Source organism: Solanum dulcamara, chromosome 5, assembly GCF_947179165.1.
Source record: "Solanum dulcamara chromosome 5, daSolDulc1.2, whole genome shotgun sequence".
Lineage (NCBI taxonomy): Eukaryota > Viridiplantae > Streptophyta > Magnoliopsida > Solanales > Solanaceae > Solanum > Solanum dulcamara.
This window is the reverse complement of record NC_077241.1, coordinates 65,145,803-65,217,891: the sequence shown is the minus strand read 5'-3', so window position 1 is coordinate 65,217,891 and position 72,089 is coordinate 65,145,803. Positions and strand designations below refer to the sequence as shown.

General features: G+C 35.0%; 3 protein-coding genes across 8 annotated transcripts; 2 read left to right on the top strand and 1 right to left on the bottom strand.

The window, feature by feature from the left end:
- Positions 1-18,840: 18,840 nt before the first annotated feature.
- On the top strand, positions 18,841-22,317 carry LOC129889369 (uncharacterized). 3 transcript variants are annotated; one of them, XM_055964640.1, is made up of 3 exons: positions 18,968-20,224; positions 21,543-21,665; positions 21,992-22,317. In XM_055964640.1, the coding sequence occupies exons 1-3, from the start codon at positions 20,185-20,187 to the stop codon at positions 22,201-22,203; spliced, it is 375 nt and encodes a 124-aa protein (XP_055820615.1). In that variant the 5' UTR covers positions 18,968-20,184; the 3' UTR covers positions 22,204-22,317. The 3 variants fall into 3 exon arrangements, 2 of the variants coding, with proteins under 2 accessions (XP_055820615.1, XP_055820616.1); XM_055964641.1 differs by having other exon boundaries at positions 18,969-20,243; XR_008766891.1 differs by lacking the exon at positions 21,992-22,317 and having other exon boundaries at positions 18,841-20,541; positions 21,543-21,929.
- Positions 22,318-23,529: 1,212 nt separating this feature from the next.
- LOC129889367 (uncharacterized) lies at positions 23,530-31,731 on the bottom strand. 2 transcript variants are annotated; one of them, XM_055964638.1, is made up of 7 exons: positions 31,553-31,731; positions 30,477-30,519; positions 30,301-30,393; positions 30,150-30,212; positions 25,462-25,557; positions 25,297-25,374; positions 23,530-23,927 (listed from the first exon to the last, which is right to left on the bottom strand). In XM_055964638.1, exons 1-7 carry the CDS (start codon positions 31,681-31,683, stop codon positions 23,841-23,843), a joined length of 591 nt encoding a protein of 196 aa, XP_055820613.1. In that variant the 5' UTR covers positions 31,684-31,731; the 3' UTR covers positions 23,530-23,840. The 2 variants fall into 2 exon arrangements, with proteins under 2 accessions (XP_055820613.1, XP_055820614.1); XM_055964639.1 differs by having other exon boundaries at positions 30,301-30,388.
- Positions 31,720-70,664, top strand: LOC129889365 (carbon catabolite repressor protein 4 homolog 6). Of its 3 annotated transcripts, none has more exons than XM_055964635.1 (17): positions 31,720-32,014; positions 32,098-32,578; positions 37,364-37,530; positions 38,686-38,751; positions 49,348-49,400; positions 51,254-51,335; positions 51,435-51,478; positions 55,253-55,334; positions 58,124-58,216; positions 58,391-58,423; positions 58,545-58,636; positions 60,204-60,442; positions 60,539-61,314; positions 61,454-61,539; positions 61,820-61,904; positions 69,893-70,019; positions 70,219-70,664. In XM_055964635.1, the coding sequence occupies exons 1-16, from the start codon at positions 31,934-31,936 to the stop codon at positions 69,980-69,982; spliced, it is 2,550 nt and encodes an 849-aa protein (XP_055820610.1). In that variant the 5' UTR covers positions 31,720-31,933; the 3' UTR covers positions 69,983-70,019; positions 70,219-70,664. The 3 variants fall into 3 exon arrangements, with proteins under 3 accessions (XP_055820610.1, XP_055820609.1, XP_055820611.1); XM_055964634.1 differs by having other exon boundaries at positions 61,448-61,539; XM_055964636.1 differs by lacking the exon at positions 58,391-58,423 and having other exon boundaries at positions 61,448-61,539.
- The last annotated feature ends 1,425 nt before the right edge of the window (positions 70,665-72,089 follow it).

Genomic DNA, 72,089 nt, shown 5'->3' with positions numbered 1-72,089 from the left:
GTGAGGGGATCTTCTTGATGACGTATTTCATTTCCTGCATTGACATGGAAACTGATTTAATACAACTTAATCTTGATACATAAATAGGAAGTATCAGAAGCATTATAGCTTGATACATGAGAATCTGATACATAAACAAGATGTATCAGGAGCATTAAAGTTTGATACATGGGAATCCGATACAAAAACACGATGTATCAAAAATATTAAAGCTTGATACATAAGAATCTGATACATAAACTAGATGTATCAGGAATTAGTAAATCTTCAGAAAAATGACATTTTAAAAAAAATAATATAAACAGGATGTATCAGATTCTCATGTAAGTTTGATACATGAGAATTTGATACATAAATAAGATGTATCAGAAGCAGTAAATCCTGATACATGAGCATTTGATACAAAAACACGATGTATCAGAAGCATTAAAGGTTGATACATACGAATCTGATACATAAAATTATATGTATCAGAAGTAGCAAATCTTTATAAAAAACAACATTAAAAAACATCTTATATGAACTCATACCTTTGGTAGATTAGGGCGTGTTGAAACCCCTTCAATTGTTTTGTCCGCTTCTTTGGGTAAATGTTGAACTTTAGATTTCGACTTCAATTTCTCGCGTAGCTTATCCATCACTGATGGATCGTTACGATGTTTGGATCTAACCTCGTCTGGTAAAATAAAAATTTCTTGATTTTTATTCAACTGAGTGAGACCAACCTAAAAGATGGAGCGGATTCCATGTGTATCAGTGAACAATATGAGTAAAAACCAATTACAGAAGAAAACAGAGGAAATCGAATGAGCTGAGAATGAAGTGAGATACTAGTAAAGGAAAAACTTGAATATACTTTACTTAGAAGCTTGAAATTGAGTAATAGATGGACTGAAATTGAAAAAAAGAAACTGTTGACGATGAGGCTGAAGAATAGGCGTGCATTTAGGATAACTGATATAAGATAAAAGTGATGTATCAGAGAAAAAGTGAGAGAGTTAAAAAAAGAGGGATTTTTGATATTTTTTCCACTAGTAGAGAGTATTAATAAATATGGTAATATAACATGTGTAAATGGGTAATTTTCCATTATTTTTTTTTGTTCTAGACAATTGTATGGAGTCCATTTCAAATTTGTATTCTTAGAGGCTTTTTTTTACTTGTTGGGGTCCATCCCATGCCATAAATTTCTTTTCTTTGTTGTAAGGTTGTTCCTGCAAGGTTTTCCATTAGAGAATTAAAAAAATATGGATTTAGTAGTTAAATCTCACTATTTTTTCAAAAAACAGACCTACCAAGTTTGAAATATTGTTTTTCATTGATGTCACTATGACATCAACATGAACAATTTTTTTCTATAAATAGAGCATTCCTGCTCATTTGTAAACACATCAAAATAGAGAGAAAAATATTAGAGAGCAAAGTGAGATATATCATAGACTATACAAGAAAATAGTTTGTGAAGAAAAAATAGAGTGTGAACAATATTTTAGTAAGGTGAAAAATTAAAAGAATAATATTTCTTTTGAGTGTATAGTAGTCACTTTGAGTATTGTACTTGTGACAACACAATATAAAAATTCTTGTTATAATGATATCAGTTGCACCTCTTGGCCCGTGGTTTTTCCCTTAGTTAAAAATATTTCCACATAAAATTCTTGATATCATTAATTTTTTATTTTATTTCCATTATTTTGACCATATATATTTTTATGTTAGTCTGTATTTTTTCCAACACTTGCGACCCCAAGTTTGGGGATGTATTTCCCTTATTTCCGCGCTCTTATGATTATCAAACTTCATTTATGATTTTCATGTCTTTTACACTTTCACTTTCCACTTATCAGTTAATAATGGATTAAGATAGAAATAGGTTCCCCTACTAGTTTAGGTATAAGTGTCTCTACGACTTGTAGATTCTGGATCGTGACATGGTATAATAATTTGATATGACATATTTAAACTACATTTCTAATAGAAAACTCATCTCTATGTATATATTACAATAAATCTAGTTTTTACTGCCAAATAAACGTATAGTAAGAGAGTTAATATTCGTTGTCAATAAGAAGAATATTCTGGTAATTTTCATTTAAAAAAGTAGCATATGTTACGTTCAAATAATTCTTCAATAATAATAAACAAATGCCTAAAAAGGATATTAAATTATACATTTAAAGCATACATCACATGTCATTTAGCATACCCTTTATCACCTTCTAATGGAAAGAAGTAATCTTTTTTTAAAAAAAATAAATAATTAAGCCATCACCTTTAGATTGTGAGCCTAAGGTGTATGGGGTTTGGCTTGATCCCTGCCATGTTAATTTATAAAGCGGAAAAAAAACTTATAATGACTAGAGGGGGACATGGGGGCCTTACCTCTAATCTATGAAAAAGATTGACAAATCAATCTAGGAAAGGAAGAAGCTAGTATATATCGTTTCCAAATTACAGGGAATATAAACTAACAAAAAATTACTCTTTTCATATCTTCTTCTCATAGTTGGCATTTGTCATTTGTCAAGTTGAAGCAACCCTTTTGTCTCTCTTGGGAGATCATTTTGAGAGTGATATAAGGCCCTGTTTCTACTTTTTGAAGCAAGTTTTGTCAGAAAATCAGCCAAAAGATTTTCCTCCGTGAAACAATGTGAGAGACAATATGTCGTGTTACTCAGGATCCTGGTAATGTTATTCACGGTGTGCTTCAGCTTCAGGTTGCTAGTGCCTTTGTTGTCCAATATTTCTTTTATAATATGAAGGTTGTCGATACCATTATGAATACACCAATAGATCCCTAATTTAATAGCAAGAGCCTCAACTTGGTTGTTATTACAACTTATAGGAATCGAGTAAGCCATAATGAGATCTCCTTGAACATCTCTCACCACTCCACCAATACATGCCCTTCCAGTTTTCTTGTAGAAGCTGCCATCAATATTGAGTTTAATCATACCATTACTTGATTTTGTCCAGTTCACAATTGTGCACTTCCTGACGGGTCTAAGTTTGTTACAAATATTAACCCAACTTTCAGCTATGTCTACATTAGGATAATCATCATATAAAACAACTTTGATATTCCAAATGCAATCAGAGATGTTTTTGTATAAGTAGAAAGCATTGTTCTCTCCATATTTGCAGCAACCCATGCTTTCTAGATTTCCCAACATATAATTATAGAAGTGGCTTGCAAAATAAAGGAGTGTACTTTATTGTTGGTTTTCCTACTCCACTAGTCATCAAAGATGCCCCTTAATTACTGGGATATGTTGGTGTCTTATATCGAGAAGGGCATCCATAGCTTTCCAAATATAATCAACAACCGTTCCTTCCACAAAAACATGTTGAATAGTCTCTTTTTGTGGCATAACACAACACATACAATCGACATCTTCATTGTTGCCAAATCTTTCCCTAGCTTCATTAAAAGGAAGCTTTCCATAGAAGAGCCTCCAACCCAGGAAATAATGTTTGAAAGGTATTGACTTATGCCACATGTTTTTTATAATATTGTCAACCTGTCTGTTATTTCTGATAAGCTACCAAGCAGAAATATTTGAGTACTTGCCATCTTCACTATCACATAATCCCTTTTATTCTAATTGCCAACTTCAATGGAGCTAATGTAAAGAACCGCCTGACTAGGAAGAGTGTTGTACAACTTTTGCATGTTTCACCTGTTATCAATCATGGAGTCCTTAACCTTGGCTTTGGCATTGTTTCTGGTAGTATAATTTGGACAAATTTGGACTAATGGTCCTTTTTCTGTCGAGTTATCCCACCAGAAACTACATTCCCCAGAGTTTAGCTTCCACATAATATGTTTTTTGCAAGTATCTCTAGCCAGCAATAATTGTTTCCAGGCCTAAGAATTATCCGCAACCCAATTTTTGCCTACTACATTCATTCTAGGACAATACTTAGCCTTGAGAAAATCAACCCATAAAGATTTGTTAGCTCTAAATTGCCACCATCTGTTTACAGAGAGAGTGTTGGTGATATCATGCATAATTCTAGTCCCAATCCCAGCTTCATTTTTAGGATAGCACAACTTCTCCCACTTGGTCCAATGATACTTGTTTTTGCCATTGATATCCCCCCCCCCCCCTCCCGCAAAAAAAAAAATAATATTAGCAATATACTTTTCAATAAGTTCCAAGGTGCCTTTTCGAGGATTGATAGCAGAAAGTATGTAAATGGGGAAGGACAGTATGACACTCTTGATTAGCACCTATCTACCACCATACGAAAGGAGATTGCCTTGACAAGCATTTAATCTTTTAATAACTTTAGCAGTCATACCATCAAAATAATAAAGTTTTTTCTTATCAGTGTAGATTGGATAGCCAAGATAAGTAAAAGAAAAGCTTTTATCCATAAAATCAATACAAACTCTCAGCCTGTTAATTCTATAAGCACAAGTTTTTGGACCAATTAAAAAAAATCTTTTCCTTATTGATCTTTTGTCTAGACATACCTGCATATTTTCTAATCAAATTCATGATAAGTTTGATGAAATTAGAATTGTCACTACTGAAAGTCACAATATCATCCGCATAAGCAAGGTGATTAATTGAGGACCATTTTTATGCATACAGAAAGGACTGAACTGGGATTGTTAAGCAAGTTATTAAGGGATCTAGAGAAAACTTCAGCAGCAATGATAAAAAGGGAAGGGGAAATAGGATCTCCTCATTTAAGACCATGGGAGTAGGTGAAAAAACCATATCTAGTACCATTTATAATGACACAATACCACACATTAGAGATACTTCTCCAAATGAGATTTATCCATTTATCATTGAAATCAAATTTAACAAACACGTTTAAAAAGGACCATGAAAGCCTATCATAAGCTTTAGCCATATCCAGTTTAATGACTACATTACCACCATTATTTTTTTTAGAAATACCATGAATGATCTCCTGAGTTAGCATAACATTATCAGTAATAAGCCGATCAAAAACAAATCAACTTTGATTTTAAGAAATAAGAGTAGGTAACATAGACTTTAGCCTATTAGCTAGAATTTTAGAAATGATTTTGTTAGAAAAATTACTTAAGCTAATAGGTCTAAGGTCGGTAAAAGTAATAGGAGAAGCAACTTTGGGGATTAATGTAAGACAAGTATAAGAGTAAAATTTAGTGAGGTTTTTCCCTACAAAGAAATCACGAACAAAGGCATATACATCAGTTTTAATAATATTCTAGCAAGATTGAAAAAACATATCATTGTATCCATCTGAACCTGCAAAACTATCAGTGCTCATGAAAAAAAATGTCTGTTTGATTCCCTCTTCCTCTGTAGATATGGTCAGCATCTGATTGTCATCATCTGTGATTAGTTGAGGGATGCAATCTATTAGACTGTTGTGCTCCTCATTGTAATTCATTTTAAACTGATCTTTGTAGTATTTGACTGCTGCTTTGGAAATACTCTTTTCTCCTTGTACCCATCTACCCGTCATATTTTTTATCCTTTGAATCTGTGGCCTTCTCCTATTATTTCTTAGCACATTATGAAAATACTTGATATTTTTATAACCCTATCTGAATCATTATAGCTTGGTCTTCTGTCTTTGCATAGAATCTTGTAGTTTCAACCATGTAATGTACTCAGCATAATCTTTGTTAAGATCAACCCTTCCTTATTCATTGTTGTTCATAATGTCTATATCTTTCAGGAGCTCGATTTTAGCTTCTCAATCCTGCAATTGAATCTGAATATCCCCAATATTCTGTCTAGGCCATTGGCTAAGAACTTTGCTGAGTCCTTTTAGTTTAGTCTGCAATATCCACATAGAATTTTCCCTGACACTTTCATTCCAGGAGTTTTGAGCAGTGTCCATAAAGTCGGGTTGCCCTACCCAAAGATTTAAAAACTTGAAGTACTTAACATGATTGTCCTGAGTATTATAGCATTTCAGAAGCAAAAGTTTATGATTAGAACCAGATCTGGACAGATGTCTTACATTATTTTTCTGAAATTTTTGAGCCCACTCATCATTGATCAGAATTCTATCCAAGATGTGAATTTTTTCAATGACAATATAAAGAGGTTGAAATTCCATTTTTCACTAAGAGTACAAGTAGATATTGTTAGGTCTAAGTGAAGTGTGAATGAAAAATAAGAATTGAAAAATGTTGGGAATCAAGTGAAGGCAAAATGAAAAGTCATTTCTCCCTCATTGGTAGAAGAAAGGAAAAGTCTTGTCCTTATATTAGGAAAAACTTTCTTTAACTTATAAAGGGTTAAGTAGAGGGTGCCCCCTCGCATCATAGTCGTCGTCGCTTGCTCGGCATGGCTTCGGCTTCGAAAATTAATTTGATTGATAATTGTTTAGATAAAATTTATTTATTAATCTCATTAATTAATTTTCTTTTTTCTGAGTATTAATTCAGAATTATTGATTATTAATTAATTAATTCGCAGATTAATTTAAATTAATTAAATTTGTGGAATTAACTAAATAACCGAATTAATTAAATTTATTTAAATTTCACGGAAATATTTTGAAAAGGACCTGTTTCTTCTGAAAAGACATTTCTTTCCCAAAGACACTATGACATTTCTGAACAGATGAGATTTTGTGTCTTTGTGTGAATACTTTGCTGTTTTCTGAGTTCGCTGGAATTATCGAGTTTGAGGTACCCCTACTTCCTTAATGTTCTATTCATTTTATCTTAGAAGTAAATAATTCATAACCTTGGGGAAAGTGAGGGGATTAAATTACTTAAGGACACACAATGAATTCTTTGGACTCGAATATTGTTTTACTTTTTATTTTTACTGTTTCTGGTTTACTAACTTTAATATAAGAGATAACAAGCTTAAGGAATTTAAATTAATTTTCCTGTATCTGACAGTTCTGGAGATTAATTTTTTTTTAAAATTTTCTACTCTGTTTGAATCTAGTACTGATTTGAAAAATATAAAAACTTTATTACTATTCAAGATTCATTCGGTTAACGATTGGAAAAATATAAAAAATTTATCGTTAAAGTAGAAACAAGTTGTATATTTTTGCTTCATCTTATATTCTGTTTGAGGGTTGTATACTACAATCGAAAGACTTTCTACTCCAATGATTAACTTGGTTCAAAGAAATAAAATCTTCATCAAGATAATCAAGTTTTTGTTTTTCTCGATTCGAAGAATATAAAAACTTCACCGAGTTGAACAAAAAATTCTATTTGGTTATTCTGTTGTTTAACACTACTTTTGTTTTGTCAAATAGAATGAGAGATATAAATGTATCAAGTTTTGAAGCAAACACAATACCATCAACCAGTAGAACACCAGTTCCCACAGCAATGGCTACTGCAGAAATACCTGGAAAGTTCACTGGTATTGACTTCAAATGGTGGCAGCAGAAGATGTTCTTCTATTTGAATATACTCAGTCTACAATGGTTTATCAATGAAGATGTTCCTGTGGTAGAGGAAGGAACTCCTGAAAATGAAAAGTATATTTTGACTGAGGCATGAAAATATTCTGATTTTCTTTGCAAGAACTACATACTCAATGGATTTGAAGATGACTTGTATAACATCTTCAGTGTTTATAAAACCTCTAAAGAACTCTAGTATGCTCTTAATAAGAAATACAAAACTGAAACAATAGCAACAATTTATCTCTCTAGGAATGTGAAGAATATTTGAAACGACTTTCGATGCAGGCTTTAAGAAATTTATGGCTGCAAAATTTTTGGACTATAAGATGGTGATAGCAAGACTGTCATGTCTCAAGTCTAGGAACTACAAGTCATTATTCATGATCTCTTGGTAGAAGGTATGATCAAATTCAATAGTTTTATTATTAAAATTATTGAATGTGTTATTGATTTAAATTATCCATTGTAGGTATGATCATAAAGGAACATTTCAAGTAGCGACATTAATCGAGAAACTGCCTCCTTCATGGAAAGACTTCAAAAATCATTTGAAGCACAAGCGAAAGGAAATGACTCTTGAAGACTTGATTGTTCATCTCAAGATTGAGGAAGACAACAAGACTGCCGAGAAGAAGGCTAGAGGAAATTCAATAATTATGGGATAAAATATTATTGAGGATGGTCCAAATAAATCAAAAAAAGAGGAAGAAACCTTCTGGACCAAAGAACTATCCTAGTAAAGAGAAGTTCAAAGGAGACTACCACAACTGTGAAAAAACTGAACATAAGACTGGAGAATGTCATACTCCCAAGAAGGAAAAGAAGAAAGGTCAAGCCAACATGGTTGATACAAATGGGATGTTGAAAACTTGTGTGCAATGCTGACCGAATGCAATCTAGTAGGAAATCCCAAAGAATAGTGGCTTGATTTAGGAGCCACATCACATGTTTATGTGGTTCGAGAAGCCGTCGCTACTTATTCCCTTACTGCACCTGATGAGATTATCTATATGGAAAATTCTGCAATGACTAAGGTTGAATGATATGGTCGAGTATTCTTGAAAATGACATCCGGCAAAGTGGTGACTTTGAACAAAGCTTTTAATGTTCTAGAAATGAGAAAGAACTTGAGATCTGTCGGTCTTCTAATCAAAAATAAATTCAAGTGTGTTCTGGTTTCAGACAAAGTAATAGTTAGTAAGAATGAAACGTATTTAGGAAAATGTTATCTCATTGAGGGCCTTTTCAAACTGAATGTAATGGTTGTGGATAATAATAAAGTTCAAGCTTCTTCTTACTTACTTGAGTCAAATAATTTATGACATTCACGCTTAGGACATGTCAATTATAAAACCTTACGAAAACTGATCAACTTAAATGTATTTTCTAACTTTTAGTGCAATAAATCAAAATGTCAAGTATGTGTTTAATCTAAGTATGCTTAGCATACTTATAAATCTGTTGAAAGGAATTCCAGTCCCTTACAATTGATTCACACAGACATTAGTGATATGAAATCAACACTAACTCATGGTGGAAAAAGTATTTTATAATTTTTATTGACGATTGCACTAGCTATTGTTATGTCTATTTGTTGAGTAGTAAGAATGAAGCAATAGAAGTATTTACACAATACAAAACGGAACTTGGAAATCAGTTGTATAAAAAGATAAAAATGAAGAAGTGATATGTAGGTGGAGAGTATGAATTTCCTTTTGCAGAAATATCTTTGGAAAATGGAATCATTCATCAAACTAATGCCCCATAATCACCCCAATCTAACGAAATTGCAGAAAGAAAAAACCGAACTTTGAAGAAAATGATGAATGCCTTACTTATAAATTCAGGTTTACCACAGAAATTATGGGGGAGTCCATTCTTATAGCAAATCGAATACTCAATAGAGTTCACCACAGCAAAACACAACCTATTCCACATGAGAAATGGAAAGGAAGAAAATCAAACTTGAAATATTTCAAAGTGTGGGGTGTTTAGCCAAAGTCCAAGTTCCTAAACCTAAGAAGGTCACAATAGGACATAAGAATGTGGACTGTATTTTAATTGGATATGCTACAAACAGTAAAGCATGCCGATATTTGGTTCACAAGTTCGAACATCTGAATATTCATAACAATACGGTAATTAAATCAGATAATGTTGAGTTCTTTGAACATATCTATATGTATAAAACTAAACATAAATTGTCTAGTGTTGGGTCTAAACGACCTCGAGAAGAACCAATGGAGAATTTACCTAATAAAGAAAATCCAAGGTGTAGTAAACATCAAATGACATCTATTTTCTTTGGATTTGATTTTATAACATTTCTTCTTGAACATGAGCCTCAAATATTCAAAGAAGCTATGTCTGTTGCGGATTTATCCTTTTGAAAAGAGGTTGTCAATAGTGAGATTGATTCAATCGTGAGCAACCATACTTGAGAATTGATTGATCTTCCTCCAGGAAATAAACCTTTGGGTTCAAAATGGATCTTCAAAAGAAAAATGAATGCTGAGGGAAATATTGACAAATACAAGACAAGACTTGTTGTCAAAGAATTTAGAAAAAAAAAAGGCCTTGATTATTTTGATATATGCTCACCTGTAACTAGGATTACATCCATTCGAATATTAATTGCATTAGCTGCAGTATATGGCCATGAAATCCATCAAATGAATGTAAAAACAGATTTCTTAAATGGAGAATTAGAGGGAAAATTTTACATAAAACAATCCGAGAGTTTTGTGGTTTCTGGTAAATGAAAGAAAATGTGCAAACTTATTAAGTCACTTTATGGACTAAAACAAGCACCCAAACAATGGCATGCGAAGTTTGACCAAACCATGTTGACAAATAGATTTAAGATTAATGAGTGTGATAAATGTGTTTACATTAAAGATACTACAAATAAAATTTTCATTGTTTGTTTATATGTGGATGATATGTTGATAATGAGTAACGACATTGCACACATAAATGCTACTAAACGTATGCTTTCCAGTAAGTTCGATATGAAAGATCTAGGAGTTGTCAATTTGATATTGGGAATTAAGATTCACAAAACTCCTCAAGGTCTAGAATTGTCTCAAACTCTTATATCCAAAAGGTACTTGAAAAATACAAGTACTTAAACTTCAAAAGTGCAAAAACACTAATTAATGTGAACCTTGATCTTGCTAAGAATAAAAATGAAAGTCAGGCTCAATTGGATTATGCAAGAGTGTTGAGAAGTTTGATATACATCATGAATTGTACATGATCAGACATAGCTTGTGCTATAAGTAAATTAAGTCGATACACAAGTAATCCTAACCAAAAATATTGAATGGCAATGAAACGAGTTTTGGGGTATTTAGAACATACTCAAAACTTTGTTTTGCATTATAATAAGTATCCAACAGTTGATAAAGGATGCAAATTGGATTACTGGGTCAACTGAAACTAAGTCCACAAGTGGATACGTTTTCACTATTGGTAGAGAAGTGATATCTTGGAAATCATCCAAACAAACATGTATAACTCGCTCTACAATGGAGTCTGAGTTCATAACCTTAGACAAGGCTGGTGAAGAAGCAGAATGGCTCCGGAATTTCTTAGAAGATATTCCATTTTGGCCCAAACCAATGGCTCCTATATGCATACATTGTGATAGTCAAGTTGCAATAGAAAGAGTTGGGAACGTTATGTATAATGGTAAGTCTCGTCACATATAACGAAGACATAATACCATTAGGCAACTACTTTCTAGTGGAATTATCATAATTGATTATGTAAAGTCAAAGGATAATGTGTCGGATCCACTTACAAAAGGCCTAACTAGAGAGGGAGTTGAGAGATCATCAAAGGGAATGGGACTATGGCCAAGAACAAATCATCGTGGCGGTAGCTCTACCTAGAAGACTAAAAATTCTAAGATCTAGGTTCAAGAAGATCAAACAAAGTCACTGATTACGGTTTAACATTGTCAAAATAATTTTTATGATCCATTCTCATGATGCGACAATGTTCAGTAACAATGATAAGGCATTAGGACCTTTTAATGATATCTAAGTTTGATACAGGGCATATCAAATGGTGTTTTATGGGATAACACATTTAGATATCACCTATGTAAGTTTGAAGTGTAAGCCGCTTTAAGGAGAATCCGGTAAGGCCAGTTCTCTACGCACTTATGGACCAAGAAGTGTTAATGAGAACCAGAAATAGTTAAAGGGTTAATTGTATGACTTATGTTGTCTAGGTATACAGCAAAGCTCGATGGTTCAAAGATATCAAATCTACCAATTGACTGAGTATATCCGATAAAGCTCGATGGTTCAAAGATATCAAATCTACCAATTGACCGAGTATATCCGATATATGTTTACTATGGAAAGTTCAAAGGGAAACCTACTTATCCATATGTAATTAATCCTTACTTACGAATCACACAGTTTTTCATGCATATCTTGTGATCAATTGTTATTGAGCTTCCATTGACACCTCCTCCTTGTGCTCTGCCACCCGATCCTTTTGTGAATCCTTCTTCGATCGCCAAAGCTGAACTCAAGCTGAATCTCTCAATTTATCCCAGATTATTGTGATGTACTCCTAGATCCACCTTCCAAGCTCTGATACCATGTTAATTTCAAGGTTTGAGATGAGAGAACAACATGAACATCAAGCAATTAGTGAAGAGAACCTTTCATTTCTCAGATTGTAACTTTTCAATACAAGCAGAAGAAAAAATTAGACTGATACAACTATCTACTGATATCACTAATGATATACATTTATAGGAGAATTAGCAAACTAACTTTCTAACAAACTCTTAACCGACTTGAGCTGTTAACTTAACTAACTAACTAGTGTTAGATGACAGCTGTTATGCGGTTAAGTAACAGCTATACATTTAACCAACTGCTCAACAAATCATTCATTGAAGCTTTTGCATACCTAAAATTTTCTATTCAATATAAATCATCATACATCATTTTTTGAAATTTCATCTAAAGAATATCACATGTTGTCAAAGTTAATTCTTCACTTCGCAATATATAAATACCTAAAGTGGATATATCTCATTTCATGTAAAGTCAATTTATAAGTTCTAATCATCTATTAATGGAAGGGTCATCAGTTATTACTCAAGAAATAAAATCTTGAACGATGATACGAAGTGTTGTTAGTCTTCCATTGTCATGTCTTCCGAACACCCCAATCCGTTGGAGTACATATGCATACTGATAGACGATAGCAGACTGGGCTGGACCTAGAGGTAATCGAGGGGTTCACCCCAGCCCTTCGGTTTAAAAAATTGCATTGTATATAAGGTATTTTCAAGAATTTGTATGTCTATATATTAATTTTGAACCTCTTGAATATAAGATTAGAAGTTGACTTAGTGGTTGAGGGGTTTAAAACTAACCTTGAGGTCGCAAGTGCAAATCTTAAACACTACATTTGTTTTCCGAACCCCGTTAATTAAAATCGTGGATCCGTCAATTATACTACATTGCATTCATTCTCATTTGACTTAATAGCTTGCATTGCCCATCTTTATCTTTGTAATTTTTGTTGACCTTATTTGTTGATACATGATCAATTTCGCCTTTATTTATGCTAATTGATTATTGTAAATGTTATACCTATTTAATATTAGCGCAAGTATTTTCAGCGACAAATCTCTTCACTACTTTGACGATGTTATAATTACTCCCTCCGTCCCATATTAGATGGACATCTTATTAAAAATCTTTGTCTCATATTACTTGATCACTTATTAAATCAAGATAAAATTAATTAAATTTTTCATATTTTATCCTTACAATTAATATGGCCTTTTGAATGTAAACAATTTTCAATACTAGCTAGCTATTTCTATACTCTATGTATATTGCATTGATATAAACAAAAGACAAAATGGTAAAGTATTTTAATGTATTAATAATTTCTTAATCACATTTTAAAGTTAAAAATGTCATCTAATACGGGACGGAGGAAGTACTAGGACACGTTATTTTTGTACACATATACACTTGTTGCACTCACTTTTGTTGCAGGTTTTGATCTGGAGGATTTGAGGTGAGTTGTTTGATTGATCAGCAAAACCAGACTTTCTCTTTATCATTTTTTCTGTCTTAATATTGTTCTAAACAGTTGTATGGAGTCTACTCCGAATTTGTATTCTCTTAGGGTCGTTTGGTAGGGTGTATAAGAACAACGTTAAATAAAGTGTATTAGTAATGCTTGTATTAGTAATATTTGTATTAAATATGCTTGCATTAATTATGAAGAAATATTTATTATGCATTGTTTGGTTTGGTTTATTAATAATAGCATGCATGCATTACATAATTTTTTTTAAAAAATATTAATTTACAAGATACCCTCCACAAATATGGTGAAAAAGATGTAAAAAAAAGGATAATAGTTCGAAAAATATTTGAACTTTGACGAAATTTGTTGTTACGATACCAAACTTTGGATAAGTCCTATTACCCCTCTGAATGATTTAATAGTGCATTTTAAAAGTATATTCGTGGTTGATTTAATCCAAATTTTTGTGGGTTTGATAACTATTGGCATTATTGTTGATTTTGAAGTTGAAATTTTAGATTTTTCATTGGTTTCAAGGATATTACATTCAACACAAAATCAAGTTCATTGATTTCAACCATACAAACTAGCAAACATAAACACTTTTAAACTTACATCAACACAAGAAAATGCTTCAACTAGCTATTTTGATCGAAACAACAACACTTTCGAACTTAACTCAACCATGAATATACTTTTAAAATGCACTATTAATTAATTCAGGGGGGTAATCGGGCCCGTCCAAAGTTTGGTATCGTAACAGTAAATTTCGTCAAAGTTCGGATATTTTTCTGACTATTATCCCTAAAAAAAGGTTTTGAGGGGCGCAATTCAATTTTTAACCACGCTAATGTATGGATTAAATCCCATTGCATTACTAAAATCTAGAAATCCACATTATTAGTAATACACACCTTAATATACAATGTAGTGTATAACTAATTACATAACATAAAAAAAATGTATCAAACAAGGTATAATTGCTAATACATAAAAGTAATGCATGCAGTATTTTTCAGGTGTTTCTGCAATAATGGTGAATTACGACATTGCAAATGTGGAGTATGGTGAAGTGATCAATGAGGCTTGAATCAGAAGAAATTGATTGTTGTTGTTGCATTTCTTGAACTCTCATTTCATTTTACGGTTTCAATGAAAAATTGTATTAACCCAATTCTAAAATCATTTGAGTGTTAGAATATTAAGGTGCATCTGGATATTTATAGATGACTTCTCTTTCTTTTTTCTTGTTTTACTCTTTTTTGAATTTTATGTATTCAGTGTGTTTTCTTTCCTTTATGTCTGTTTAGGTAGAGTTCTATTAATTTTCATTGCTTTTAATTATTACAAATATTGATTATACTTTCATTAACAATTTAATAATGAATATTTGTCAAAATCATCCCTTTTAAGTGATCACTATTGTGTTTTCAAGAGTTCTCACTCTTGTTTAGGTTAGTCTTGCGTTTTTGTGGTTATTAATAAAGACTTCAGCCAAACACAAGAATTTTTCAAGGTAAAAACAACAACAAAGATAGCATGACAAATATTATAACAAAATATTACTGGACTCTAATTTTTCATGATTTTCACGCACTTTATTAACTATTAGATTACAACATTTTGGGCCATCATTATCAAGAGTCCACAACAAGAAATAAACAAACTCTCATAAGGTGATTCAAACACTTTTCGATCGTGATGGGGTGTATCAAGGTTCAATCCTTAGCCCATTTTTCGATACGAGGTGTTATGGTGTATATTATTTGTAAATAATATAGTGTTGATAGACGAGACATGAGGTGGTGTTAATGATAGGATGAAAGTTTGAAAATTGACCCTAAAGTCTAAAGATTTCAGGTTAAGAAAGATTATAATACAGTACCCAGAGTGCAAGTTCAGTGACCCAAGCATGAGGCGGAGGAATTAAGTGAAGATTGATGCACAAGTCATGCAGAATAGGAAGTTTCAAGTACCTTAGGTCCATAATTCAAGGAGACATGAAGATTGATAATGATGCCGCCCATCATATTGAAGTGGGATGGGCAAAATGGAGGCTCACGTCCAGGGTATTGTGTGATAAAAATGTGTCACCAAGGCTTAAGAGTAAGCTCTACAAGGTGATAGTTAGACTAACATTGTCATATGAGCCAGGCAATAAAGCCCATATTCAGAAGATGAATAAAGCGAAGATGAGAATGTTCAGGTACATGTGCGAATATATTAGAAGAGACATGGTTAGAAACGAAGTTATACGGGAAAAAAGTGGGAGTTAACTCTGTGACGAACAAGATGAGAAAAATAAAATTGAGATAGTTGAAGAATGTGAAGAGAAGCTACATAGATGCGCCAATTAAGAGGTGTGAAAGGTTGGTTGTAGGAGTTGGAGAGGTAGAGGAAGGCCAAAAAGAACTGGAGAGGTATATTAGACAAAACATGATACAACTTCAGCTTAATGAGGACATGATCCTAGATATGAAGGTATGAAGGTCGAGATTTAGGGTAGAAGGTTAGTCGGTAGCTATTGTCGCTCGTTAGGTGGGTGAGACAAGTGGCTAGCCCCATATCCTCTTTTCCTTAATAATAATAGTATTCAGTAGGGAAACTTACATAGATATACTATATTAAGAAAATGTTTACCATTTATAGCAATAACACTTTTATTTTCGCTGAACACTTATAATACAGTTTTAATACATATTACAAAAAACAATTTATAAAACACCTATAATACAATTTTATTGATAGGTAATATATTTATCACACACTTTAATACAGTTATAATACTTTGTGTCGATTTCATACTAAGCAAGCATAATATATTTTTAAAACAATTATAATACATTTATATTACATGCATAATTCACTTTTAATACATAGTGTAGATTTATTATAGTATTGTTATGTATTGCTAAAAATAGTAATAAATAAAAAATATCGTCAAAATCAGTAATTATTTATTAAAAAGTATTCTTTTAAGCAATTTTTAGAATTCGGTAATCGAATAATTTCTTGTTGTTTTAATGTGTTTTTATCTATCTGTTACTTCATTTTGCTTTATATTTTGGCTACTATTTGTCGCTCCGGCTACCTTTTCAGCCTTTTTTGGGAAGCTTTCTAAGAACAAGAAGCAGCCATTGCCAACAAAATTTATTCTCAAAATCAAGAACCCCAAAAGAATAAGTCAACGAAAATAATGTAGCAAATTTGTGGAAACAACTGTTTCATTAAAGGTAACAGAGCTAAAAGGCTAATTAGGATAACACTGGATAATTGAGATATTTTAGATTAGAATTATAATGATCACTTTGCCTAAGTTTGTAAATAACCTATTCTGTATTTTTTTTAAAGGGCTACTTACCTATATATATCGTCGGCCAATTTTTTTTCCAGCTAAATATCTGCATGTATATGTACTATATATATATATATATATATATATATATATAAATATTGTATCGTGTGTGTATATATATATAATTTTGTATGAAAGATGTATACACATTCATACACCGATATACGCTGTTATATAATATTTATATAACAATTCATCTTTTTTAGCAAGCTAAATTTTTTTTAATCTCGATCAATTCAAATCTCTTCTAAACAATCTCAAATTTTAATTATGAGCTCTTTTCAAAGTTTCGAGTCTTTTGATATATTATTCACTCTTCACGTTTGCAGCAGGTCGAATTTTAAAACTTGAGCTTAAAAGCTCCTCTTGACGAATTTCAATGGACATCACGCTCAAATCTTCCATTAAACAAATTACAATTTAGATATGACTTGCTCTCGATATTTTGATACTTTTGATATAATATTCACTCGAATTCATTCATGTTTGCATATGGTCGAATTTTAGGACTTGAGCTTGGAATCTTTTCAATTCTCTCTTTCCTAAACTAGTTTAGGTCCAACCTAGAAGGATATATTGTACAATGTTCTTCAATCATTGTACCTCAGGCTGAATGGAAAATGGTCTATAGTAGAGTTTTTGGCTAAAAACATTCCTTAACTTTGGGACAAACTTAAAATACATCCTTGTGTTATAAAAGTGAACAAAAAACATCCCTTATCTATGTCAAAAATTGCAATATTCATCTTTCCGTTAGTTTCTTGGCAAAAACTAATGACTATGGTCTAAAAATCAGCAATTTAGCCTGAGAACTTGGATTCAAGAAAAGACAAAATTCAAAATTGAATAAACAACATAAAATACTACATACAACTTGCTTAGTTTTGTCATCTACCAATCAATTGATTCAAATCCAATTTGCCAAATGCACACTTAAGCCAAAAGAGAAAAAAATATATCAAGGAATAAGTCTTAATAAATATGAACAAAACAATCAAAGCTACAATTAAAGCTTTGAAATAAAAGAACTGACAGTAATAAATACAATGAAAAATTTATTTTTAAAAAAAACTGTATATTGACCAAGTAAATCACCTCTTTTATGCAATTGTTGAAGCATTCATATAGGTTGAAAGATTATAAAGAAATGAAGTTTCTTGTACTAAGAATTTCCATTGAAGCCTTTACTTCCGCTAAATCCTCTGCTATCTTTCTTCATCCGATCTGTTTCCATTTCAGTTGTCTGTTGGCTTTCGCTACTTAATCCAGATGGGTTTAGCCCATATTTATTAATCGAATTACTGTACTGATCACTGCTTCAAAAAAATCGTCACGCGCCGATTACAAGATTGAACTTTTATTTTAGTAACTTAAGCCCAAATCAAAGAAGCAACAATAGGTGTCCCTGTAAAAGACGGTCGGTTAAAAGTAATATGTTTGTTTTGGCCGATGAAGACTTGTAGGCCATTGTAAATAGATGCAATACCGTTTATAGAAGATAAACCTATTTGACTCCACTGTTTCACAAGCATGTTGAAGGTCAGAAGTTCGGGGAGACCAAGGGATAGCAAATGAAGAGTGTATACAGCACTACAACTGAAAACTAGTTCCATGAAAAGAATGAAACTGCGGCTTGTAGTAAGGAGTTGCATAAGTATAGGTTTAAGTGGTTAGAGGACTCTCAGAGGGACAAAGGAGGTAATCAGAATTGGAATCTTAGCTGCATTACATGATTTAACCCTCTTGCATATTTGAATGAAGTTAAATCTCCAGAAGATTAAGAAAAAAGGGAACCATTCATGATGTCACATCCTTTGGGGAACCTGAATGTGCTTGGTTTTGCATAACTGGCACTCTTGTCTTCTCTTATTCTTTGCTGTCTTGATTCTTGGGTTGAGATCTGACATAGGTCTGCACCATCAAATTGTTGCAATCTCATAAATTTAGACTTATCTGATTTAGTATATAGCTACTACACTGCAGTGGTGGACCCAGCATGTGTCCCTTCGGCGAAAAATTATACTATTTATACATGGTTAAAATATTTTTTTATGTATAAATAGTAAATGTCGAACCCCCTTCGACTAGTTCGTGTGTCTACTTTTTCAGATTTTGAACCCCTTTATTAAAAATCCTGGTTCCGCCACTGCTACACTGGATTAATATTCTCCAAACATCTGTATTCCTCTCTAGTGCAGTGCAGGAGCACTATGGAACCAATATTGCCCATCATGTTTCTCTTTCAAGTAATGAAGAATAACAAGATCCTTCTATTTCAATAACCAGCCCCTGTTGCTTTCCCAAAGAAGTTGCTATAAACGTTGATTTGAGAATATATAGGCTTAACACTCAAATGGACACTTGTACTTGCATAAATATCTGTCCCGTGCCCCGCAACTCCACATGTTCTCAATTCTCATCCAGACATGCAAACTTGATCAAAACGCATGCTCTCAGTGCCTCTAACCTCGCGTGTTATTCAATTGCACTAGCATCAGCATCCACGCCAGAGTTATAATGACACAACATCATTTATCTTTCTGCATTATTAAAAAAAATCCAAATCTCTTTCTCTGCCATCACCATCACACACCACCACCATCATACACCACCACCTGTTTTTCTCTTATGTAAATTTCAGTAAAAGATCAACTTTTGTTAAAGAAACCCAACAAACTCTCACCCCCTTCACTTGCTTACACATATGCAACAAATAACTCAAGTCTCCCTTCCCGTTCATCTCATTCACACCATAAATTACCATCAAAGACCCGTTATTCTTTTCCATCTTCCTCAAAACCCACCTAGAAAAGAACATGGGAAGTACTCCCTCCATGCCCACTTAGGTGTTCCCTATATATTTTTTGAATACAATAAGAGTTCAATTTTTTAGAGGCACAATTTTATCACAGCATGAATGCTCATATTCTAAAAGGTTCTTAACAGAAATCATAGTGGATCTCTACAGCATCCAAAAGTCCATTGAAACTCAACCTCGAATTATCTGATTAGTTGCTTAAAATTTACTGATCACCTAAGAATTTGAATTAGAACCTCTTTCCCGAACAGAAAAGTATTGCCCCAGCCCCAGAATTATGGCCGACGGCATATTCTTCCTGTACTAAGCCTAGCTTCACACCAACACGATATGAGGAGCCATGACTTTCATATGACTGAGCAATTTGAGTTTTGAGTATCCTTGCTTATTTGCTCTTTTCTTGTATATGTCTATGCTAGTTATTGTTTGAGTTCTTTATTTGTTGCAGTGAGAGACATGAGTTCTTAAGGAAGAAAAATTCCAGGGAGTGTTTGGTGTGAGAGAGCAGGTAAGAGAGAGCATTGACATTGTGAAGATGGCGAGAAGGCAGTCTGAACAAGGAGTTGACCTGAATGGTGAAGCTCTTTTTCAATGGTATTATTGGAAGAAGGGAAAGAAAAAGTGAAAATAAAAGCATAAAAGATGTCTTTTTCTTAAACTGTTTATTGTTTAATTTTTAGATTCCACGCTCCTGAAAGTCATGTATATCACTCGCTTTGTCCAACTCAATTATATAATTGCCACATAAGCTCAGTCGATGGTCAGAGGCATTTTAAACAATAGATTCATACATGTCTAGGTGTTTGGGTGAGAATTCGTAGAGTTGGACAGCCAGTAACAGAGCTCTGTGCAAGTATGGATGTCTAATTGGATGTTAGTCCAATAATATAAGGTGGATAACTGCTCATGGAGAGTATACATTCTTTTTTCCTTTAAGTTTCAATGGGAATTGGGAGGAATCATTTTCAGTGGACCTTTTAATTTGCTTAAACAGTTACATAAAACTTGTGAGAACTTTTGTCTTTACAGCAAGAAATGATGCTCTTGAGTTGAGCTCGCTCTGGAAAAGTTTCCTTTTAACTAGGTGTTCTACAAGCTTTGGTACTTAAGTTCACAGAACACGTTCTTAAATGGAAAATAGGATTGGCAATTGCCACTGAGCACATTTATTAACATAAATAAGTAATTATTGTTGCTTGAAGCTATCTGCTGTTCATTTGAAACAATAGCAAGTTAAAGATATTTTCTTCTCCACGTTATGGTTTTTATAGCATGCAATTAATGACGTCTGGCCATGACTATTCCAACATTCATTTCAATTTTCTTTTTGTTTTAAGCCTATTGACCAACATTGGCATTAAGACAATCAATTTATTCACATATGCCTACTTCTTTATTCATACCTGAAAATTCTTGAAGAACATTTTTTTCTCAAACAAAAGAATTAAAAGAAGCACAAGTTATTGGGTTGTACATTCTTCCTTAAAGATCCATAGAGAAGGTATTATGGATATTTAGTGAAAATACTATATCTTTTGGAAAAGTTCAACTTGATAATATTTGCTGCAAGTAGGTATTGATTGTCAATTGTTTATAAAAGTGTGTGTGTGAGAGAGAGAGATTGGGTGGGGGTTTCCCTATAGCATTCAGGAAGGTAAGAATGATGACGGAAGTATGACAGATTTCATAGAAGCTCCACAGGAATAGGTCAGGGACACACAGGGGGAGTTCATTTGCTTTCTGGGCACTGATGTAAAATCTTTTGCAGCACTTAGTGCTCTTTATCTTCCTTGATATTATTTAACAAATGCATCTCTAGCTGGTATCATCTCTTCAATGTTGAATGCTGGAATTTTCAAATGTCTGATCTGGTTTAGTTCTTTTTGCCTGCAGCATATTATAGTGACATTTGTGTAGGTTCAATAGCATGTCGACTTGAGAAGAAGGAAGGTGGAGCTGTTTGTGTTTATATAATGACTTTGGGTGTTTTAGCTCCATATCGTGGTCTGGGTATTGGTAAGTGATCAACTTATCTTCAGAGTGAATATTAACATTAAACTTTACTTACTTTGTTGCATGTTTACATCAAAACATTTGTGTATTGATGGAACCCCCAACTCTCACTACATCTTTTCTGTTTATCCATTTTTTTAATCAGTATCTTTTCTTGTAATCTTTGATATCTGTTTAAATGCATATTTTGGCTCCAAAGTCCAAACTCTGAGATCTGTGAAAAAATATCGAACTTTTCTTTTGAAGATGAGTAGCTGCAGGGAATCCAATTGACGTTCACTTTCTCCTAATAACTCAGTGTATTCATCATGTTTCTTTTTACTGTGCAGGTACAAAGCTGTTAAATCATGTTCTTGATCTTTGTACAAAGCAGAATATCAGAGAGATTTACTTGCATGTGCAGACAAGTAATGAAGATGCCATCAACTTCTATAAGAAGCTCGGCTTTGAGGTCACTGATACCATCAAAAACTATTACACAAACATTACCCCACCAGACTGTTATGTCCTAACCAAGTTTATCTCTCAAACAAAGAAATGATACGTGTGAGCTGACTTGGTTGAGTTTTTCATCTAGCCTTGACATAGTTTTGAGGTTCTGAACCTTGTGATTCTAGTTTTTGTTATTTATGGGGTAATATTCCACAATTCTTGAGCTGCCTCTCTTATTTTTTATTTGCATGTTCAGCAAGTGGTTTTAACTGTTAAAGATGTAGGAGAGTTCATGGTAGACGGAGTCGTTTGGTGTGAAGGATAACACCAAATAATCCCAAGATTAAATTATGGTGGCACTTAAGTTGGTGTTTGGTTGGCAAGTCCGGGATAACTTATTCCGGGATTAATAAATAGTACTGGGATAAGTTATCCCTCCTCTTGGGTGGTATACTAATATCGGGATAACTTATCCCGGGATAAAATAGGTAAATGACAAATATATCTCTTTAAATATTTTTTATACCTCACTTTTCACATTCATATATATTTACATTATTTTTAATACCATATATATCAACATTCACTCTTTATTTTTATGATGATTCTTCATATTTTTTTATTAAAAAATTACACTATATATTATAATTTTTATTTATAAAATTTATTTGACTAATTCTTATGTTTATTTGTATTTTGATTTCTCATAAATTCTTTTTTACTTTAACAAACTAAAAATGAAAATTCTATTTTAAAATTAAATAAGAAGAAAGTTTTATTTTTAAATACATACAGACATGATGGAATAAAAAATATTTAAGGTAAAGAAGATAAAAGTTTTATTTTAAGAATGAATATTGACTAACTAAAGCTTGCATAGAAAATATAAAAAAACTAAATAAAGTGAAGGATATTTTTATAAACAAATAATATGTTCTTATAATTTGTGCCATGCATATTATTTTGAATACAACAAACCAAACACTCAATAAGAAATAATCTCACCATAATTTATTCCATCATAACTAATCCAACATAACTTATCCCAACATAACTTGTATTCAAACCAAACGACCCCCTTGATATGTGTATCTCCTAACAAAGCTTCATAGATATATCAATCATGCAAACTGAACAGTTGGTTTTTACTTTATAGTTGTAACTAAAATCATGTTTGATGCGTGAGCCAGACAATATTCAGCTGAGAGGAAAGCAGATGGATAACAGGAGACATTGTTTTTTAATGACACTTTTGCCGATTATGCTATAATTATATATCTCTGAGTCACAGCATCAATTCCCTTCTGCATGAAAGCTCCTTGTGTAATAGATACACAATTTTGAGAATGTCTAATTTGGCCAAGGGTACTATAGTGAATATTGGCTGACTGTTGTAAACAGCTGCATAATTGGGCTACTTAATTGGCTTAAGAGATATCCTTCAGCTGGCATCAAGTGTTAGATTAGTCATACTGAAAGCTGATATGTGACATGACTATTCCTGTTGTCAATGACTAATAAAGCACCACAAGTGGTGAAATACTGATGTTTGATGCATCACCAGAAGCAATATCTGTTTGTTACATTCTATAAAATGTACAAGTTTCTATATACATGAATTGTCAGTTTTCATACAACGAAGATGGTAAGCAACTGAACTATACATTATACTGTATATTACTCGTTATCACAGAAATGAAGTTACAATGAAACTGCATTGATTTCCGAGCTATCGTGGATACTAGTTCAGTAAGCCACACCACCAGAGAAAGTATCCCCATCGTGAAGCACAGATTCTGTCAGCCAGTAGCCATCCCAAGACCCGCCAACACGCTGTAAATTACAAATCATATGTCTATGAACTTCTTCAAAATGAAAATGGGAAAAAGAAAATGAAAATCCCAAGGAAAGCAGAAAACAATAATGGAAAGTGGAGCTGTCTTGTCTGCTTCAATATTGGCGTAATTAGTATGTCTGCTTTCAAATTCCAAGTATAGCAAGTGTGAAATTAAACTAAGAATAATTGCACACAACCTAAGCATGCAAAACCAGTTTCATGTCAACGGAGCAATAGATATATGTGTGAAGAAAGCACAAAGACAGTCAACCACCTGCTTTTGCATTGTTCTATTGCGACACAGGTATATATTTTAAAGTGTTTTGGGATTGAATTGTTCATGCCAAGATCTACCTCTGATTTCCTAAAGTGCTGGAGCAGAGGACTACAAAAAGTAATGAAAGAAATAGAAGGTTTTTTTGAAGGACAAGCCATCACTATGCGTGATATGGTGGAATATAAACTATGTTCCAACTTGTCCAACACAGGTGGGAAATAACATGGTTTCAAAGAACAAAGTTCCGAGCAGATGTGGAAATTCAACAGTTACTGGGGACTGGGGTATGGAATAGTAGAGATGCAATGCAAGGTTGATCCCGAGTTACTGCCTTACAAAAGGAATTGCAAGATATTTCCTTCTTTATTAAGTTATTGACACGAGATAAATAATTGAGGTAATAATGGCCGTTCAAGGCAGGCCAATGCATTTTGGAGGCGGCTAAATATCACAAGCTACAGGAAGATTTAGAATTTTGGAGGGCATGATTCAAGCAAAAAATTTCTTGCCTAAATAACAAAGATCAATCTCCATTTTTCACTTCTCTGAAATATAAGCAGAAAGGAAATCTTCATTCATTCAGATAGGAGTGGATGAATTACTAGAACTTGTGAAAAAAAAGAAGCTGCGAGAGCAGATCACGAAATCAGTAAACTATATCTAACAGCTCAGCAAAATTCAGAAGTCAGAGGCGCCACTAGTTTAAAAGGAGTTGCAATACTTGCTCCCCTAATCCCGTCAGTGTAAATAAACAAAATTCAAATAACAATGCTCTCCACAAGCAAAAGAGCTCCTCTTGTTAGAAACTTATATTGCAACGTTCCATTCTCTCTTAAATTTGTTTGGTCGAATATAAATATAGATAAACTGCATAATTGTTTACTATCTTGAACACGTTGAGTTATAGACAGAGATGGAGGATTCTAAACTACTTCACATATTCCCTATTACTCTCTCATTAGTCCAATTTCCAATTTCTACCATATGCATAGTTTAATAGTAACATTTGAAATGAAAAATCAAAAGGAAACACAGTTAAAGAAATTCAAATAAGCTCTCAACAGGGAGGTGAGAAATAAAGAACAAACCTGAACCATGGTAAATTGGAAGATTTCTTCTTCCTCAGGTCGAGTGCCACGGACCCAGACACGCTGCTTATACAGATTCTACACAAGCATAGTGGAAATTAGACAATTCTTAAGCTTATTCTCGCACATCCATGAACATTTAGCAACATGTAAAACCTGACAAACCTCATTTACATGCAAACTGCTCAAAATCTCCCTCTCCTGATGGCCAAGCAATACCCTATAAGTTGAATGATGAAAAATTCGCCTGAATCGTTCAAACTGTATGATTGACAATAGAAAAACCAAGTAAAGATAGGTATTAGTGAATATTGCTTTTCTTTAATTCATAGAAAAACTACAAGCTTCTTTTAGTTGCTGCCTCTGGTGCAGGAATTATGTTCAAGTGCCTTGACTTAAAAGAGCACAGATTTGACAGGTAGCTTACTCTTTGAGCATTCGTAGCGATTGAACAGCAATAATTACGATTAAGGAGAAAATCAAAAAAATTAAAATCCAAATAAAAAATAAAACAAGAAAGGAAAGAAAATAGAACAAGAAAGGCAAGAAAATAGATCAAGAAAGGCAAAAAAATAGAACGGTTGTAAACACGTGGATACATCTGCAATACAAACACACACACACACAAAAAAAAACTACTCTACTTTCTCATTCTATCATATTATTTCTCTCTCTCTTCCTCTTCCTTTATTATACTTTTTTTTTTGCTATCTATATTATTATTATTATTATTATTATTATTATTATTATTATTATTATTATTATTATTTTATAATACGTTATCAACACGAAACTCTAATTTTCTCCGGATAAATTAACTTTTATCTCAGGAATTGAAGAAAGTTAATTTGTCTTTGTTATTTCTAAATTAATTTCAATCTCAGTTTTCATCATGTTAAATTTGTCAAAGATTGAGTTTGTGGCACTGGACATTACTGAAAAAATTATTTGTCATGAATCCTTGATGCTGAAATTCACTTTGATGCTAAAGGTCTTGGTGATACTACTAAACAAAAAAATAAAGCATCAAGCCAAGATAAAACAAATGCCATGATTTTTCTCTGTCATCATCTTCATTAAGGATTAAAAATTGAATATTTAACTATAAAAGACCCTCTTGAATTATGGACTAATTCGAAGGATCGTTATGACCACCTAAAACTTATGGTGTCACCAGAAGCTCAATATGAATGGATACACCTTCGATTTCAAGATTTTAAAACTGTATCTAAATATAATTCTGCTATTCACAAAGTGAGTTTCATATTAAAATTATATGGAGAAACTATCACTGATGATGACTTACTTGATAAAACTTTTTTCAATTTTCACGCTTCAAATGTATTGTTACAACAACAATATCGTGAAAAAGAATTTAAGAAATATTCTGAATTAATTACATGCCTACTTGTGGCTAAGCAAAATAATACTTTGCTGATAAAAAATCATTAAGCCCGTCCCACTGGGTTTGCTCCATTCCCTGAAGCGAATGTTGTAGCAGCACATAATCAGTCTGGATCAAGATAAAATAATTACCGTGGCCGTGGTCGTGGACGTGGACGTGAGCGAGCACGCGGTAGAGAAAGAAACAATTATAGTCATCATGGTGAAAATAAACATGAGAACACTAAAGTTTCTCAAAATAATCTTTCTAGAGGTAAAATCAATTTTTGCCACTGGTGTGGTATGAGGGGTCATTGGTCACGTGATTGTCATACGCCCGATCATTTTGTGAGACTTTATCAAGCCTCTCTCAAAAGAAAAGATTACTCATTAGGAAGTTGAAGACTTCTATGAGAATATTGACTGAAGAACTGATCATCTAATTAGGGATAAAATTTTTATTTTCCTATTATGTTTACTACGATGTTGTCCTTCTTAAATGTTTTTCATAAGGCATTATATCTTACTAATTTCTACATTTTTAGTGCGTTTTCTTAAAGTTTCTTATGTTGTTAGTTTTTCATGTTCTTATAATGTACCTTTTTTATGAAGAATATGGAAATTCCCCAATCACAGTTGGATCCAAAATCAATTGTGATAATATATGTCTTATCGATAGTGCCACAACACACACTATTTTAAGAGATAAGAAATATTTGTCTTATTTGATTATGAAAGAAGCTAATGTTAATACAATATCTGATAGTACAAGATTAATTAAAGGATCCGAAAAAGCTAAAGTTATACTTATCAGAGGAATAAATTTGATAATTAATGAAGCATTATATTGTAGTAAGTCTCAAAGAAACTTATTAAGTTTCAAAGACATTCGTCAAAATGACTATCATATTGAGACTACAAATGATGAAAAAAATGAATCTCTTTATATTACTACAATGATGTTGGGCAAGAAGTTTATAATTGAAAAATTACATGCTCTTTCATCCGGCTTATGCTTCATAAGATTAGCATAGTTGAAACACATGCCATAGTAAACCAAAGATTTACAAACTCAAATGACTTTATTATCTGGTATGATTGGTTAGGCTAGCCCAGTTCTAATATAATGCGCAAAATAATTGAGAGTTCACATGGACACTCTTTGAAGAACCATTTAAAGAATTCTCTTGTGCTGCATGTTCTCAAGGCAAATTGATTACTAGACCATCAGTAATCAAAGTGAGAATTGAATCCTCAGCATTTCTGGAACGTATACATGGTAATATATGTGGGCTCATTCACCCATTATGTGGACCATTTAAATATTATATGATTTTAATAGATGCATCTACAAGATGGTCACATGTGTGTTGATTATCAACTTGTAATATGACAATTGCGAGATTACTTGCTTAAATAATTAAGTTAAGAGCACAATTTTTAGATTATGCAACAAAGACAATTCGTCTTGATAATGCTGGTGAGTTCACATCTCAAACATTTAATGATTATTGTTTATCCATTGGATAACAATTGAGCATCCGACTGCTCATGTTCATACTCAAAATGATCTGGCAGAATCATTGATTAAACGCCTCAAATTAATTTCTAGACCAATGCTTATGAGAACAAAACTTCCCATTTCATTATGGGATCATGCTATTTTTCATGCAGCAAGTCTTGTGCGGATCAGATCCACAAGTTATCATAAAGTCTCCCCATTACAATTGACTTTTGGTCAAAAGCCGAATATTTTCCATCTTAGAATATTTGGATGTGCGGTATATATTCCAATTGCTCCACCACAACCTACAAAGATGGGTTTCCAAAGAAGGTTGGGGATATATGTCGGGTATGAATCTTTTTCTATCATAAAATATTTGAAATCTATGACTGAATATTTATTTATTACAAAATTTGTTAATTGTCATTTTAATGAATCAGTATACCTAGCATTAGAGGGAGAAAATAAGCAGCTGAAAAAGAAAATAGATTGAAAAGCATTATCACTATCTCATTTAGATCCTCGTACAAATAAATGTGAATTGGAAGTTCAAAAAATAATCTATTTGTAAAATATTGCAAATCAACTGTCAGATGCATTTACTAACCTATCAAGAATTACTAAATCTCATATTCCAGTTGCTAATGCTCCAATTTGAGTCAATGTCCCAGTAGGATAATTAATTAATGTAAAAGATTTTATATGGATAAATCACATCCACTGAGTACCCAATGGTTGTGAGATCTCTTGATATTCATAAAGATCCATTTCGATCTCATGAAAATGATGAAGAGCTTGTTGGTGCTGAAATACCATATCTTAGTGCAATTGGTGCATTAATGTATCTTGCCAACAATTACAGATATAGCTTTCTCTGTAAACTTGTTAGCAAGATTTAGTTCTTCTCCAACACGAAAACACTGAAATGGAATTAAACATATATTCAGATACCTCCGAGAGACCAACAATATGTGATTGTTTTACTCAAATGAATCCACGTCACAATTGATTGATTATGTAGATGCATGATATTTGTCGGATCCCCATAAAGGTCGATGGTAGACAAATCACTTATTTACATGTGGTGGTACAACTATATCATGGCGTCCAACAAAGCAAACTATGGTTGCCACTTCTTTAAATCATGTAGAGATAATAGCCATTCATGAAGCAAGTCGAGAATGTGTTTGGTTAAAATCAATAACTCAATATATTCAAGATACATGTGGTCTTTCTTTGAAAAGAGATGTTCCAACAATATTGTATGAAGACAATGCTGCATGTATAACTCAATTGAAGGGAGGATACATCAAAGGAGACAGAACAAAACATATTTCACCAAAATTTCTCTTTACTTATAATCTTCAAAAAAAAGGTGAAATAGATGTTCAACAAGTTCGTTCAAGTGATAATTTAGCAGATATGTTCACCAAGGCATTACCCACTTCAACCTTTGAGAAATTGAGATACAAGATTGGAATGCATCATCTTCGAGATATTAAATAATGTTTTTATCAGGGGAGTAAAATACGCGCTGCACTCTTTTTTTCCTTGACCAAAGTTTTATCCTACTAGATTTTCTGATAAGATTTTTAATGAGACAACAATCATTGCGTATCACAAATTATTATGTACACATCCAAGGGGAAGTGTTGTAAACAAGTAGATGTCCATAGGACCCACTGTTACTGTAGATCAATAGTTTTGTTACTGTAGATCAATTATTTTTTCAACAAATTTTGCCTATAAAAAGGCATTGCATCTGCAATATGAAAACACACAGATAAAAAAAGACTACTCTACTTTCTCGTTCTATCATATTATTTCTCTTTCTCTTCCTCTTTCTTTACTATACTTTCTTTTCTTGGCTATCTATATATTATTATTATTATTATTATTATTATTATTATTATTATTATTCTATAATAAGAACAACCAAATTAATATTTTGGTAATGATTACTAACCTGACCCAAGTCAAAAAAGCGCCCAAAGTAGGTAGACCTTTGAAAAGGATCAAATCCAGCAAACTATCACGAGAGGTTAAAGATTACAAATCTGCCATCTTCAGCTTGTTAAACCATCACACTCAAAGAAAAAAGGAGTTTTAGAAATTACTCTGTACATGACTTCAACTCCATAATCGTGATGAGGTCGGTCATTGTACTTCAATGCATCAAGCTGGTTTCGAACTGCTTCTTCTGCACTAAACTATTGCAAAACCATAAAGTAAATTGATACATAAGCAAGTGTAGAAACCTCCTACAATCCACGTTCAACGGTAAGAAACTTACACATAATCTTGGACCAAATGGCTTTTTCCTACGAGATTCAAGCCTGCAACAGATAATGCATAATTGCAAATAGTTTAATAGAATTTCCCAATAATGGATTATTAAATACATAATTTAAGTAATTAAAAGTGAAATCTTGCCAATAATTTACGCTTTTTTTAGATGAGGTGGACATATAATTCAACATGGTATGAGAACATGCAGACATCTTGACCTCAAGTTTCACGGTTTATCAAAAATAATTTTCACAAGCTCGGCCCAATCTCTGGGAATATACATGAACTTACTTAGCTAAACAAAACATGATAGAATCAAAGGATACATATATAGGCAATATCAACTTTGGAATTAAGGCTTAGCCATTGTTGGTACACTTCTATAAGATACAGTGTCTACCAGGAGCCTTTTTTTTAGTTTAGTTAGAGAATTGTATATCAATATAGGAATGTGAGAGTTCAAGAATCTCTAATTCTATAAAACGCCCGGTTCGTTTTGAAAGATAAAATTGAGGATTGGAGTTAAATTGGCCCAAACAGAGCGGGATGGACATAGATTTCAGATAACTGACCCAACTAGTTTGAAATTGAGATTGAGATGCTGTTCTTAAGTTAGTGCCACGGTGGAAGAATTGCGCTTAAACTAAACTGTTTAATCAATTTAAGTTCTTGAAAGCAGCACAAAACATCTTTATTTAACTTGAAGTGGGGGTGGCTGACCTCAACTAGTGGCAACTCAACACTACCCAAGATCAACCAAGGAAACTGGCAACTTGAGTTCACACAACTCAATTTCTTGTGAAAGTCGTATTAACCAAAAGTATAGATAATCAAACAAATTGTAAAAGTATCAGTTCAATAAGTCAAAAACTCTGAGTTCAATCCCTGGGAAAGAACCAAAATATTGAATTAACTTGTGATTTCTACTAACGGAATTGCAAAACAAATAACTTCATATCATTTTCACATAAAGAACAACCCATTTTATCGGAAATAATCTCTCTACCTTGTGGAGTATACACGCACCCAGTTAATACGAAATATTCACGAGGAAACAATAGAGGGAGTGAAGATGGATACCAATCAGCAGAGAGAAAGTCAGGGACATCGGCAGAAGCAGAGATACGAGGGGTGTTTGGTTTAGAAGATCGGCAAGGTTTGGCGAAGATAGACAGAGACTGTGGAGATGACAAAGAGGAGCAAAACGACATCGTATGTATGCTTCTTCACACAAAGCTCCGTCGATGATCGATTATAGAAAAAGCTCTGAATTGTAGCTAATACAACATCACTTTAAATTTCAAACCGTTGGATTGATATTGTAAGGAAATCGTACGATCATGATGTCATCACTATTTACTCAGGGGAGTTAAACTGTGACGTTTAAAGGGAAAGCAGTTGCATAACATTGTTATTTACAGTTTTCACTAGTGTAAAAATTGAGATGTTGGTCAAATATTCATGAAGCACTCTGCTCCTTCCCTCCACCTCCTTGCAGCCGCTGCTTGTACCGACACCGCCGCCATGTCATCTGCTCAACCAGTAAGGATTATTCTCCGAAATACGAAATGCATACTAACTTCCATTTCTAAACTGTTAACGAAACTCTCCTTATTCCGTTATAGTTTCGAGGAGGCAGGGGCCGTGGCCGGAGATACTTTTCGCACCGTCCTTCCGGCGAACGAAGTGAACAAGACATTATAACTGGAGACTCTCACTTCAATTCTGTTCGTAAAGCCAATCGAAATCTCCGTCCATCTCCCACTTTTCGACCTTTCCGGCCTAGGGCACAACCGCCGAATATCCATCCTAATCAGCATATTTATGGACAATTGCCGCCTCCTCAACCACGTCAGCCGTTTCATCATAATCAGCAATCCTATAGAGCAATGCCACCACCAGTAGGGTTTTATCAGAATCAGCAGCTCAATAGACCAAATTATTATGAGAATCAGCAGTTTAATAGACCGAATTTTTATGAGGATCGGCAATTTAATAGACCGACTTTTTATGAGAATCAGCAGTTCAGGCAGCGGCCATTGCCTCCCAAGGCTTTGAACTTTCGGAATTGGGAGAATGCTAGACCTGGACCTCCGCCTCATTGCGGTAATTTTGCACCTTTTTTCAATGTTGCATTTACTCCAATTTGGTACATTCAACTGTTGGTACAATTCTAAGCCAGGATAAAAGGAAGGTATATGTGGTAGGTTGACAACCAACTTAAAGCTAGTCAATTGATGATGAATCCTCGTGTTTGAGATTGAGACATTTGTTGTGGTTGTGTTTTTTTTTTTTTTGTTGCTTAGAGGGAAGGATATACATGAAGTTATGAATCCATGTATCCAAATTGTTATATGAATGGTGTATTATGTTTGTAATATGAGTTTGTAGTCATAAAATACGGTCAATTTAAATGTTCTTTCGGCTTATTGGACAACAGTATGTGGTGAGAAATGCGAAGTAGAATATAAGAGGATATCTCTATGTATTCTAGGTTGATTAATCTTTAAAATCAAACAGAGTAGGACTGACTTTCATATGAAGTGTTGATATGCAAATGGCACCGAGAAGAGTTCCAGTGATGCTAACCGATATGAATCTTTCATTTTGACGAAGGGAAATTGTGACAAAACAGTATAATGTTATTCTAATCTAAATGTGGTCATGTCAAATTGTCTAACGTAAGTGTGAGGATTTGGTTCGGATACTCTAAAACACATTAAACACTTACTAAACTTGAACATAATCTTGTATAAGAGCATGGAAAGAAGGGGAGGTAAGCAAAAGAAATAGAAGAAGCGGAAGTAGCATTCCCAGTTGGTTCCTCCCAAAAAAATTCTGCATTTTTTTTAATTACCCGACTCTGATGTACTGTCCTAGATTTGGAATCCAAACTTCATGGTCAATTATAGTTCATTTAGTTAAGGAATTTAATTATCTGATTAATAAGGAGAAAACTAAATGCTGTCTTTGATAGAGATAACAAAGGAGCTCTAACTTTGCAATAACCACCTTAGTTGAAGGAGGGTAGGTCTACTGTGTTGTGAGTCAAGTAGGGTGATGGTAATAGTAAAACTTTCAGATGGGTAGTGGTTTTGGAAGCTGAATGAAATCCGGAAGACGGGCTCAGGGGAAGTGGATTTTTTTTTATGATCGAGAAATCTGTTAGGATCAACTGTAGCCTTTGGAACTCGGTGATAATGTGCCCCTCCCCTCTACCTCCTTCTTCTTAGATATCAGGCTTAGTTTGCATGGCGTAGGGTTCGAATTTGTGACCTGAGTCACAAGTCCCTCAACCTTTTTCACTTGAAAGCCTAAGGTGCATCAAGTTCGCAAATGGAGAAGATGAGGATACTTATTAGAATAGATGAGAAAGTCACATTAGTTGTTTCAGCCTTTCAGGACTGAAAATTTTCATGAAGCAGGGTTATTTTATTTTTTTTAATTGTAAATATACGATTGTATTACCAAGTGAGAATTACAAAGCAAAAGAAAAAACAAAGAACTGGACATCTCCTAGAACTGTAATCAGCAAGTATTCTATCATAATCTGCCAACCAACTACCTAGTGTTAGAACCAGCATACATCCCAGTAGCTATTCACATAGGGTACCGATCTAACACAAGACTTAATTCTCCCTCTGATATGGACCTCTTGAACAATTTTCCTCACTAGAACTTCACAGCTTCTGCTTTTCTTCTGGAAGATCCTATGATTCCTCTCCTGCCAGATGTAATATACACTAGCTGCTAGTGCAATTCTGAATACTTCAGCTTCTGGGAGTTTACCTTTGCAGTGAACTTTAGTCCATTTCTGCTCCTCTGCCATCCTGTAGCTTGCCTCTGGATAGCTTGCCAGTTTAGGATTTTCTGCCAGACTTGGGTTGAGTAGGAGCAGTTAAAGAACAGGTGCTCAGTGTTCTCATTCCCATTATCACACAGGACACAACTGATGTTGTGCACACTTCTCCACACAACTAGTTTCTCCTTTTTCAGGAGTCTCCCATGAAAAGTTAAGTACAAGATAAAAATCCATTTTGGACGGGCGACATTATTGCATATCAGTTTTCTCCATTCTACTCTTATTAATCCCTTCTCAACAATTGGTAAACTTGTTTAATGGAGAATAGCAAGATTTGACTGATAAAATAGCATAAAACAGTATCAAATGCTTAAAAGAAAATCCAAATATGAAATATCTCGGAGCTCATTTGTCCCAGCCTTGGTAGACGGAGTTACCTGAAACCTGTTGCTAGTGAAAGGTGAGAGGTATCCTGTGGAATTAGTCGAGGTGCGCGGAAGCTGGCCCGGACACCACAGTTATCCAAAAGAAAAAACTCCGAGTATACAGGGCGAACTATTTAAGGTGTAAAGTGTTCACAAGGCATTTAGTCTAAGGATTAAAGTGTATTTAAGGTGAATGCCTCACTTATCTGTGAGAAATATAGAGGGAAAATATTATTGAATTGTGTATATATATATTATTACACAGAGACCCTATTTATAGACACTACAATACAATCCTTTACCAAGTAGGATACTATTTACTATTTCTATTCTTATATCTATTCCTACTCTAAGTAGGATTGTATATATCTATTCCTATTCTAACACTCCCCTTCAAGCTAGTGCATACAAGTCATAAGTCCCTAGCTTGTTACAAATGTAATTAATACGAGGATTGATGAGTGGCTTGGTTAGATATTTGCAAGTTGATCACTCGACTTCACAAAATTGACAGTCAATCTCAATGAACTTAGTTTTCTCATGAAATATTGTATTTGATGCATAATGCCAGTCAATTTCAATGTGCTTGGTCTTCTCATGAAATACTGAATTTGGGGCATAATGTCGATAAAACACAGAGTGATAAATTCTTCAATTGTAGTGTTGAGCTTTCCAAACCAAGCTTCAGAAGATTGTTTTAGACCATAGAGTGACTTACACAATCAAAATACAAGGCTACCAGACTCCCCTATAGCAACAAAATCTGTTGATTGCGCCAAATAGACTTCTTCCTAGATATCATAATGGAGAAAAAATTCTTAATGTCCAATTGATTAAAAGACCTATGGAGAACAATAACTATAGATTGAAGAAGGCGGACATATGCTATTTTAGCCACGAAGAGAAAATATCACTGTAATCCAGCCCAAATATCTGAGCATACCTTCTTCTTCTTTTTTTATTTGCGAAAGTAAATCTGAAACGGAAAGAAAACACTGTAGGAAAACTCAGATCTCTCGTAAACAATGCAATGGTCGCTAAACAGTGCTCGAAATCTGGTATATATAATATATGGAACATCTCGAAATCAAGGGATGAGTAGATCCTAAACAAGAAAGTCATTGTAAAACTGGCCGAATCATACTCATGCATCGGAGTATTAGATTTGATGTGGTCATAATCTGAGAAATAAAATTATATGATTAGGGTCGGAATGATGGCACAACCCTATTAAGAAAGAGAATTATATGGGTAGGGTCGGAATAATGGTACGATCCTACTGGAAAGAGAATGATATGGGTGGAGTCGGAATAATGGCACGACCCTACTGAAAAATAGAAATTATATGGGTAGGGTCGGAATGATGGCACAACCCTACACAAATAAGAAAGCAGTCATCGAAAAGATGGCACAGTGCTATACAAATAAGATATGTAAAAATAGTCACCAGAATGATGCACGGTGCTACACAAATCAGATATGAGAAAGTAGTCCGGAAAAATGCACAGTACTACGCAAATTAATAATGAAAAAAGTAGTCACCGAAAAAATGCACAATGCTATGCAAATTAGATATGAGAAAATAGTCACTAGAAAGATACACGGTGATCCCAACTTTTGCTAACATAATCATTGGTCAGACGGGTGGCATATATGGGTAATAGCCTCCCGTTGGCAGCGAAAGCTCTTTGATTCTCTACTAAGATTGTAGAGGCTCTGATACCATGTGAGAAATATAGAGGGAAAATATTATTGAATTGTGTATATACATTATTACACAGAGACCCTATTTATAGACACTACAATACAATCCTTTACCAAGTAGGATACTATTTACTATTTCTATTCCTATTAATATTCCTATTTTTATTCCTACTCTAAGTAGGATTGTATATATCTATTCCTATTCTAACCCTGGTGGATGGAGTTACCTGGTACCTATTGCTGGTGGGAGGTGGTAGGTATCCCGTGGAATTAGTCGAGGTGCGCGAAAGCTGGCTCGGACACCACGGTTATCCAAAAAAAAAACTCCAAGTATACAGGACGAACTATTTAAGGTGTAAAATGTTCACAAGGCATTTAGTCTAAGGATTAAAGTGTATATGAGGTGAATGCCTCACTTATCAATGTGTTAGCCCTACGGAGTTTAGTCCCTATGGTCACCTCGGATTGCTTAAAGGCTGCTTGACTTGAGGCTTTCTCTTGTGAGTTCCATTTTGCCTTTCTAGACTTTGGGGACAACTTACCACCTATTGCTGACACATTAGTAGGATGGGAACCAGGAACATTCATTTTGGAGTCAAAAAGTTCCTCTTGCTTGTTAGTGTGGAATATATCCTTTCAAGCCAGTCCTTTCTGGAGTATGCCTTTTGGTTGCTTCTTAGAAAAGAAAAAACTTGGTCAAATCATTTCTTTGCTCCCTTTATACCACTAAATTGGAGCATTCCATTAATGTATTACAAACTCATTCATCCAAGTCAGCTGAAATGTGGTCGTGATTTTAAGATTGTCGTGTGCCAAATATTTTTGACTTATGTTGTTCATCTTTGAGATACTTGTTTACTTTCAATTTTTGGCTGTATAGGTCATAGTTTTTGGTCTTAGTCTGCTAAGATTGGTCTTGACCAAACTGATGAATGGTTTACTTGCTATTATATTTTGCAGAACGATTTACAGTCTTATCATACAACATACTTGCTGATTACCTTGCTATTGATCATCAGAGAAAACTTTATTTTCACATACCGCAATATATTTTGGACTGGGAATGGCGTAAAAGAAGTATCCTTTCTGAGCTTGGATGGTGGTCAGCTGATATATTGTGTCTTCAGGTTATGACTCTTGACTCAATTAATATTGACTTTCTACACTCTTTGAATTGTGGTTCAATCACAGTGATGTTGTGGAATAGGCATAGATTGATGCGGTATGATTCAGGATGTTGGGAAATATTCTAAATTTTATTATAGGTACTGGTTCTCCTTTCAAGCCTGTTTGAAAGGTGCAGTACTATCAGTGAATTGGTAATTTTTGTTTGTAAATGTATGTGTATGGGCTCCAGACGAAAATTTAAAAAGCATGGTTGAGGTGAAGAAATTTTATTTATAACAAAAGATATTTTCCTCCATTTAATCTTCATCTATATATGTATGTGTATATGTGTGTGTGAGAGAGTTATGTATATAGTGAGAAATAAGAAACATGGGATAAAGAATTGGGAGAATGCGTACAGATAACTATCAATTGAGAGAATGCATGAACATAAGTCTTATGCTTGAGTTCTTTTATGTTCTCACTCTGGGGGGGCACTAAACTTAAAAGTTTCATGTAATCCTAGTCTATTTACACAATATATCTAACACTTCTCTTCATTCTGGTGCATACAACATCTATATATTGCGTTTGTTATCGAAATCTATGTGTGTGTGTGAGAGAGAGAGACTAGTTTGTACAAGCAAGGGATTTGGTGAATATATATGCAAGCTAATCATTGATCATATAAACTATATGGCAATGTGTCCTAAGAGTTTCTCCTTGATAAGTGGAGTGACCCACTATGAAGTACTGCTTGATCATCATGCATAATCTCTATGTGAATATATGACCAATCTCTCCAGGTTTCAAATGTTTTAATAGTTGCTTCGAGAACATCTCTAGCACAACTCAGAAAATCAAAGAAAGTGTATCAACACTTTGTATTCTTGGTGTAAAGAAGAGGTATAGAAAAAGCTGAACAGTTAGTAGACTTCTTAGGGTCTGCGTAATTATTGTTACCCTCCTTGTAGTGACTTCTGGTCTTATAATTTTTTGGAGATTGTCAGCATGCCCTTAATGCTGAAGAATACAATCTTACCTTTCTCTTAATTTAAGTCACCAATGACCCTATTTATCATTCTTAACCTATAAGTCTGTGTTTCATTGTTTTATTTATATAATTTCTAGAAGTAACAATTCTTGGTATGGCGTATGATGTTTCCTCATTTCAGGAGGTTGACAGATTCCAGGAGTTGGAGGCAGAATTGAAGTTGCGTGGATACAGTGGCATCTGGAAGGTTTTTGATTCTTTCATGCTATTTTTATCACATGTCAAACAAGTTTACAGATTATTTATTGGTAGACTTTCTGTTGATTAATATGTTGTGGAACAAGTGCCAGAGGGAGGGCCCAACCGAACCCCAATGTATCTTTATTGTCCCAATTTCATCTATACTATCTTAACAACATGAAATCTAAAATTGAAATGTTAAATTACTAATTTACCCTCCCCTAACAATTAAAAACCCTAATAACCAAACTTAACTTGCTACCCATTCGCAACATCGTGAATAGCCGCCTGTTAATGCCAACTCCTTTGATACGCTGGGTACATCATCCCCAACTCCTACAAAGACACCTCCTACAAAGAGTTTCCTTCGCATCTTCTCCAAAAACCAACTACGCTTAGCAACGGCTCCAAAACTCATGGCTTCATATGAAGGGATTTTAACCTTCTCTTTGTGACTCAAATTGGTTGGAAGAATAGACAACGTTGCCTCGAGGCCCTCGACAGTTAATTAGAGATAAGCCAACATTCGTTGAGAAGATAACATAGAGTAGAATCATGGATCAGAGATAAAAAAAACCAGTAAACGTCAAATATTACATAGCCACTGCAATTGAAGATGGTTGTGTAGTGTCCCTTAGTGAATACTAGAGAGTAGAGGAAATTGATTTAGGATATATATATTGTGTTGTTAAGACCGAATCTATTGCTGACTTGCAAGATTAATCTTTTGTTGCATGGTTCTCTTCGAATGTGTATATAAGGTAAATATGATTCTCTAAGAATATGTTGGTGGAACATTCACTTTTTGAAATCTCTGAATTTCTGACAACTGTTATGCAAATAAACTAAATTTAACAAAATAAGGCGGAGAGAATAAAAGAGGAGAAAGAAAGACAGAAAGAAGAAAGCAAGAAATTCCGTGTGTATTTTGCCATGCCAAGAGATGCCTATAAATAGGCTAGGAAAAGAGAGAAAATTGGTGGGTTGCCCACTTTCAGTGGGCCCCACGTGAATAAAATAAGCTATTAGTGGACAACCATTACACTCACTTTCTAACACTCCCCCTTGGATGTCCACGACTCGAAAAAGAAAAAGAAATTGCGTGAAAAGTTTCATCACTATCACATTTTGATCCACGTACCCGCACATGTGAGCAGGAGGTCCAGAAGATCATCCACTTATAGAAAATAGCAAATCAAATGCCAGATGCATTTACTGATTTGAAACGGATAACTAAGTCAAATATCCCTGTAGTGAATGTGCCTATCCGGATTGATGTCCCAAAAGAACCATCTACTAGTATCATATCTTCTGAATCCCAAACACGCCTGAAGCGTGGTAGACCATTGGGATCAAAGGATAAAAATCCTAGAAAGAGAAGTGTGAGAAATAATAAAAATGATACTACACAAAAACCTCCTGAAGAAGGTCAAGATTTGAGTAATCCTGATATTCCTGAAGAAATCAGTGAACCCGAGACTCAAGTGAATGAAGATCTTTCAATAAGTTCTTCCGGTGATGAGATAAATTTAGATCGATCTAAAAATCACGGTTGATAATGTTTTTGCATATAATGTTGCACCTAACCTCATGCGAGATAGTGAAAGTCTTGAGCCTAAATCCGTCGAAGAATGTCGACGTAGATGTAATTGGCCAGAATGGCAAAAGGCAATTCAATCAGAATTAGACTCACTTGCTAAATGTGAGGTTTTTGGACCTGTAGTCCAAACCCCTGAAGGTGTAAAACCAGTTGGCTATAAATGGGCTTTTGTACGAAAACGAAATGAGAGAAATGAAATTGTAAGATACAAGGCACGCCTTGTTGCACAAGGATTCTCTCAAAGACTCGAGGTTAACTATGAAGAAACATAATCACCCGTTATGGATGGAATAACATTTCAATATCTCATCAGTTTAGCTGTACATAAAAATCTTGAAATACATCTAATGAATGTAGTTACAGCTTACCTTTATGGTTCACTTGATAATGAAATTTACATGAAAAGTGGTTTTATGGAGTTACAGCTTACCTAAACAAAACTCTCTCGACTAGTGCCTCTTCTTCATACGACTATACTGTTCATCGTCACCAGCAAGTCAAAATGGCTTCACCACCGCTGGTGAAGCTCCCTTGGCCACCGAATATAGATCATCAAACATCACCCCTTCATCCAGCTAATGACACTTTGAATCTGCAAAATAACACTGAAAACATAGTAGCAATTTCAAGTGACGTTGGTTTGACTCAACTACAATCGATCGGTGTTCACATTTTTGAGGAGCTGCGAATTGCTCAAAAAATTGTTGCTCTACAAACCAGTGGATTGATTCGAGTTACAAGACTAGGTGCGCCTGATTCCTTATCATTTGGACTACCCACAGTCCAAAAATTGGATCAAATCACCACACAAATTGTGAGTAATGACCAGGCGATCGCTGAACTGAAGAAGCCAGACTCGCCGGAATGCCACCTTCTTATTCGACCATGCTCCGGCGACATTCGAGACATCGGACCTCCTGGGGTTTGTTCCCCAGGTCATGAAGCAGCTGTGGGATCAAGTTTCACCGGCATAGCAATCGTCGGCGAAAAAATCCATGTCCGCGTCGGAGCTCCGGCAACCCAATCCGACCAAATCCAATGCCAAAATGTTCGTGAAGGTCTTGTGCATCTCCCTAGCAACAAGCGCCAGATCGAATCAATCCCCAGCTCCTCGAATATCTCTTCAACTCCTGATCGCAGTTCGAGCAAAGAACACGCAGGTACACATAATCAATGTAACAGTAAGTCGTCGACGGAAACTCAAGTTGCCGGAGCTCCGGCGAACCAATTGATGGAGGACCAATGCCAAAATGTCCCTAAAGGTGTTGTGATGCTTCACAACCAAACAAGGGACCTCGAATCATCTCCTACAAGTTGGGCAAAGAAGAGTTAATGACATTGTTTTGTTGGGGCTTGTTTTGTCCCTTGGGTTGCTTCCTCCTCTGAACTTGCCATTGCTCAGTCTTTCTATTATCAGCCATCTGTTGAGGATGAGTAGGGATAACATTTGCAGGTTCATTGATGTATGGCACATCCTGATTTTTGTTAATCATGCCCTCTTTGTTGTTGATCTTTTTTGCTGCTTCCTGTTCTTTTCTTTTCCTCTGTTCTTCATCCCTCCTTTGTATATTGAATGCATGTATCAAGTGACCTTGATGTTTACAATACATGCAATAATCAGGAACATTCTCATATAGAACAGCTTGCCACCTCCCTCTAGTTTTATCATCTTCATCATAGCCCAGCCATACATGGGGAGGTCTTTCTTTAGTGAGGTCAACTTGAAGTCTCACTTTAGCTATGCTCCCTCTAGTTTTTTGAATAGAGGCAGTGTCAAGGTACAAAACTTTCCCCACAGATGATAGTAAAGCTGTGATGAACTCCTTATTGTAGCAATGCCAAGGTAGCTCAGGTAAGGCCACCCAGATAGGCACTATTGGAGTTTCTTCTTCCGGTGTGAATGTTGGAGTCCATGTTTGAATTCTCATGGTTTGACCCTCTATGTTCATTCTCTGCTTAGTCCAAACAGTGGTATAATCCAACTCATTGTCCAAATCAATGTAGACATGTCTAGCATTGAAATGAGCAATTTTAACACCCCCTGAAAGTTGAGTTTGAAGAATAAAGCTTCTTCTTATTAACTCTATTTTAGGCATGGTATTGGTAAACTTGCCAACCAAGGTGTACTTGCATCTTTCAGCAAGTTTGTGCATGAAGTCAATTTTTTTAAAAATCACTGCAGGAAGCCCTTGCTTGGTGGTGTATTCAGGGGGGAAAACTCAAAGGGTGCCTCATTCTTAGCTTGGTTTGTTCTGAGTTTGGCAGCAAAGGTCTGAATTACAGTATATGGGGCAGGCTGAGGGGATCTGGTCCTTCAAGTTGGGAAAGTTATTCTTCTTGGGGTTGTGGTTAGTGCTATTAGGTTGGGTCTGAGTGCTAACTACTTTGGTTCCATAATGGTTAGGACCAGTTTTGTCCAGGTTGTTAGGCACCTTAGGATGATTAGTTTCTCCATAGGAGTCAAAGTTGCTAGACACCTTAGGGAAGCTATTGTGGTTATTGGTAGAGGGCTGAATATGGTTTTGGTTGCTAAGCTGGGGGTTGGCTTTGTTGATCACTTTGGATAAATTTTCAGGATAGTTAGCAATCTTGGAGCCCTGCATAGACATGTTCACAGCAATACCAGGTGACTCATTTGCATGAGGCAAATGAGGCTCACTGAATTTCAACAGATCATCAGTAGGAGGCATAGAATTAAAGTGAGAAGACTTACCTGTGGTTATTCTTCCTTATGACTGATTTTGCTCAGCATTTAAGGTATGTTTAACATTTTCATGCTGAAGAATGTTATTATCATTATTCATGATAATAGCATCACTCCTAGCACTGTGACTGTGAGCAACTCTTTTATTTAAGCCTTGACGACTTTTTGAATTTGAACTTGTAGGAGATGATTCGAGGTCCCTTGTTTGGTTGTGAAGCATCACAACACCTTTAGGGACATTTTGGCATTGGTCCTCCATCAATTGGTTTGTCGGAGCTCCGGCGACTTGAGTTTCCGTCGACGAATTATTGTTACATTGATTATGCGTACCTGCGTGTTCTTTGCTCGAACTGTGATCAGGAGTTGAAGAGATATTCGAGGAGCTGGGGATTGATTCGATCTGGCGCTTGTTGCTAGGGAGATGCACAAGACCTTCACGAACATTTTGGCATTGGATTTGGTCGGATTGGGTTGCCGGAGCTCCGACGCCGACATGGATTTTTTCGCCGGCGATTGCTATGCCGGTGAAACTTGATGCTTCATGACCTGGAGAACAAACCCCAGGAGGTCCGATGTCTCGAATGTCGTCGGAGCATGGTCGAATAAGAAGGCGGCGTTCCGGCGAGTCTGGCTTCTTCAGTTCAGCGATCGCCTGGTCATTACTCACAATTTGTGTGGTGATTTGATCCAATTTTTGGACTGTGGGTAGTCCAAATGATAAGAAATCAGGCGCACCTAGTCTTGTAACTCGAATCAATCCATTGGTTTGCAGAGCAACAATTTTTTGAGCAATTCGCAGCTCCTCAAAAATGTGAACACCGATCGATTGTAGTTGAGTCAAACCAGCGTCACTTGAAATTGCTACTGTGTTTTCAGTGTTATTTTGCAGATTCAAAGTGTCATTAGCTGGATGAAGGGGTGATGTTTGATGATCTATATTCGGTGGCCAAGGGAGCTTCACCGGCGGCGGTGAAGCCATTTTGACTTGCCGGTGACGATGAACAGTATAGTCGTATGAAGAAGAGGCACTAGTCGAGAGAGTTTTGTTTAGGTCTGCAAATTGAACATTCAGCAGACGGGGTCTTTGTCAATCAATTTGCCTACACTGAGAAAATCTTAAAACGATTTTACATGGACAGAGCACATCCATTAAGTACTCCAATAGTTGTTCGATCACTTGAAGTGGAAAAGGATCAATTTCGACCTCCAGAAGAGGACGAAGAAATTCTTGGTCCTGAAGTACCATATTTCAGTGCTATTGGTGCACTTATGTATCTTGCTAACGCAAGTAGGCCTGATATAACATTTTCTGTTAATTTGCTAGCAAGGTATAGTTCATCCCCAATGCGAAGGCATTGGAACGGTATCAAATATATTTTGCGATACCTGAACGGTACTATTGATATGAGTTTGTTTTATACTAACAAAGGTTGCGCAGACTTTATTGGTTATGCAGATGCAGGTTATTTATCTGACCCACATAAAGCTCGATCTCAGACAGGCTATCTATTTACACACGGAGGAACTGCTATATCATGGCGATCTACAATGCAGTCTATTGTTGCTACTTCTTTAAATCATGCTGAAATAATAGCAATTCATGAAGCAAGTAGAGAATGTGTGTGGTTGAGATCGATGATATAGTTTATCAAAGAAAGATGTGGCCTGCAAAATAATGTTAAAGTACCCACAGTTATATTCAAAGACAATGTCGCGTGCATAGCTCAATTAAAAAGTGGCTTCATAAAAGGAGACAGAACGAAACATATTTCACCAAAATTATTCTTCACACATGATCTTCAGAAGAATGGTGATATTGATGTACAACAAGTTCGTTCAAGTGATAATCTTGCAGATTTATTCACAAAGGCATTACAAAACATCGACTTTTGAGAAGCTGAGATATAAGGTTGGAATGCGTTGTCTCCAAAATATCAAATGAAGTTTTCATCAGGGGGAGTAAAATACGCGCTGCACTCTTTTTTTCTTAACCAATGTTTTGTCCCACTAGATTTTCCTGGTAAGGTTTTTAATGAGGCAGCACTCAAGATGTATTACCAGACATGTGTACTCTTGTAAAGTGTTTTTATGGAGGCACATTACACGTAGACATCCAAGGGGGAGTGTTAGAAAGTGAGTGGAATGGTTTTCACTATTAGATTATTTTATTCACGTGGGGCCCACTGAAAGTGGGCAACCCACCAATTTTCTCTCTTTTTCTAGCCTATTTATAGGCATCTTTTGGGATGGCAAAATACACACGCAATTTCAGGTTCCTTTCTCTCCCCCTAATGGTGGGAAAAGTGTTTCATCAAACCGGCAATCTGCAAATCGAGCAATGAATAAGTCTCCAGTCAACGGTTTAAGGTATCGAATTATGGAGGGTGAGTCAAATCCAACATATATGCCCAACCTTCGTTGATGGCCCATAATTGTACGTTGTGGTGGTGCTACATGCACATATACCGCATAACCAAAAATTCTTAGATGGGCTATATTTGACTAATGACCAAATACTAATTCTGACGAAGAGTATTTATTATAATGTGTCGGTCTGAGACGTACAAGTGCTGCTGCATGTAAGATAGCATGACCCCAAACAGTAATTGGCAATTTTGTTTTCATTAGTAGAGGTCTTGCTATCAATTGTAGGCGCTTAATAAATGACTTTGCAAGGCCATTTTGAGTATGAACATGAGCAACAGGATGTTCAATTTTTATCCCAATTGATAAGCAATAATCATTAAAAGCTTGGGATGTAAATTCTCCAGCATTATCAAGACGAATGGACTTAATTGGATAATCTAGGAATTGCGCTCTCAATCTTATTATTTGTGCTAACAACTTCGCAAACGCCAGGTTGCGAGATGATAACAGGCACACATGAGACCATCTAGATGATGCATCTATTAAGACCATAAAATATCTAAACAATCCACTAGGTGGATGAATAGTTCCACATATATCTCCATGTATACGCTCTAAAAAGCCAGGAGATTCGATGCCAACCTTCAGGGTCGATGGTCTGGCAATTAATTTGCCTTGATAACAAGCAGCACATGAAAATTCATTATTCGTAAGAATCTTCTGGTTCTTTAACTTCTGGTTTACGATCATATGTGCTTCAATTGCACTAATTTTTTGCATAATATAGGCCAGACGACAAAGTTGGTAATTTTTTCAAAATATATTTCTAGCCTTAGACACACTTGGTTATACGAAGATATTCAATATTCATTTCATTTAGTGTTTCAACATGATATCCATTTCTGCGAATATCTTTAAAACTTAACAAGTTTCTTGGGGATTTAGAAGAAAATAGTGCATCTTCTATAACAATTTTTGTCCCCTTAGGCAGGATTATAGTAGCTCTTCGGGAGCCTTCAATTATTTTTGAATTACCAGATATTGTAGTAACATTAGCTTTTCTTCTAAGCAAATTGGAAAAATATTTCTCGTCTTTAAAAATAGCATGAGTTGTTCCACTATCAATTACACAAATATCCTCTTGATTTATCATTGATCCAAACAAGATTTGAGTCATTTCCATATTTTCGCTTTTAGTTACCTTGAAAAAAATAGCCGGAGTCTCGTGCTGATAATGTGTTATGCAAATAAGCTAAATTTAACAAAATAAGGTGGAGAATAAAAGAGGAGAAAGAAAGACAGAAGAAAGAAAGCAAGAAATTCCGTGTTTATTTTGCCATGCCAAGAGATGCCTATAAATAGGCTAGGAAAAGAGAGAAATTTGGTGGGTTGCCCACTTTCCGTGGGCCCTACGTGAATAAAATAATCTATTAGTGAACAACCATTCCACTCACTTTCTAACAACAACTAAGTTATTGTAGAACAAGTATTTTTAGAACAGTTTTTGTGAGATACAATGGTCTTAATATTAATTTGTGATTAATGCCTTTTTTAAAGAGATGATGCTAGCAGCATTATCCCTTAACAATAAATACTTGCACCTAAAGCTTTCACCTCTGTAAATCGTTTGTTTTTGGTGCCGCTTGGTTGTTAACTGGCTGTTTGCTTTAGATTTTATCTTGCACTTGAGACCTTGATTTTTTTATTGCCAAATTCTACGGTGTATTATCAACCTCCTTTTTTATTGTGCTTTTGCATTTAATTTGCTCTTCAATTTTTCAGGTTTCATGAATTAACATCTAATTCTCATACAACTGACTTCAATCTTATCCCCTTATTAGTTCATGAAGTGATATAAAATCACAACTCCCACATATTTACAACACATTGTCCTACTTTACATGCACGTCACTAAAATTTAACAGAAATATTTTTTCTTTTTACTATAAATGCTTTCATAAGAAGTTTGTATTGCTGCTAAGGAAGTGACTCCTCTTCCAATATCAACTTTAAATGAGCAGCAGAATTTTTCACCAACCATTTTACCTACCCATATAACAAGAAATATATCCTTGCTGCAATAAAAAATTGAACTGACAATTATTGTAGATTCACTTGCAGAATATTGCAAAAGGTCAAACATTATAACACAATAACAATCCAATAATTTGATATCATGGTTTGTAACTTGGCTTCATTTAAGTTCCTTTGCTTCTAACTTACTGTTATTTAGACGGAGGAGATGGTTAATTATACATATAATCAACTATCTCAAAACTCTGTTTTTTAATAATAATAATTTACACACACACACACACATATATATATATATATATATATATATTGTATGACTCGACATTCACGTGCAACGCACATGTCGTAAAACTAGTACATTATAATATGCATCATGAATCTGTTGTGAAGTGCAATGTGTAGAGGAATGAGGACCCAATAATAAATTTAGCAAACATCTTGGAGGGAGGCTTTCTTACTTGATTTTGGAATGCTAAATAATCCTCTGTGTTTCAAAACAAGGAGGGGTTTATAATTTCAGTTGCTAATTCGCTAAATCGAAACCATTATATGTTTTCTTTGATAAATTCCAAGTCCTTGGATTTTAAGAGGACAATTCTCTCATTCTTTTCATGCAATCATGTTAAAGACTCCCCTTTTCCCATTTACCTTTTTCATCATTTCTTCAATTCCTCCATTGATACCCACAAGGCACCCTAACCCAAAACCCTGGGACTCACTTTTTTTCATCCAGAGCCCAACTTTATAATATAAAATCCTTCGTCTCTACCTCCTAATAATAGTCTAGACTTAGTTTTGCAAGAATCAAAATGAATTCGGGGATGTTTGGAAACACTAGGTTTGGTTGGAGAGGAATTTTTATCTTTCTCCCTTCTGTTCATCTTTACTTGCACATCTGAGTTCCTAAGGCATTCTAAAAACTAAGCAAGAAGGAAAGCTGGAGTTGACCCATTTGGTGGTTTGGACAAGACAGATTTCTCTGGTGGTGAGCTTCTTGACTTAACATTATTTTTTGGAGTTCTCATTTTGCGAACTCGAGACAGAGATATATTTTAATCCCCTTTTTCACCGAACAGTCAGTTCTCATATACTACACAACCATTGTACTTGTACTTAGATTGTCGAGGAGAAAAGTAAATAACTAAACATAACTTTGTAATTTCTGGAGGCCATGCACTCCAAATCAGTCTGGTGTTGCTTATTGCAGTTTTTATAGCAATTCTGCCTCGTTCTTTGCCATTCCATCATTGCTTTGCTGGTTTACTTTCCTAGTCTATTCTAGTATCAGGAAAAGAGAACCTGGATGTTCTGCACAGAAAGGAGTAGAATATCAAGGATCTGTTCAAAAAAATAATCCAGTTGGACTTTGTCGTTAGATTTTCTTTTTTGAGAAACTTATTTCAAGTTTCTTCATTAGCTAGTAAAAGTTAAGTGCTGCTTGGTGGTCTGGATATTTTTTCTTGAATTATGTGGGTCAATGGATCATGGAGTATTGTAGTTATATGATGCTGCAGCTAGTGTTATGTTTTTCAGTCCTTAATAAAACTGACTTTTCTCGATGACATGTAAACAAAAAAAAATGGTCCTTGTTAGATAGATCTGTTAGTGCTAGCTTCTTAGTGAACCTAAATCACCGTAGACGTTTCATTCTGCCATTAAGTGCTAATGTTCTAAGCACATTGAATGGAAATTCTACTATACAAGTATCCTTAACATATACATATAACCATTTGAATTATCCATATTTGATACTTGCATGTGCATACGCGTGCCCATAACTAGCTCTGAGAACCGTATTGCTCTTGAGCCACAAGAACAAATGCATAGTTTGTATTGTTTAATAGTAATACTTTCTTGTGCAATGTGGGATAGATTAACATGATTTATATTTGATGTAGAGGCGTACTGGAGATCCAGCTGATGGATGTGCAATATTTTGGCATGCATCAAGGCAAGAAAATTCTATTCTTTTGCACCCTCAAATCAGAAGAATAGACTAAATAGACAATGCTGGTACTTAATTGTTGCATGAGGATACACTTTTTAATATGCTTTTTGTTTGTTGATCCCGTGTTTTGTACATTTGATATAGTCATGCCTTTGCAGATCTTTGACACTTTGAGCTGTTATGTGTATGCTTTGGTGGCTTTAATATCTAGCTTGTCTTTCAGGATTTTATGAAGTTCTTACAGGCTCTATTCGATTGTGATTTCTAATAGTCAGTCCTTAAAATTTGTCTTCCTTCTTTGGCAATCCAATAGCACTCGTTTGCACATATAATGAATGAATTAAGGATTGATAAAAGTGTTCTTTATGGAGGAGTGTTAGCAGCATAATACTTCTTTCTGCACCGGCAAACATAATCAGCCAACCAATCTATCATGTTTTAGTGTATATTGTTTCCTTGATTAGCTCATCACATTTTACTCCGCTCATGCTATGGTCAACGTAATTCTTTCTGCATTAGCAAACATAATCAACCAATCAATCACATTTTAGTGCATATTGTTTCCTTGATTAACTAGTCAGATTTTACTTGCCTCATGCTATGATCATCATCGTTTGAACTGTAAAGATATGGCACCTGGGCCTAACTCAACCCCAAAAGCTAGCTCAATGAGGGGAGGATTGACCAAGTTCATATAAGGAGTCCAATTCTCATCCCTCTAGCGATGTGGGAATTCTTAACGCTCCCCCGTATGCCCAGACCTCAACTGGAGCGTAGACACTATAATATGACACTTGCGCCTAACTCAACCCCCAAAGCTAGCTCATAAGGGGAGGATTGTCCAAGTCCGTATAAGGAGTCCAATTTCCCATCCCTCTACCGATGTGGGAATTCTTAACACTCCCCCGCATGCCCAGATCTCAATTGGAGCGTGTACACTATAATATGGGGGGCCCAACATCGGTGAACAAAGAATTGGGATGGGCCTGACTCTGATACCATGTAAAGATATGACACATGGGCCCAACTCAACCCCAAAAGCTAGATCATGAGGGGAAGATTGTCCAAGTCCATATAAGGAGTCCAATTTCCCATCCCTCTACCGATGTGAGAATTCTTAACATGAACTTCCACAAATATCAAAATTTTGTCCCTATATTTCTTATATTGTTAGTATTTTTGCTTCCTGATTTCCACAGATTTGTATCTTTTGGCAGTTCTGCACCTAATATTATATTGATAATGTTAAACTCTTCTTGTACTTCATTGCCAGTGATGGTTGTTTTCTTATGAAAACTTCTGGGTCCATGTATAATATATCATTTCCGGTAAAAACATAGATTTCGGCTGTTTGAAAAGCTTGCATATAAGCTAATGAATATATTGTACTAATTTGCATAGTAAAGAGGTACTTTGATGTGCTTTAGTAGCTCAGTGATTCGTAACTATGTGTCTGTTCAATGTAAACATTGGTGTCACAGAATCCAGTCTTATGTTATATCATTGCCAGTTTATTAGTATCTTGGGTACTGTGCATGTCTCTGTGTGTGGATTCTGTACCCCAGCTAAGCTGGAACTTGCTTGATATGCTCGAGGTCATTTAAACATGCTGGTAGTCGTTTCTAGACTGTTAGCAAATATAATCCGACTGAATGTTTAGAGATTCGCTATTCCGGCATATTAAGTCTTATTTTTGCTTGATTAGTCTCAACTCCTCAATGTACTATTCAACAATTTGCGTTATCATCTTAATATTAACCTTTTGTGTTTATTTTTGGCAAGATGCAGTAGTTGTGATGGATCTACACTACTAGTCCATGATTTTATCTTGTTTGAATTATTTTTTTTAATGTTAGATTCAAGTTGGTGCATGAAGAATTTATTGAATTTAAAAAGTTTGGGCTTCGGGATAATGTTGCCCAGATATTTGTGTTTGAGGTGTGTAAATTCTTCTTAAGTATTATTTTCATTGCCTTGCTAGGTATCTTGAAGTTCAAAACTTGCTTTTCTGATGTTGTATTTATCTCTTGCTAACAGTCTCTTGGTCAGCAAAATAAGAGTTCACCAGCTCCCTCAGCAAGGTAGGTCTTCTTGTTTTGGCAGTGGCACTGTAAAACAACTTATCTCTTGAATGTTTGATTTGTACCTTATCAATCAAATCTTTGTTGAGGCCTCACTTCTGCTGGAAGTTTTTGCATGCTAGGCCTCTTTTTTCATTTATTTTTCTTGTTTTTTTCTTGATCCCCAACAAAATTTTATGCAACTTTGGTGATCTGTATCAATGTATACATCAAAAGAAAATTATGTTTTCTTTTTCACTTCTTTCAATTATTTCTTATTAGATTATGAAGCTAATAAGAAAAGGTTGAAGGAATTTTCCAAAGAATGCAGCCCTGGGGAGTGAGAAACATCCAGCATGTCAGTATTGCAATCAAAACAATATGTCCAATTGAGGATCCTAGCCAATTTAATCTATCTACTGGTTATGTTGTCTGTGTTAGCCTTGTTTATAGTTATCTAAGAATTTAAAACAGGAAGTTTTATGAAACTGCTCAAATCTTAACGAAATAGTTTCAAACCAGGAATGCAAGGGTAAAAAGTAGCCCTGTGATCACTCGTTCTCTTTTGTCCTTAAAGTGGCCACTTTGAATCCTTCCTTTTCTGGAGTTTTTTTTCTTTTTATTTGGAATTATGCATCTTCAGTTGTTAATTTTTTTTAAAGTTTTTATTGCAAACTGTAATCTTTGAGCACACACTATTTTATTCTGATTTGAACTATTGAAAAAGTCAATTGAGATAGCTAGAACATACAAATGTTAGTTTGACATCAACTATGCAAGGAGCATGCTATTTGTCCCAGATACAGAGAACTAATCTTTGTGAAATTCATGCTTCAACCACAAAACTGTTAGAGGGAAGAGGTAATTACAAGTGATATTAGATATATCTATCTGATGCAAACTATTGAGATGAAAAGATTTTGATGATTTCGTCAAGATAGAGTCCAATGAGATGGTTGTAAAATACTAATATTAATTAGACATCATTTAATGACACGGAAAGATTCAGAATAGATTGCTTTGCTCCGAAGTAATGAGAGTGCTGTTTAGAGCTTCACTTCAGCTGTGAAACATTTTGATAGACAAGGAAAATTAAGCAGGGGATGTTCACAGTTCGTCTAAAAGAAATTCAGAATTCAAATCGTCTCCGCTGCTTCTACTGAGAATTGTCATGATAAGGAATCAGAAAATGACCAGAAAGATTAACAAATACAAAGATGATAATATTATAAAGACAGGTCATTAAGGACGTATTTAACTATTAGGGCAATTGCACAGTGTTGCAAGTTGAGAACATATATGAATAGGAACGGAAAGAGCATGCCCGAACATTGAACATTGAGTCGTAAGAGTTTTCTGCATGAGTGGAAATGCAGGTTCTTTCAGACTGGATACTTAGTATGCCAAAGCAATCTTGTGATTTATGAGGCTATACCTGTTGTCCTTTCAACATAACTAAAATGCTCAGTGACTGAGTGTCACCAGAAGTAGGATAAAATTTTTTTGTTATCATTGAGTTGTCTTTATTGTTTTTAAAATTCAAACTCTTCCATAAACAAAACAGAATTACACAACCATCTCTTTGTAGAATTTCCTTGACCCATATTTGCATGATTATACAATAGGTGGATATGCATTTGCTCTAAAGTTATTTGTTTGAATAATTTATTTCCTGTCAAACTGAATACAGAAATCACTGTAGTAGGATTATGAACTAATGAGCAGTGTGAGAATCGATAAACACAGTTCTGAATCAAATAATGATCAAATTTTAACGCCTTTAAAAAACAAAGTTAAGCTATACAAATAGTTTTCCTTTGTAGCGCTTTCTCCCCCTTACTCTGTTTTGTATGTGATAGGACAAAAACGAGAAGAAATGCATATATTGTCTTGGTTCTTATTACTGGTACAAGGTTGAACACACCCCTCCTATAATTCGCCTAAACAGACATGCCTCTCCATTAGTTTGAGAATTATCTATTACCTCCCTCTTTGACATGAAAATACGATGGTATATTTCCTTTTTATTTTAATTACTTAAGAAATCCGTTTTCTAATTTCCTGTTGAGTTTAGGGAGAGAATGACCTCCTTCTCTCTTTAACTCCAGCAACTTTAATTTAGTTGTTTTTTGGGCAAGTGACCTGTATTTTTTCGTCAATCACTAGTAGCTGGTGATTGGTTAAAAACCTAGTCTGCATTAATGGGAAGAAAGATCCGTTCCACTGCTGACAAAAGATTTTACTCCATCTGTTTCAATTTGTTTGTCTTACTTCCCTTCTTAGTTTGTTTCAAAAAGGATGCTTATTTCCTAATTCAGCAGCTCTTAATTTCAACATCCTACATGATATGTTTAAGACCAGAAGATGAATAGGCATTTTGGTTCATTATACATATCCTTAGTTTAAGACCACAAAATTCAAAAGTCTTCTTACTTTCTTAAACTCCGCGCCCAATCAAACTCAGACAAACAAATTGAAACGGAGAGAGTACTATGTTATGGAGATCATTAATGAGTCTGAAAATTGGTATGGAGGGGTAGACAGAAGGCAGTTGTAACATCTTCTGAAGATGGACATTGTCAGATCAGATCTACCAGTATTTATACTCCCAAAGGTTCAACCATGGCATTGTAGCAATACAAGGAGGAGAAAAAAGGACTCTAGTTATCTGCCGGAGATTTTTTTCAACTCTGGTTTGAAGATATAGCCAATAAATTTAAAGATTTGTAGACAAGGGGAAGATGAATGCCATACAGGAAAATCAACCAAGATTTTTGAGGTGCTGTGAAGACAGCCAATTCTATTCAAAAAATCAAGTTTAATCATATTGTTCTATTTTCTTTTTGGTGTAAAGAGGATTTTGTAAACGGAACGTAATTAGTACTTGACCTCTTAGAATCCCTAAAGGACAAGAAATGGATACTTCTATTTTGGCTCGCGTGTATACTCTTTACAGCACGTCCAGAAGGTTGGGTCAGCTTGATATCTCCTAAAGGTAGTCGATCTTTACTTGCAATTGTTTAGTTTGGCATAGCTAGATTGTAGGACAAAATTGGAAGTAAAGTAGATTTTTTGGCTGACATATCTGCTATTCAATTGCTAATGATGGTACTTGATGGCAGGGGTGGTCATAGTTATGGCATATGCAATTAGAGGGAAGGTTCAAATAAATAAATATCTCTTCTAGACAATCGACCTTAAATAAATAAATCATATTTCGCGATTCACGGTGGCTAGAGTACATAGGGTAGAGCCACCTCAACCTAGAGATTTTGAGCTGCTTTCTTTTCAGCAGTATTCAAGAAGTTTCTCTCTCTCTCTCTCTCTCTCTCTCTGGTACATGAAAAGTGATAGTTTTCATATGAATGTTCCTTCACGTAATTGCACTTTGTCTAAAGAAAGAGAAGTGCCTAATCGTAGTATCTGAGTGTAAAGATGTGGATTATCCAAGAACTCTGAATCTTGTTCATTGTTTTTTGATGGGGTACATATTTTAGTTTTTGTTTGGAACCAGTATCATTGACAACTTTGTTTTTCCAATAGTTTTTGTATTTGTAACTGCAAATGAGCTGGTTTAGAGAGTATGAATTCATGATTGTTTTTCAAGTCCCTTCCAATCATATTTATCTGCTGTGACTAGCCAATGATAGCAGTTGATTGTGTGTTGGATGTTTATTGTTTCTACGTTTTTATGAATTCAGATGTTGTCTGTGGCATTTTCTCTCGAGTTCCTAGTATGAGCCAAATTTGTTGTCAATTCTTTACGTGCTGACTTGATATATTTTACACTTGCAGCCCTGGTCACTCCAACAAGGTTGTAATTTGTAATACTCATGTGCTTTTCAATCCTAGAAGGGGAGAGATTAAGCTCGGACAGGTATTTGTCGTCAATTAATACTGTCTTTTCAGTTTTCACCACATCAATGTGTGCATGAATTTATTTTGAAATCAGCTATCCAGTACTTTTATATGCTATACTTGATAGTTATCCAGTCATATGTTACTCTACTTCACACATTAGCAACCTGCCAAATTGTAGTCAATGTTCATGTGTGTATCTTTACTGATTGTCCCTGCATGTTGGTTCTGTACTAAAATCCATTTAAAGAGAAGATAGTAGTAAAGAGAAACTATTATTAGTCATATTTCTGTGATTAAGTGAATACAACCTCTTTGTTCATCTGAGGAAAGTGCTTAATAGAATAAATTGACATGAATTTAGAAAATCAACGTCTAAGGCTGTTGTTCTTTCTTTGCTCCTGCTATATTTTATGTTGCTAACTCTTTATTTTTGAATTATGGTGTCTTTTGACCTCTTTCTCTTAATTTTGCTTACCCATCATTCGTTTAATACGAGGACATGAGGGCTTCCATGTTGTCTTCTTTTTGTTTTAATCTTTTATTTATAGATTTTCTTAACCTCAAAGTTGGATAAGTTGATATTTCGTGGAGAGATAAAACATTAAACCGCTCCAATCTTGGGAGATCTGTTGATGCTTAGAAAGACAAGGAAGTAGCTATGTCCCCCAAACTTGATGGGATAATATAATCTGGAATGATTTGAGTATTCTGATATGAGGACCTATTTTTCTCAAATAGCTTCCATTTTGGGAAGAAGCAGATGTTTATCAAGAAAAGCGTCAGCATTGCACCTATACTGCTTTACTCGATCCCTTCCTTAGTTTAAAGGAAGGAGTTGTTTTTGTAAATATCTCCAAATTCTGCAAAACTCCAATAGAAAAAACAAAACTATATTTATCCCAAACACAGCATTTAAATGGCTGCTATAGGAATTGGTAGAATTCCATTCTCTTTCCGCTTAATCTTGTTGCTGATGCTCATACAATTTTATCTCCTTTAAGATATACTTGGCAGAACTGTTTTGCTTGTTACTCCTCATAAAGTTGGCAGTTTACCTCTATAGATGGCAAAGGCTTGGGGAAGGTTACTGCTTATGTAAGGTGGTGGTGGGTTAAAACAATTCTTTCGAAAATTCGAAGGGGTAGGGGTTGGGTTCTTGAGGATGAAGAGTTACTGGGTGAACAAGCATTTCTGCATTTGAATGCTATTTAAATTTGAAAATGTGTTACGGAGAGCATTTGGTGGTTAAGAATAAACATCGAAGTTTTTCAAGAATTACCATTTCATTTTGTTTGTTAGTTCAGTTATTCTTGTTTTTTTCTTTAATCTGATATTTGTCGTTGCTGGCTGGGAAACTAGTCTGAAACTTGGGGAAGCCAATCCCAAACAATTGTGTTGCTCTGTCTTCAACTTAATAGGTACTTAATAACTTAAACATCCAAATTCTTTAATTTCTTTAATTTAAAAATAGACTAATTAATTCTTGGACATAAACTAAAAGTTTGGCAAGTCAACCCGTATAAATTGAATAATGAAGGTCCATTAGAACAGGTGAATATTCTGTTTTTAATTCTTACAGGTCTGATGCAAAACTTGTAGGTATTCAAGGGTACTTCTGAGGTCAAAAAAGGATTATAGGTACAGATTTTACTGAAAGATGTAAATATCGAAGTAGAAGAAAAAAGTAAAAAGAGAATTTATGGGGGTAGGGGTATGAGATAATTACACTCTCTATCAGTTAGGGAAACAATGCTACCAAAATTGGCCCATGTTGTACACTCTTGAACGACTTGAACAAGGAGGGCAGAGGGGGTGCTATCGTATATGAGAAAAACTGCTGCATTTACCTAATTTGGCCCAATCATTTTGTAAATTGAAACTTACTTTTCATCTATAGACCAACAACTCTCAATCACCATTGTCTACCATTCTTCTTCCTTTTTGTGTTGTCAAATAAAACATATAGTAGTACTAATTTCAGAGTTAAACATAAAGAAAATTCTGTGCCAGTAGTTACTAGTTAGCACATAACACTATGCAAAAGGAGAACAAAAAAATGAAGGGAAACTCACAAAAGCAGAAAAACAAAATTTTGTTTTGTGATATATTGAATACTGTAAAAAAAATTGAGCCATTAAATACTGTATGAAATGACACATGCCACAAATCAAAGAGGGAACTGGAGGAACAGGAGGGGAGCTGGTTCTAGTTAGGAACTTTTGCGGTGGATGTAGCTTGCAGAAACCCCATAGGCGGCCATTGTTGTAGCTCGAAGCTTCAAAATTTGAAAATTGGATTTCCGAAAATAAGCTCCGTTTTGACTGGGTATTGCTACAAAAGATCGGGTAGGTATTGAGGAAACAAAATCTGAAATGTAGGGTGATTTGGTGTAATTTTTGAGATTTGGATGGATCTGGTGCTTGGATTCAAAGAAGAAGACAATTCAGTTTCTATATAGTAGTGTATAATATTGTATCGTATAATATTGTAAGTTTTGGGCTATATTTTTTAAATGTAAGTTGGTTAATTATATTTTTCTGAAAAATTTTCCCAAGTTTTTGTGGGTTGAGGCTTAACCTGCCCTTCCCTGCACCCTCCCGTCTCGTCCCATTTCCATCCTACTTCCCTCCTTTAGGATAGCATACTTGGCAGATCTGTCTTGTTTGTTTACTCATAAAGTTGGTTTACTTTCACTTCATGATTGACACACCTTTTTTAGTTTAGCTTTTTAGATGCAAGGGAGATTCCACTTGATTGGATTCAACTCTTATTCTGTTTAGTGTAAATAAATTTTGTGGCAACCAGGTTAGGGTGCTTCTGGATAAGGCTGATGGTGTTTCAAAACTTTGGGACAATGCTCCTATTGTGATTTGTGGAGATTTTAACAGTACACCGAAGGTGGGTTCAATAATTCCCATTGAAGCTCTTATGACATGTTTTTCCATCAGTGCATATTTTCTACTCTTACTTACATGTGAGAATGTTATGTTGTAGTGAAATAATTCTGTTCATCTCTTTACACTTTACTAGAATCCATGCAATAATTCCTTATTCTTTTTCCCCTTTTACCAGAGTCCATTATACAACTATCTTGCTGAGGAAAGAGTAAGCTTCAGACTATATTTTGTTTCTTGCTGCTTCCCCCACCCCTTTTTCTTCTGTGCCTTCTCTGAGGACATGATGATTCTATGATTTGGAATGCATTTTGGATACTTTTTTCTTGCAGTTAGACTTATCTGAAGTGCCTCGGGATAAAGTGTCAGGACAGGAATCAGCTACAATTAATACAGTGAAGCGTAGCTTCAATGCTAGTGCTAGGTATTGACTTCTTACCTTGTTGAAAGAAATTACGGTTTATTCATGGAGACTTAGTAGTACAGTGGTTCCTCCTTGACCTTTGCTTCTGATTTCCTTGATACAGCTTATGTATAATCTTATAAGTTTTCTACTTCTATATAATCGCACAACTAGGCCCCAATTCCTAGCTAGTTGGGGTGGATTACATTAATCCATCCTGTATTTCATTCTGCTCTATTTGGGTCCAGTGCATTCCAATACTTGTATATAATGTATATTTAAGGTAAATTTGTGACTTTCTAAACTTGAGGTTCTTTAAAATTCACACTTATGGCTACACTAGCATACAAGTTTCTAATCATATTAGACAGACTCTTGACAAGCACTGGACTTGATGTAAGTGTAACAATAACTAAGCATTAATCCCAATAGTTGGTATTGCTAATACGGATCCTTTTTTTTTTTGGATAAAGTAAGAGATTATCATTGTAGGAAGATTAGGGAGATGCCATATTACTAAAGTTGTAAACCCGTTAGCTCCATTACAGAAAAGACATAAAAAATACATTTTTAGCACCAGTACATGAAGTCTATGCTAGAACTAGGGAGCTAACAAAGTCCAAAAACAAGTCAAAACCATTAACAGGGGTAAGCTCCAACTGAACAAACAAACTGAACATTTAGCCTTTGTTAATGTGGATCCTTTGCTTTCATAGTGTTCTACTTTTGCTAAGTCCATCTTCATTTAGAGACTTTGTAGGTCATTTTAGAAAATTCAGCTCCATGTGATTTTGGTTTGCCTCTTGTCCTTTTGGTCCTCAAAGGATCATTGTGCTGTCACACCTATAGGCCGGTTTATTCGGAGGTTTACTAGAATATATCAAATTACCTCAAGCGACCTTCATTTTATTCTCAATGTGCTTTACTTGCATTCTCTGTCTGATCTAATCATTTCTAATCTTGTCTATTAATAAATAACTTACCGAATGTGGTGTCCATTTCTTCTGAGGATTTGAATTTGGCTTGCACGGATTGCAGTGAAAAAGAATAATAAAATGCAAGATCATTATGGGCTGTCCATCGGTCCTTTCTTTGGATTTGTTGATCACATATTCATGTTGAGCTTGAAGCACCAACCTATTAAAAAATGCATTTGAGTTTCTATTTTTTATATTACGGATCTTGTGTTCTTTCAGTAAATGTGAAGGAAGCTTCGCATTTACTTCTCTCTCTGATATAATCATTTCTAATGTTGTCTATTGATAAATAACTCACCAAATGTGGGACCCATTGTTTCTGAGGATTTGAATTTGGCTTGTAGGGATTGCAGTGAAAAAGATTATAAAATGCAAGATCATTATGGGTTATCCATCTATTATTTCTTTTGATTTGTTGATCACATAATCATGTTGAGCTTGAAGCACTTGTCTATTCAAAAATGCAATTGGGTTTCTATTTTTTATTAAGGATCTTGTGTTCTTTCTGTAAATGTGAAGGAAGCTGAAATCACATTTACTTCAGACCCTTGATTGCTTTCTGGTTCCACCCTTGATGTTTCTAAAACTGGAATTCTCTTTTGATACCACAGACACCAGGATGCAGTTAGCTCTTCTCAAAGCTCTGAAGTGGTTACTGAGAGAGAGATAAAAGACAATAAGATGGCATTAGCTGAACAGAAACTCGATACTCCAGAAAAAGATTCAGGAACTGGATCTTCTGCATGTACCTTGTCTCAGCCTCAGAGTTCTGTAGAATATGAGCTGGGAAATTCTTGTATGGTTATCTCATGCTCTGAGAGTACAAATGATTTACATAGAGTAATCCATGGTAATGTAGCTGACAGTTGTCAAACTATTTCAGTTTCTGTTGGTGTTTTTAGAGAAAATCCTAGTGGTTCTTGTGATGAAAGCTCATTTTTTCCAGTTGAAGGTACGAGTCATGAAGTCAGATCATTAGAATCTTGTCAAAAAGATGAATATGATAAGGATTCTGAGAGTGGATATAACAATGCCAACCCTAATGCCGTATCTACCTCTTCTCACAATAATTTTGAAGCAGAATTGCATTCAGGAACCGACTCATATAGAAAAAAGGATGGGCAGTTCAAAGTAGGTGATTTTGGTTCTGAAAATGTAGTGAGCATTCACAGATCTACAATACCCCATTGTTCAGATGTGTCATCGACAGGGCTATCTTCTGATTCTTCAAATGTACATGAAGTTTCTCTTCTGGAAATCTCTGAAAGCTCCCCTATAATACCACGTGAACTTAAAAACTCATACACAGAGACTTGTTTTGATGTTTTGTTGGACGAAAAGATGGACAACTTGTCACTTAGTGTGGTCTCTGGAAGCACAAAAGAAGATGAACTTTTAGGAGAAAGTCGTGAAGCATTTTTGTCCCAGTTACATGATGATGCTAGTTCCTTCCTATCAGACTCTGACCAATTTCAAACAACTTCTCTTGAGGAATTGGATGAGTCATTAAAGAAGTGTGATGGTTCCTTAGAGTTGCGTCCTTTTAGAGACGAGATTGCAGATGATGCTCCTAATTTGGATTCTGAGATTGTTGACTGGGAGAAGTCGTTTTATGATCCATCAGCTTGGACTCCAATTGATATAGAAACTGCTACGGGCAATGCAGATTGCACAGTAATGGAACATAATTTGAAGTTGACAAGTGCATATAGGGAAGTAGAGGTAGCTCTTATTTAGAAAAGCTTTTAGTCTATTTGCTTTTCTCAGTCATATATGTACAATATATTCTTCTCTTGGCTGGTAATCTGGTTTACTACTTGCTTATTTTTTAATTCTGCAATTCACATCTTGGCAGTTGCAGGATTTTTCTGGAAGAAGAGATTCAACAGGAGAACCTGAGGTGACCAGCTATCACAGGCTTTTCATGGGTACAGTTGATTATATATGGTGAGCATCTTTAAATTCTGCCCTAGCTTCTTCTGCCTTTTTATTTTAATTCCAATATTGTGGAACAAATATAAGATCCCAGATTGATTTATAACATTACCATAGTTATTTACTACATATTTGAAATGCTCTTGATATTAGGGTACCTAAAGAATCTAACCACAATGTGTTGTTTTATACATGTCAGATGCATATGCATCTCTGTGGTTAGTGGTCTTGCTATTCCATCTGTTAGAACTCAAGAATAACATGAGAAACTTACTGTTCAAATTACACTCAGGCGTTCTGAAGGCCTTCAGACTGCGAGGGTGCTTGCTCCGATTCCAAAAAGTGCCATGCAATTTATGAGAGGTTTCCCTACTAAGGTATATTGGTAAAGGAAACTCTGACTAGTTTTTTTACGGAACAACAGTGCTGATTCATCCTTGCTGCACAGAACTTTGTTTGTTTTATGCATGGGGAAACATTTGTTTGATCTCCTCTCATATAGTAGCCTTCAAATTTTAGTGCTATGGATACCGAATTTAGTTTTTTATTTGCAATAGGGATGAAATGCAACTTAACTTCCTGAAATTCTTTATCACTTATGTAGCTGCTGCCTTCTGAATAGCCTGTAAGGTTATGACACATTAGCTACAGATTTTATCCTTGAAATATTTAGTACATGAGCATAGCTACAGATTTTATCCTTGAAACATTAATACATGAGCATCGACTTACGGTCATACTTAAGAGAGAAGCTCAGTTACATTTTCCAGGTCAAGATAGATGCACCTTTGTTAACATAAAGCTTTCAGGTACGGAAGTTTCATGAGACTATTGAGTGCAAAGAGTGTGAGAATATGAGAATAGAAAGATGTATTGATGATTTGATAGTATGAGTACTTTAACACTTCAATTTTTGGTGCCACACACGGCAAAAGATATTTGTCCAATTTGGACTGTTTAAAAAACATCACTCTAAACATTCTTATTCTAGCATTGTAATACTAAGGTTTTGCCTTTAAAATCAACAATTCCAAATATGACCGGTGAAATTACGGGAGTAACTTACTTTGATGAGAAATGTAAGTCAAGCTAAATCCAAAGTAGGACTAGGCTCTATGCCCATGAACATCACTAGGAAACTTTGAAGTTTCTCAGAAAGGTGAGTTCCATTTTGATCAAGAAGTCACATGCTTATTGAATTTGGAAATAATATTGAAATTGAAGATGGAGAAAAGAAAGCTATCCATAACTGGAGAAAAATACTTTTGAGGTTGTGAGAAATAAAAGATAAGTTGGAAAGTATTAAAAGAAGGGATAATGCATAAGTACCCCTGAACTATAATTGAAATCCCAGCGACACACCTTAACTTAACTAGGGTCCTATTACCCCCTCTAAACTATTTTAAAATGGAATAAATATACCCTAAAAGCTAACGTGGCAAAGAGAGTGTGCATACTCTCTTGAAGGCAAGTGATGAGTGAAACAATTGGACACATGTCCTTTTTTAATTGGTAACTTTATAATTAGTTAGTACACATAATTATTTATATTAAAACTTATATATATTTAATTATTTTCATTTCTTTCTATGTAAAATATTTATTTTAATTTCGTCCTCACTTTAATTTTTTTCTTTTTTTCTTTTTTTTCTTTCATTAATTTCTTATCTTTTCACTTTTAATTATTTTTAAAAACTTATGTGGATTTTTTTACAACAATATACCTAGTGAAGTCCCACAAGTGGGGTCTGGAGAGAGTAGAGTGTACGCAGACCTTACCACTACCTCATGGAGATAGAAAGACTGTTTTCGAAAGACCCTCGGCTCAAAAGTATCAGTTCCAAACAAGAGAGAACAATAGTATATATACAATCATATCATGCAAATTCTACAAGACAAGAACAATACCAATAGCAAAATAGAGTGATAATCAAAGGGCAATAACAACAAAACTATACTGGCAAGCCTAGACCTAAGACCAACCCTAAACCGTCACAGGGCAAGACAACATTCTACCCCAGCTAACCTTCTATCCTAATATGCGACCTCCACTCCTTTCTATCTAAGGTCATGTCCTCGGTGATATGAAGTTGCGCCATATCGTGTCTAATTACATCTCCCTAGTACTTTTCAGTCTACCTCTACCCCTCTGTATAACCCCCAAATCCAACCGCTCGCACCTTTTAATTGGCGCGTCGACACACCTCCTCTGCACATACCTAAACCATCTCAGTCTCGCTTCTCTCATCTTGTCTGCTACAGAGGTCATTCTCACCTTCTCTCGAATAACCTCATTCCTAATCTTATCACTCCTTGTATGTCCGCACATCCATCTCAACATCCTCATCTCCGCAACTTGCACCTTCTGAACATGAGAGTTCTTGACTAGCCAGCACTCCGCACCATATAACAACAATGGCCTAACCACCATTCTGTAAAACTTACCTTTGAGTTTGGGTGGCACCTTCTTATCACAAGGGATCCAGAGATGCGATGCGTGACATCATCGTCGATGTCCCCACTACTCTGGATGACGGACCCAAAATATTTATAGCTCTCTCTTGGGGATAGGTTGAGTGTCAAGCCTCACTTTCATGTCTTGTTTATCTATCACACCACTGAATTTGCACTCCATGTACTCTGTCTTGGTCCTGCTCAATTTGAACCCTTTGGACTCCAGAGTTTGTCCCCAAACCTTCAACCTATCATTATCTTTGTCTCGAGTCTCATCAATCAAAATGATGTCATCCGCAAATAGCATACACCGTGGAACCTTCTCCTGAATAGGCCGTGACAGCTCATCCATCACCAGGGCAAAAAGAAAAAGACTCAACACAGATTCCTAATGTAGTCCCATCTCAACAGGAAAGTGCTCTGAGTCACCTCCCACCGTCCTAACCCGGGTCTTGGCTCTAGCATACATATCCTTTATTGCCCTAATATACACCATCAGAACACCTTTAGCCTCCAGACACCTCCATAGAACATTCCTCAGAACTTTGTCATAAGCCTTTTTAAGATCAATGAACACCATAGGAAATCCCTCTTTCTTTTCCTAAATTTCTCCACCAGTCTCCGCATAAGATGGATTGCTTCAGTAGTTGACCGCCCTGACATGAATTTGAACTGATTCTCTGAAATTGGCACTTCTCTCCTCACCCTTATCTCCACCACCCTCTCCCATATCTTCATAGTGTGGCTTAACAATTTGATACCTCTGTAATTAGTACAGTTTTGGATATCACCCTTGTCCTTGTACAATGGAACCATAGTACTCCACCTCCATTCAACGGGCATCTTAGCTGTCTTCAAAATAACATTAAACAACCTAGCCAACCACTCCAAACCTGTGTTGTTAGTGCTCTTCCAAAAGTCCACCAGAATCTCGTCGGACCCAATCGCTCTCCCCTTCCTCATCCGACTAGTAGCACGTCTAACCTCCTCAATCCTAAAACACCTGCAGTACCCATAATCCCGTAGACTATGAGAGTGCACCAAATCCCCCAAAACAATATCTCGGTCCCCTTTTTCATTTAAGAGTTTGTGGAAATAAGCTTGCCATCTTTGCTTAATAGATGTCTCATCCACTAACACTTCACCTTCCTCGTCCTTGATGCACTTTACTCGATCTAAGTCACGATCTTTTCTCTCTCTTGCTTTGGCGAGCCTATACAATCGCTTATCCCCATCTTTTTCCCCTAACTCGACATATAAGCGTTCAAAAGCTGCTGTCTTAGCACTCGTGACCGCCAACTTGGCTTCCGTCTTCGCCGTCTTGTAGATAGCTTTAAGCCTACAGTTCTCAACATCATCCACGCACTCCAACCACTCCATATATGCAACCTTCTTAGCTTTTGCTTTGCCTTGAACTTCTCCATTCCACCACCAATCTCCTTGACAACCACTAAAGATACCTCTCGATACCCCTAGTATCTCGGTAGCTGCATTTCTAATGCAACCAACAGTCGTGTCCCACGTGTTGTTCACATCTCCGCTACTACTCCAGGCCCCCATACCAATTAACTTCTCCCCCATCTCTCGAGAGAGGGAAGGGGATAGGGCCCCCCATCTAATCCTCGATCGATCATAAAGGGTTTTCTTTCTCCTATCCCTCTTAATCTCCAAGTCTATCACCAAAAGCCTATGTTGGGTGGTAATATTTTCACTCGAAATAACCTTGCAATCCTTACAAAGGCCTTTATCACCCTTCCGAAAGAGTAGGTAATCAATTTGCGTCCTAGCTACCGTGCTACTAAAAGTAACCAACTGATTTTCCCTTTTCAGAAAACGCGAGTTAGCAATTACCATCTCAAAAGCTTTAGCAATCTCCAGAAGAGATACCCCACCACCATTCCTTTCCCCAAAACCAAAGCCCCCATGGGCATCATCAAAACCACTAGACGTTGTATCGATATGACTATTGAAATCTCCACCAATGAAAAAAAATTCGGTGCTCGGTATACCTCTCACTACCTCATCCAAATCCTCCCAAAAGAGCCTTTTGACTTCCTCATCCAGGCCCACATGAGGTGCATACGCACTAACAACGTTCACAATAAGCCTGCCTATAACTAGCTTAATAGTCATCATCCTATCACTGATCCTCTTTACCTCCACCACACTCTCCCTAAGATCTGCATCAACTAGAATACCTACTCTATTTCTATCTCTTGAGCTTCCTAAGTATCACAATTTAAATCCATCCACATTCCGAACTTTGGTACTTACCTATCTAGTCTCCTGAACACATGCTATATTAATTCTTCTCCTCTTAAGAATCTTCACTAGCTCTATGGACTTCCCTGTAAGTGACCCTATGTTCCACGATCCTAGTCTCAACTTAAGAAAGACCGCCCCCCCTCTTACCACTATTTCCCCTCGCCTTCAACCCCAATCGAGGACATGACCCCAATCCACCATCAGTTTCCAAAGCCACTAAAAAAATAATATAAAAAATATAACTACAAAGTGAAGAAGTGAGAACAAATAAATGAAGAGAATACAATCAATAATATACTACCTAACAATATAGAATGTAGAATAGAGACAACACTCACTAACTAATAGGCAAGTATATGAAATCAAAGACACTAGTCAATAAGTGCCGAAAGAGGATAGAAAAAGAAGTAAGAGCTAAGACAACAACAAGAACAATTTTGGTGAGCAAACTGATAAGACTAGAACAGTAGTTGGAGCACAAAAAAATCAACTAGGGAAGAAAGGGAAAGATAGAACCTGGCCGGAGAAAGCTGTGAGTAAATCTAACCGGAATCCCCGACATCGCCGGAATCTGGACAAACTTATTTCGCCGAAACATGCAAGAAGACGACGAAAACCTTCGCCGTAAAATAAAGAAGAAGAAAGGTAGAAGAGTTTCATTGGAAAAACTTTACCGAAAAATAAAGAAGTAGAAGAAGAAGAACAAGTGGGAGTCTGCCGGAAGAATCTCACCGGAAAATAGCGAAGAAGGAGGCAAAAGTAGAAGTAGAAGTAGCAAATCTGAAGGGAACTTACAGATCACGCCGGAAAACCTACCTTTAAAACCAAGCAAACTCGATTCGCCGGAGAGACGAATAAGATCTGCCGAAGTTCAGCAAAGAGGGAACAATTTCGCCGGGCCGATTTAGGGAGCTGATCGTAGATCCGTGATTTTTTTTTAAAATAATTAAAAAGTGTCCTTTAATTTTAACGTTTTAATTTTTTTTATGTTTTATTTGATTTTTTCACTTATTTTGAAATTCATTTGAAATTAACTTATTTTAAATATAAGGCATTTGGAATTAAATTTGAAATCAAATCAAATCAAAAGGAAAGACAAAGAAAATAAAAAGAATAAATAAAATCAATAGCAAAATAAAATAGAAAAGACAATGAATGAAGGTAAAAAAAATTTAATTTAAATACAAGGAAAAATTTTTAAAAACATTTACGTGCATTAACTTAATTTAAATACAAGATAAAGAAAATAAGAAGATTTATAAAGAATTTAAATTTAAAAAAATATATTTGCTGACGTGGCAGCGCGTGTGTACAAACACAGCCAACCTACTTAGTTGAAGGTGCCACGTCAGCACTTAGTTGTGTAATCATGTAAATTGTTTGTCCCTTTTTGATGTGGTCACTAACACTATATTACATTAGGTCTAATTATTTACACTTACATGATTACACATATCTAACACTCACCTATATCCTGAGCATGTTTCATGTTATTGATGAAGGGAACTATGTTCTTGTAACTATAAATATTGTGCACCCTCTCAGTTCCACCAGATAGAGCCAAGTATTGTAAAACTGGGAAAAGAGAAAATTTTGGCAAGTTGGATGGCATAAGGCCATTCTCTAATATGCGGAAGATAATTGGATCTCTATCGAGATAATAGATGCTTCAATATCATGTGAATAGGAGGAAAGTAGTTTGGCAGTGTAGTCTAGTAGTCAATGAAGGCTGGAAAGATAAGGATGGGAGACTAAGGTTCAGATCTTAGCTTAGGCAAAAAAGCTAGTTTATTCGTTTCATCTGTCTAAGCTTTGTCTCTGACAAAAATGTAAGGTAAGACTGTGTACAATAGACCCTTGTGGTCGAGTCCTTCCCCGAACCCTGTGCAGAGCGGGAGCTTTAGTGCACTGGGCTGCCCTTTTTATCTGTCTAAGCTTTGTAAGAGAGTTACGTGGTATCTGTTATGGTGGGGAGACCATATGCCCAATTGATAGTCAAGATGTTCACCAGTTAGCCCAAACAGCATTATTTTTTAAAAGAACAGATGTATTTATAACTCGATAATTTGACGGATGCAAACCTATTTGTAATTGTCAAACACAACACATGTAATGTGGGGAATCCTTAACATAAGAGACATGACTATTCAATGAGTACTAGATGTACGTATTTGAAAGTGCCAAACATAATTTAGATCATGCGGGATAACAGCTAACATAAGATATTAACACTTCTTACATTCTACGCTCACACTTGGGGGTCATTTGGATGATGGCTAGTTATGCAAGGATTTTAATACGTGTATGAATAATAACATGTGGTGAACAATTTTATATAATGTTATGATAATACTGTGCTGTTATGAGTTATGCAGGGATTGCAATGTATGGATAATACATATTATAGCTTTGAGGATATTTGTCAATTTATGTGGTCTTATGCAGATTGCCGATATGAATAGTCTTATTTCACATCTATCCTGCATTAAGTAATACATAAATTCCTGCATAGATTTTTGGTAGTAGAAGTAATGGAAAAGTTTATATCAGAAGACATGTTTTGCTATTTGTTATACATAATTCATTTTAATAAATTAGAGTTTTATGTCAGAAACCAAATAGTATTAGTTATATTGGATTTTATGTCAAAACTATTTTTCTTATATGACAAACCAAACGAGCCGTTAACAATAAGTGGACAGATGCACTTAAACCTTTGAAGAAATTCACATTAATTGGCTGGTCATTTATCCTTCAGAGAGGCAAGTGGGGATTGGGGATTTCTAAAGGGCTGAGACTGGGATCACTTAAAGCATTGGAAGAACTTTAGCAGCCAGTAACATGTCTAGGGATGTGTCCATCTCCATAGTCAGTAAAAGCTTTATTGATCTCCTTTGAAGTATTATAGGTAGCATTTTTTATTTCTCTTGTTTTTAATTTTTAGAGTGGTGGCATAGTCATCTAAGAACTGAAATTATTGCATTGGTAAGTATTTTCTGCACAAACTTAGTTCTGCAAAATCACTCATTTTTCAATCTTCTAATAATCGTTGGTGGTTGTCTTTTGTAAGTTTCTTAAAACTATCAAAGGGAAACCAACAATGCAATTGCAAAAAATGCATAATTAATATACCAAACATTTCTGGGTTAAAGTGCCAAACCTTGTTTTCAATGGTAGCTATGGGATATAATATATGATACAGAGTGGGAATGAAAACACATGATCGGAGAGCTGCTGCTGTAGTTCTTCTTGGCAAGCATGAGCACATGACATATGACTCAATTGTTAGTTGGAAAAAAAGTACATATTGGAATTAGTTCAGTTGGCTATGAACCATGCAGGTTCATGGTAGACATGGAACTTTTAAGGATTAATTATGGGTTCCCAGTAGTTTCAGCTTTAACATGGATAAGATCTGCAAATGCCCCGTTTTCTTTTATTGGGCCCGATACTCATACAAACATTACATTAATAGATAAACATAAAGTGGAAAAAAATTATTACACTATTACAATGCAGTCAAATTAGCTCATTCTGTTGTAACTCTTACATTTGTTAGATGCACTTTTCATTAACGACTTGTCTTTTAGCCATGTGCTTATGTATTGAACAGATTTTCTTCTTTCTTTGTTTTGCTACTATCCAGAAATGGGGAAGTGATCATATTGCTCTGGTTTCAGAATTTGCTTTTACAAATGATATATCGGTTCACAATACTAGCGTCCAAAAGCAGTAAAATTCTGTCCATTCCAAAGGACTATATGAGTTTTCAGGTAAATCGAAGTTGAAGCTTTCTCATACAGTCTTTGGAGGACTGTTCCCTCTGGTTTTGTGCATAAATGTGTTAACACCGTCTTTTCTCTTGAATTTGAAATTTCATCCTTCGTTTGGAGGAGTTTATACAAGTTATAACCCAACGACCCATCTTATAGCTTCATCCTTTGCAGTACGTAAGACTTTTTGTTCTACCAGGTGATGAAGGGAGAGATTCATTGTGGAAGAGCTTCAACCTGGATATGAAAAAAGGATGAAGGGGGTTTAAGGGCACTACTGATTCAAAATGCTAGTGTCTCGATAAGTTAATTGATACACGAGCTCTGCTTTAAAGTTAGTCTTTACTTTATCCCTTTCACTCGTTGTGTGGGGAAGAAGTGGACTCTAGGGGTCCTACTAATTGAGTTAAGGAAGCAGATCGTATTAATATCAAGTTCGCTGTAGATCGTTCAGCAACACATTTGGTGATCAGCGTTTACCCTTTATTTTGAAGGCAAGTTGTTTGCTAACTTGTCCTCGTTTGATTTCTTTTATGCTTCAGAAAAGATGAAAATAGTCATTGTTCACTTAATTTACTGCAAAAAGTAGATGGAGTTGTGTTTTCGAAAGAATTACATTTAGAAAGTGTGTTGCTCTTCTTCGAACGGCAGGAGTCTACCTTTAAGCTGACATCATTTTTCTTTGAAAGTTAAAATCCAAAACGTTGTTTGCAATGATTTATTGATCTTCAGGTCGACTATACACCTCTGGTAAGCAGTAGCGGGACTAGGGTTTTATACAAAACATTCTAACGAAATTGTAAAGGTGCTTTAACAACTTCAAATCAAAAACTTGTTTTTACCCTTATTTGTGCAGTAGAATTTTTTCAAAGCAAAGGGAATTCAATCGAACCTTCTAGTTCTGCCCCTACTCATGAACAAAGATACAATGGAGTATCTAACTACTGAGGGAAATTGACTTTTAATTCCTTATTTTGATTATGATGCCCCAGCTTTCATCTGAAAAATAAAATAAAATTCTTCTCTTTGCTTATCATCATATATATATATATATATATATATATATATATATTACTAAAAGTGGGAAGGTCCTAACCTCAAAGTTGGATAATCAATTTACCCTCACATTAAAATAAAATATCATAAAATATCTAATTAATTAAATATTAAAAATAATCATATTATATTATACTAAATACTAATAATGAGAGTGTAAAGTCAAAAAGTGAAAGACAAATATTTCATAGAAAATTGTTAGAAATTAATTCATAGAAAGTTGTTAGAAAGTTTTTTCATCTCTATTTTTATTTTTTGAGTGTTTTTTCTATTAGACTTGTTTAATTTAATTTTTTTATAAACTTTTTGATTGTCCTAAGTTTGTTTGTTACTTTATTGGAAGTTTGGTAATTACTAATCAAAGTTCAAAATTTATTGTTGTTTGTTTAAAAGAAATTAATTTTAAACATTAAAATACGTCCCTCATTTGTAGTAGCTTGTATTTATGATATATTTGTAATTGTTGCATTTTATTACCCATTACACATATGTTTTCATAAAAAAATTCTCATTCTAATAAATCTATAAAAAATTATATGGAACACACATGCAACGCACGTGTCCAGAAACTAGTATTATATATGTATATATTGATATGGTGGAGAAGCAAGACAAAACAACTTACATTATATGTAAATGGAGTAAATTGAAGTATTTTTCCTAAAATATGATCAGCCTAGTATGATTTCAAACTGCTTGATATTCTTATTTGGCATAGTAATTAGATTATATTGATTTCTAGGTGGCCCTGTTTGTGCCCTATTTTCTCTGTTATCCACTCAAAAACAAAGTTATATTTCTAAATCTTTTCTTTCCTTGCAATATTTTAGTCGTAGAAGTTTTGTCCCCAACTTGATTGTGTTGGAGGTTGGAACTAATATTAGTACATTTGTTTTAATACTAGTGTTGACTCATGTATAACTTTTACGATTAACAAATAAATGCACATTGAGGTTATTGTAGTTCACATAGTTGGCCATATTTATTTGGGAAAATTTTCGTGAGGTGACGATC

What these genes read in the sequence shown, in the direction of transcription:
- LOC129889369 (XM_055964640.1), top strand. Translation starts at nt 20,185, where the DNA reads ATGGCGAGAAGGCAGTCTGAACAAGGAGTTGACCTGAATG. An exon ending in ACAAGGAGTTGACCTGAATG is followed by an intron (nt 20,225 to 21,542) that starts GTGAAGCTCTTT and finishes TTTTGCCTGCAG; the next exon opens with CATATTATAGTGACATTTGT. An exon ending in ATATCGTGGTCTGGGTATTG is followed by an intron (nt 21,666 to 21,991) that starts GTAAGTGATCAA and finishes TTTACTGTGCAG; the next exon opens with GTACAAAGCTGTTAAATCAT.
- LOC129889367 (XM_055964638.1), bottom strand. Translation starts at nt 31,683, where the DNA reads ATGTCGTTTTGCTCCTCTTTGTCATCTCCACAGTCTCTGTCTATCTTC. An exon ending in GCTTTTTTGACTTGGGTCAG is followed by an intron (nt 25,558 to 30,149) that starts GTTAGTAATCAT and finishes TCAATCATACAG; the next exon opens with TTTGAACGATTCAGGCGAAT. An exon ending in TCCAATTTACCATGGTTCAG is followed by an intron (nt 23,928 to 25,296) that starts GTTTGTTCTTTA and finishes TGTAATTTACAG; the next exon opens with CGTGTTGGCGGGTCTTGGGA.
- LOC129889365 (XM_055964634.1), top strand. Translation starts at nt 31,934, where the DNA reads ATGAAGCACTCTGCTCCTTCCCTCCACCTCCTTGCAGCCGCTGCTTGT. An exon ending in ATATTTTGGCATGCATCAAG is followed by an intron (nt 49,401 to 51,253) that starts GCAAGAAAATTC and finishes TTTTAATGTTAG; the next exon opens with ATTCAAGTTGGTGCATGAAG. An exon ending in GGTACAGTTGATTATATATG is followed by an intron (nt 61,540 to 61,819) that starts GTGAGCATCTTT and finishes AATTACACTCAG; the next exon opens with GCGTTCTGAAGGCCTTCAGA.